General features: G+C 40.6%; 1 protein-coding gene across 1 annotated transcript; it reads left to right on the top strand.

Annotated features, from left to right (window-relative positions):
- Nucleotides 1-22,994: 22,994 nt before the first annotated feature.
- Nucleotides 22,995-66,497, top strand: plpp4 (phospholipid phosphatase 4). The gene is made up of 7 exons (XM_061087688.1): nt 22,995-23,083; nt 44,831-44,939; nt 50,643-50,733; nt 56,738-56,801; nt 56,978-57,102; nt 64,724-64,894; nt 66,289-66,497. The coding sequence occupies exons 1-7, from the start codon at nt 22,995-22,997 to the stop codon at nt 66,495-66,497; spliced, it is 858 nt and encodes a 285-aa protein (XP_060943671.1).
- The last annotated feature ends 5,592 nt before the right edge of the window (nt 66,498-72,089 follow it).

Raw genomic sequence — 72,089 nt, 5'->3', positions numbered from 1 at the left:
GAGGTGGAGGTAAGTTAATAATTAGTGCAAAAGCATGATCTCCCAGTCAGACAGTATCAAATCCTCCAATTAATCAGTTATGGATGAGAAGTTAAACTGCTGAGGACAGGGCTGAGCCAGAAAGTGCTGCACTGTCCCACTCAATTGGATATACTGTCACCATTTATCAATCTCTCACTTTCTTTAGCTCCTTCTTCACTTTGTCAGGGGACCTTTAAACCAGCAGCCTCATCACACCCACTTCCATTTCATTTGCATGTCATAGGGAAGTTACGCCACATTAAGTGCTATACCAAACCAATAAGCAGGTACTACAGGCAAGTTATGAAACCCTCCAAAAGGGAGTCTGCATCTGCGCTGACTTTACTTGTGCAGAGTGCAAACCATATAGTATTTATAAGGAAGGGCAACATGTCGGCTCCGCAAAAATGAAGCCAAAGTGCCCTGATCAGCACCTTGTGGCTGGCTGCAGTGTAGGTTATAAACCCTGACCCTTGATGTCAGTAGGTAGGACATGGACCAAACTAAAAGTCAAAGTACATGGTAAATACTTTATTCGCTACGGTGGTTTCTGTCATTTACAGTTGTTCTTATCACTTTGATGTTTGTTCAAGTGTTAATCTTTCCATTAAATTGGGTTTTAGTTCCTTATGCGATGCTATAAAAACAATGTTGTAATTGACAGATCACACTGACTCACTGACTCGTGAAGGTACGATAGTACCATATAGGCAGAGAGAGGAGACTTAATCTCAAAGCATGCCGCATACTTTTAAGTGTGACTACAAAAAGTGGTACACAGAGTGGGAGTGGGGAGAGTCTGTCTCAGAGGCCCAGAGTCACTGCTTATCTTCTTCTCATCCCTCTCACCCACAACATCTCGTACCGGCCTCTCACTCTCCGTGTGCCTGCCTTTTTCTGTCCGTTTCCCTTTGTTTTTCCACTCGTTTAAGTCATTTCAGTCTCTGTTTCCTGTTCTTGGTTTCATCTACATTGGCTCATGTCTCTTCCCCTTTCATTAAGCACACAGCTTGGATTGTCCACATATATTTTCGGTCGTCAATTCAAACAGTTCTTCTCTGTTCTGAGCTTTGGCACATAATTATGTCTCCAGTGTCCTGATGTAAAATGTCAACAGAACAAACACATGTCTTCTGTGGGCAATGTATCTGTTGTGTTGTCTTTTTATGCGTGGGTACAAGACAAATTTGACTACACTCGAAGACTAATGTAACAGTAAATTGTATCTTAAGTTTCCTTAGGATAGCCTTTGTCACAAGACCTATAATTCAACTGTGATAAATCACTGTCTCACGCATGGGCAGCAGGATTTTAAAAACCCAAACTATGTCCATTAAATTAAATCCAATGTTTACACCTGTAATTCTTGTCAACATTGCCTGAATCCAGATTTAAAGTTGGACTATTTTAAGGCTTTAAATGACTCTTAGGAAAACATCCAGCTCCCACTGGGCACAGCTTAGGGTGGCTGAGATCCAGGTCTATTTAATGAGTTGTGGTTGTATAGCTTATCTGACAGTAATGTGTGATTAAGGCAGTGTAAAGTGAAGAGTAATATCTGGACCTGCTGTGCGCTCTCCAGAGAGAGCCTGCCCGCCCACATGGCTGTATTGCCCATCTTACAGCACTCAATATTATTGATTACATGGCAATTGTGTCTGACTTGCCTTAACCTCAAAGGCAACCTGCTCCGAGTGAGTGGTGGGCCTCAGCCGGCAGCCAAATCTGGATTATCACAGCAAATCAATGGCAGATTCTGCCCTCATGAAAAAGCCATCACTCATTAGCACAGTGATCACAGACAGATTAGCAGGCATTTGGCTTTGTCAGGGTGGAGCGAGGGACAGCACTGCTCTGATGAGCTGAGTAATGTCTCCTTTCCCGCCCTCCTGATCTCTTCATCTCCAACATGACATGACTTTCTGAAAGACTGACTCAGGAAACCTCACTCCCAGGATGTTGTTTGGACTGCAGAGCATGTAGTGCTTTGAGTTGAAATGGTAATCACAGTGGCACTGTGAATTGGCGCTGAGTAAACTGTTCCCTTTGACCAGGTCATATGTAGAACTGCTTGGGCTGACGATGTCCCACTTTTTAACAAAAGTAACTATGTCTCTCTCTTGGACAACAACACACATGTCAAACAAACACAATGCTAATCACCACATGGTGGTGGTTTGTTTCCACAGTAGCAACCAAATCTCAAGAACCATATAAGGAGTCATCTAACTTAACTTCTTGCACACCTAACCAAATATTACTAGATGATTTCAATGTTAATGAATTGGAAAATATGAGCTTCAGTCTCAGCAGAATTGAAGCAGGTCCCTGCAGATAGGCTTCTTCAGAATATAGCTCAATAAAATATCACTTAATCGTTGTCCTGCAAACAGAAGATAGAGGACTATAGGACACATGCCAAGCCAAAGTCTGATATTCCACTAGAGATGCCGCCTGCATCTTCTTTGATCCTGTATGAACTGATAGTAAGGCTTCACAAAACACTAAGGGAGAGACAGGGCAGCTTACACAGACCCTGGGGAGACAGTAATTATCAGGAGCAGGATGGGAGCGCTGCGAGGTGCCACATATCTGCACCCTGTCACAAAACTCTTGAGCAGGAACAACACACACACACACCTGCCTGTGTTGACCAACACCATGATGTGGGTGTATATGAGTGAGATGGGCCCTGTGGAAGCGCTGGTGGTTGATAAGTGTTGCTTGGGAGTACAAAAGGTGTCAAGAAGCCTCCTGATATGCAACACACTGAGACACTGCAGGGTAGAAGAGTTCATAGGGAGAAGCTGTGTCTGCAACATGAAACCACAATTAAGACTGATTAAAGATTGATGGTACAGATGGTACATTTATTGATACTTCATGCTTCGAAAAAGTGACTATACTTTAGTTCAGTGCATGTGCATAGTGCTCAGGTAACATGTAGACCATAGGGAAGCATTACATATTACTTATTTATTCACATAAATTGCCAGTCCCCTTATGAAACTGTATTGTTAAATTCCCTCACCAAAAATTCAGAGAAAAAAAGTCCATACTTTCCATTATTTGTATATGGGATGAATGTTGTATTCCTTTTAAAAGGAGAATTCTTTCCCAGTACGTTACAGTGTCAAAGTTGAGAGTCAAATGTAGAAACAATAAGTCACAGTAAATGTTTGTTTAACCCTAAATGTCTCCTTGTGTTACTGGAACAGCTCACCTCCTGGCCAGAGGACATTTGGATACATCCGTCTTATTCATGTTGTTTGCTTTTACACATGTTTAGAAACCACTGATCACTATTGGCCTCCATTGTACTTTTTATCCTGCTCAATTTAAGATTATGACTGAGCAGATAAACTGCTCTATGGATCTACTATACTAGAATTTTACCAAAATAGTGAACTACGATAACAAACAGGTTTTACATTACTTTGCAAATAAAAACTGAGAGAAAAAAAATTACTACATTTAATAATTAAATGACTTTAACTGGTGTAAATTACAACAAAAAAAAACAGGACATACCAACGATCTTACAAAAGGTGTGTAGGAGGTGTCGCATGTCTGGTGCTGCAGACCTCCTCTTTGCCTGAGTGCAGACTGACAAAACAATCTCTGATTTTAGGCTTTTAGTGGTTTTGTGGACAAATTGTAGTGAGAACATAATGATACACTCCATGACTTTTTTCTCTCATCCATCCACTGATAAAAACAACACAGATCAATATGCTGTCATGTCTCTCTTGTACTCTTCTCTATTTTTATTATACTGAGTCCCAATGTTTTTAGCTTCATCTGTCTTTTTCCATGTAGACGGTCTCCAACAGTTTTTATGAGACAATGAGATGTACCGTTAATGAGATCTCCCTGTTTTATACTGTGATCACAGCATTAGCATGCAATTTGTCTCAATGTATTTGCCTCTACTCTCCACTACTCTATTCTTTTTCTTTCTCCAGCACTCGCACATTATGCCACTAACCAAATTTAAAGCCTCCATAATGTGGACTCATTGCCTCTTCCCCCAAATGTTTATGTTTGTCTTAAATGTCTGTTTCTTAGCCAGACTTGCTTCTCACTTGGCCATTACCCGCTGCAATGAGCTTTGCAAAGCTGTCCCAGCAGAGACGTGTGTGTATATCAGACAACATAAACACAGACAGCTGTGTCAGAGGGCAGCCGATAGGCTGTACACACCCATTCATCTCCTTTTGTCTCTCTCTCTGTTAGGACACAGTCATTCCACCCCACCAAAAGCTGACTGTTTGTATCTCAGTTGAAAGATCAAAACACAGCATTTAGTAGCTCCTCTTCAGCACAGATGACCTTTGCATCTCAACACTTCACCTCCCTCCTCAGCCCTGCCTCCCATTTTACCTCAGCCTCATTGTCTCTCCTCCCGTCCTCTCTCTGCACTGTCTCAGTACCATTTCAGCCCCACTTCAAGGCATCATTCATTCCATGCTTAAATACCAACAACAAGGATTTGTCACACAACAAAGCTGCCTATAAATTGCGTTTTGGTTTGTTTTACATGGCATGGTTTTTTTCCAGGCGCGAATATGATTTGATATGGTGAATGCAATTGGCTTAGCTATGAATCCCCAGTGTTTTAAATGTAAGAAACGAAAAGTCTCCAAGCGTTACTTGAGGAAATTTCAATTTCCAGATTTCCTTCATAATGGTTTCACACTTACACAGTGATACTGGGATTAGTAGGAGCGCACTACAACAGGATTATTATGGATGGCTGGGTTTACAACCATCTGTTTAAGACATATTTACAATGCAGGAAGTATGAATGATCAGATCGTCTGAGCATTTTCCCCATCATCTTGAATTTCTAAAAGCATGGGTACACATTCATTACAGCTGCAGGCACAAACCAACAGTTCACCTGTAAGGCAACTTTCTCAGCAAAATCATGCTCTTCCTCTTCTTCTCTTCGACCTTTTCTCTGCAGTTGTGCCTAACTGCCTTGGCTGATTAAATGACCACACACAGAGAGCTGGGTGAAGAGATGGGAAAAGTGGAATGTGTACAATGATCACGATCAGAAGGACCAGGAATGTTGTGCAAGCATCATGAGCAGAAACAGCAGAAAACAAACATTTACAGTTCTTTGTTAAAAGCCATCATATAGAGACATGTGCTCAAACCATAGCAGAGCATAATTCGTACAGAAAAATGCATCGCTGTATAAATACAGTTGCAGTTAATAAATATTTGCCACATAAAACGGATAAAGAACATATGTATACGTGAGGATTTAAATAAATGCACAAAAGTATAAATAACCAAGTTGAACATTTCACAGGTACACAGTATAGACTTTTCAGATGCTTTCACTGCCTGTAATCCCATCATCTTTCCCAGAGGTTCCACTTCATTTCCACAGATTGGCTGAGTTACAAGAGTTATGACAAAACAACAGGAAAAAATGAGATGCATGCTTTTTATCATCTACCAATTTTACTCTCTGTCTTCTTGTCCTTTCTGCTTTCTTCATCCTTGACCATCTTCACACTTCTATCCTTTCTTGTACTCATACCTTGCTCTGCTGCCTGTCTGAGAACTCGTAGTATTGTCCAGAAGCCACTGTATCTGCAATTCATTCCTCTATCCCTTATATTGGGTTTCAATTGAGCCTGTCAGTCAAGGTTTCTGTCAGATATGGACTCTCCATTTCAGAATTTTTCTTCCTTCTTGTATTCTCAATGAATTCAGAGAGATTGACAGACACTCCGAAAGGGCAACTGTCAGAGGCATGCTCTCCCCACATATTGCATGAAAACAGCAGCAGTTTCTCACATACATAATATAAATGATCTGATAATTTTAATGTGGAATGGTTAACTAAAAAAATATATTTCACAACTTTGGCACCATATGCAAATTTGTTGCGTATACTCTGACTTTGTAGTAGCACGTTCCTCACTGGTGGATCCAGTGAGGATGAGTGTGACCTACAACATAGGATGACTGAGGCCAGAATTTCCCTGCAGCATATTTCAACAGTGGTGACAGCATTTCCTCTGGGACAGAACACGCTTGATCACTCCTTCAATAATCTGACAATATCACATTAGCCTTACACAGAGTGAGAAAAAATTAGGAAACTACTAGTGAATTTCCTCTCATGGGTATGTTTAATGTTCCTACGGTTCAAGCTGTAATGAATACTAATTGGTATCATCATTAGGGTGTTCACATATTGCGCTAGTGAGGAGCATATAAAGCAACAGTGAGTTAAAGCATTTTCTGATTTTAAAATACTATGATGTTCATTTGCTTGTTAGTTTTGACAAATCTTAAAGTTTTTTGCTCAGCCAATTAGCAGTTTTCCAAATGTGGTAATTCAGCCTCGCTAGGAGAAATATTAACATCACAAAACAACTAAACATATTGATGTGGTACTTTAGAACGTAGTAAACCTATTTAGCATTTAAATGTATTTTTAACAATAATAACCAAAATCATCTGCAGTGAATTTCTCTGCAAAGGTGTTGTCGCCTGAGCTCTCTAAGGAGCACCATGATATACAATATTTAACAACTGGAGTTGCTGCATTTACAGTTCAATTAAAGGGAAAAGCGATGAGCTGTATGTTTAACCGTGAGATTTTGACATTGAGTGTTATTCCCCTTTAACCCTTCTTGCATCGCCATGCCGCGTTCAGGTGACACATGAATAAATAAGTGGGCAACGAGGCGCTTCCCAGCAGGCGCCTCAGGAGTCGCGCAGGCTACCTGAGATAACTCTGTACACCTGACACCTCTGCATAAGCATGCACGGCACCTCACGTTTACTGACTGCTAAATCACTCTGATGAAATAACCTGGGACGGAGCATCAGCAACAGTTGTAGTGGACCATTAGAGGAGAAAGCACAACTTGAATTGAAGTGATCTCAGAGGAGATTTCACGTTTCTCATATTGTCCCTGGTGCGTCCAGAGGAGTGACAGGTCATCAGCGCATTAATCAAACATTATTCATCAATCAACTACTTAAAAAAACTGGCGAATCCAGAACTCGATGCATCACACTGTGCGCGAAAGTGAAAGAGCACTACGCGTAAAAGTCACGAATTACACACAACTATGGTTGGTAGTAAATATTACACTACACAATAAAAAAAAAGATCCTTTATGGGATGAAAGTGCTCACTGCCGCAGTCCTCCCTCTCACACTATCGCGTCACTATGAACTTATAGCAGGGTGATCATGTCATTATCATATTATCCTACCTTCCTCGTCCGTGTCCGTCGCTGGCTGAGCGCCTTTAGATTCGATTGCTTGTCCTGCTGTGATGCGTTACCAAGTATCTGCTACCCGCTCTCTTTCTCTCTCCCTCCCTCCCTCCCTCACTCACTCCTTCCTGCACTCCTCTCTCTCCCCTGTTAGTTTTACTCTATCACTACCGACGCCCTGGTCATTGCTAATTTGTGTTACGAACTACCCCTGCAAAACCCACCAGGCGGGAGATGAAGCTTCACATGTGCGCTACTGCCTCACGATGTCCCGTAGTGTTTGCTCGCCACTCGTCGTAAAGCAGGTTTAAACTCCAGCAGCTCCAGCACTTACAGATGCAGCCCCGTAGCCTGAACACGTTGTTCCTCAGCAGTGTTATTCTATGAGTCTCAAAATACTCTCACACACACATTCTGCCCGTGCATGCAATCTAAAGTTATCAATATTTTCCCCATGGCCTTGCTGCATATGTGTCAGCCAAACATAATGACACTTCCACGAGTAGACAAATTACCTGCAAGCTTCACGGAGGAGGCTGCATTCACTTAGATTACAGAGATGTATTTATGAGCATTATTAATAAGCGTATCAACTAATATATTGCATAGATTAAATGTGAAATTCATGATTAAACCAAAGGGTTCATGGATGGGAAGAGCGATGGTCAGTGTGAGAGTACCACCTAGTGTTATGAATAAAAACTACAAGCAAAAAGCCAAACGTAGATAACCTGAGACAAAGGGTGGGGCACAAACAGGGGAATGCTCTGATGTGTGCTATAAATTACAGAGCTTCAGGATCCTGCGCCATGATTTGAACAGAGTAGCCATTAGCCAATCTGAAGTTCGTTCAACATAAGCACATTTCATCAGAGAAGCAAATGATTTGACTTAAAGTATCAACGACAGTTTTGGCACAGTGTGTCCTAACTTCTTCACGATCTCTGGTTACTGAAAGCTGAAATGCTTTAAAATAAGCACATGTTAGTTAATTAATGTTCAATCTTATTGTTTTTATTGATATAAAATTGTATGCAGACAGTATGTTGATAAACTTGTCTTGGTCTTATAATTAAAAACATTTAGGGTCTTTTAACATAATGATTATGGCCTGTTTTACAGGTTAAAGACAGTAAGATCTTTTTAAGTGGCAAAAGATGCAGGACACCCCAAGTGTCACAATACAACAGCTGTTTTTCTCCTTTAACTTAGAGGCCACGGGGCTTCTAGATGAGAAAAAGATAATTCAACTGTATTTAATTTCACATTTCCTTAAGGTGTAGAAGTGGGAAAATAATGTCTGAACAAGATTTGAAGATGTACAAATCACTTACCCAGTGGAAAATATGATTCTCTGCTTTAAAAGATCTTTTCACTTCATATCTAAACCCTGATAACACTCTTGATATCAACGACTTCTGTTTTTATTCTTATGTAGAGAATTGGAAACTTTTAAGTCATAAAAAGAGATGAGATAAAGCCTACGAGGAATCAAAGTGATAATTTGCTGCTCTCTGGTGGATATTTCACTCAACTGCAGTTTAGTGTTGCGCAATGAGTTGCCAATCAAGTAGCACTGAATTTTTAACTATTTTGTTTTAGGCCCAAATAAAAAAGGGCTAAAGGATGTAACACAAGATCAAAAATAATAAAACTACATGAATACACACAATACTAATAAACGCAGAGGCCACCAGTGTCTGGTTTCATGACACACTCCCTTCTACTTTGCACCAACGTAGTAATACATGTATTGTTTATTTGACATATTGTTAAGAGGACAGCAATACTTCAACTCTTGAGATATTATAACTTTGGGTTTTGCACTTCTTGGCAGCCATTGCAGTATTATGTTTCACCTCCTACACACAAAGCATCTCTGATCCCAAAAGCTTGCTCCAAGACAGAGCAGTTTGTGGAGTGAGAGACATTTAAAACTTTATGAATATCAATGTACGAGGCACTGTATCACCCAAAGTAGTTGCAAATACACACAGAGACATAAACCATGTTAGGTAAATGATAGTTGCTTGGTAATGGGTAGCATTAGGTAAACTGGCTATCTTTCCCTGCCATTGTAAAGGTAACCAGTTTGGACTTTTTGTTTTACTCAACTGTATCATACATGTGCTCTCTGTACATTTAATTTCCAGAACGTACAATTATTCCAACTTTTCGTACCTGCAGTTAAAATAGGCGATTAACCATATGTTTGTGATTACGTTTGTTTTGATGATGTCTGTGATTATGGATCATGTGTCTAACTGTGTTTTAGGCATCTCTTCTCACGTGACGTCTTTCCAGCCAATAAAAATGCATGTAAATATGAGCTTTGTGCTTCATGAAAGTGTAATTATTTAGTATAATGACCTATTGTGTCTGTGTCGTTATTGATTTATTAGACGTGACTCATGTACAATAATATCCCCCCAGAATTAGATCATTTCCAGCCTCTCTGGTATGATAATTGAACATTTCCCATCTGGCAACGCAGTTAAAACACATGGTTCCTTTTCATTAGTGAACAACCTAATGTTCAGTGAACCTGCCAAAGAAGGAACAACACACCTGTGGACCCTGAGAGGAAGGTAACACAGCCAAACTTTCTTATAACTAACACCATGCTAATATTGGTAAATTAGCTGAACAGGAGTTATCATGTAAAATAACCATTATCATGTCAAGAGTGTAGCATGGTTAGCATTAGCCAACAAAGCTGCTGTTTCCTGTTTTGTTGTTAGCAAACAGCTTTGCCTCAACAACTTTATAAAATCTTCACCAAAAAAGTAAAACCTACCTTTAAGTGTTTGCTACAGTCCCGTTGGTATTTGACAAATGGCTGCTGTGACTTTTTAAAGTGGCTTTCCAATAGTTCCCACTCGTGGCAGCCATGTTGGCTCGTCACAGCAGAAACACACAGGTGTAGATAATGACAGCAGGGATGGCTGTGCTCACTTCCGATGTGTCAGTGGACTTTACACGTGGAGCTAAGAGGAATTCACTTGCATTTGGAATGGAATGCTGCCATTATAAATGATAATAACTAGTCCCAGCTTGGTTTTGTTTCAATGTGTGTGTTGTAAAATTGTCCCATTATAACACAGCAAGTGATTTCCTCTCTGAATGACCCTGTGGAATGTGTGGTATTTAACATTTGTATAAATAGCCATAATGGAACAAAGGCTGTCTCACTTGAAATAACCCATAAAACATTATAGTACAATTTAAGTGTGTAATTATATCCATGTAAACAGAAATGCCAAGATGTTGCCATTTCTCTATGTGTAATTATTGCCTATGTCCAATCTAGCATCGCTGGTTTATTGTCAGATTTATGGTCCTAATATCTGCAACTTATTTTTATGAAGCTCCATAGCAGTGCCAGAGACTTTGTATATGCTTCAGCCTCACAAACCATGATAGTAGTGATTTATATAGAATATCGTGATTAGGTGTTCTGACTATAAAGACGATTTGTAGAAGTTAGATGAAGGTCCCTCTTAGGGTTTTGGCCTTGTGACAGTGAGCAGATGTCCAAAAAAGGTTTTCCCCTTTAAAACTAATTGGTTTTCATTTCTGAAACTGCAAGAGTAGACCTGTGGAAAGACATTATTGAAATAATCATATTTATTAGAGCCAAGTACATGTCCTCTGAAACTCCTTCTGACATCAAGCAGTGGTAGCTTTCCGCATCATGTGAACGAGGTCCTTTTGTGTTTTGAGCAATGTGGTGGTGTGCTAATGATCCCCCAGCTGTCATCTGGGAGAAGGTGGTGCCAAAATGTGCAGGAGGGTGAAGAAAGCTCAGCCTATTACACTTGCGCCACCAAGGCAGACTCCCTTGGCAGTCATGAATCCTGCAATGAATACCTCGACAATTTCTGGCCTAGGTTAATGTGCACCCCTCTTAGGGACCGTTCCCTCACACCTTTGGACGGACTCACTGCAGGACCGAGCCAAGTAGCAATAGGCTTGCAGTATCCCTTCCCTGTGTCCCATCATTCTTCTCTGCTCAAGGTGTGTCTTCTGTATGCTCCACAGAGCTTCTCATGCAGATACACTGCTAAGCTCCTTTCAGTATTCAGGAAAAGCTATTAGTAAGAGACAATGGAAGTATTTGTGGAGGCAGGAGATGATATAGAGGATGAAAAGAACAGTAGTGAAAAGAATGAAGTGATGATTTGCATGGTGAGAAGTTTCTTGTCACTCCCCGAGTTGGTGCACTGAGATCAAATCTCTAATGATAATCACTCTCTCTGAGGTTTCAACATTTTTTCTCCTGTTGAAAGGATTATTTTCCCTCACTCTTATCGAGAGTTATGATTTCTGAATGTGTACTATACAAATCAGATTAGATTGTTTGTAATAAGTAAGAATGTCAGACAATGTTTAACGAGTCCTAACATGATTATTGGTCTTAGTCATAGACTTTATAAAAAGATGGATGACATGACAGCTCCCCAAAAGAGAAGCCAAAGCCTTCTGATCACCACCTGGTGGCTGGCTGCTGTATAGGTCACAATCCTGCCCCTGTGTCAGCACATGGAACACAGAACAAACAAAAAAGTCAAATTACATCTTTCTCAAATCTGGATTCTGTCATTGGAAGTACTTCTTATCTCTCTAATGTGTATTCAATTGTTCATGTCATCGATCAGCAGCTCCATCCCCAAGTTAGTATTGCTACTACTGAGCAGCATCTGCCTCTAAATGCACAGAATGTCAACGTTTGACTCTGTGCTCATCTTGGCTTAATTCCAAGAGAGTGGGATGAAATGGAGAAACGTCGTCAATTTTCTATGCAGTCAATGGTTTTAACATGACATGTAAGGTTTCCACTGAAGGCATCTTTGAATGTAAGAGCAGGAAAAGCACTGGCGTAAATTATGGATATAATGATGCCTGAATTCCATTTAGTTGCTTTTGTTTACAGTGTTCCAGTATTGTTCATTTGGGTTTACTGACATTACTTAATCAGATGCTGGAATATAACGGAGCCTTCATTAATGCTGTAACACCTTTGCTTTTCTTTGCCAAAATTATCATAAAAAGGCCTATTGTGTCAGCCACAATGACATTATAGGAGGTAGGCAATATGAAACGTCACATTGAATACACAATAATTTGATAATAATTACATTTTCTAAGAGCAAAACAATCCAATAATATATTTTTGGGTAGAATCCCCTAATTAGTTTTTCATGTTTCTCATCTCTGTGTTGAAATGTTTGCTTACAAACTAATAAGAAAAAATATTTATTTTATAGAGAAAGTGTTGAAGGATATAAATACAGTAGCTGATGGAGAAGAAGAGAGTGGGTGAACCTGACTCTGGGTTTCACAGCCGGTGGCTGCATTGGACAGACTGGAGTTCAGTCAGTGATAGTTAAAGGGACTCTTACCTTTGTTGCATTTTTACACTTTTTTGGATAAGGTTAAATTGGTATTAATAAGGTAATGACACTCTAAAATGCAAGACAGACCCACAAGGAGTAAAAACAAACAATTATTTCACTCTCATAATATTTAGTGAAAACTTCAACCAATAAAATTATTCGGACCGAAGGACCTTATTGGCCGACAGACCTGTCTGTTTGCTGCATGGACATGCAGGTTTTCCGTCTGCTTCTTGTGGCGCATTCGGGCCCGCGTCATCAATGTATATAACTTACCGGTGCTTCTGAATCCGAATCCATTGCTTTGGTAAACAAAAACTCACGTGCGTGCGCGGAGGCAGTAGATTGTAAGTCTGCTTGTAAATAAAGTTTCTTCCAAAAAACACCGCGGATGGGAACGAGGGGGTGGGGCATTGGAGGAAGGCGGGATGATTTGAATGTGCTGTAATTCTCAAATGCAACAAAGGTGAGAGTCCCTTTAACCCAGCTGCCCTACAGTGTGTAACATCCACCATTGCAGAAATTTAAATTAGAATCCCCATGAGCTTGATGAACATTTGTTTCTTTTAAATTTATGAATAACAAATACCTGATATTGAGCCACGTTTTTCATTCCCTTTCATTTTATTACCCTATTTGCATTGCACTCAAGTATGTGTGCAACAACATAAAACCAGAGCATTCTTAAATGTGTGAACGTAGCCTTGTTTGCTATGACAACCTCATGCATGCTCAGAGCTGCTTTAATGATCAAACAAGCCTCACATACAATGACCCTGATTGAAGGACCTTTTTGGCAATAAATTGTGAAACCTTGGTGTGAGGCACGGATGCATAAATGTATTTCGCTTTTTTTTTTTAAATAGAGGAATCTGCATCAGAGTATAGAAAACTAATTTCTGACATCAAAGAACTTGTAATAGAAATGATCAAACGACTTATTGCAACTCAGAGTTAATTGCACATGTACTGTCTGATGTCATGCATCCTGTAAAGCAATTTCAGATTTCATTCAGTGTATGTGGAATTGATTAAAGCCTTGTATGGGCATGTGGAACATAAATCCCCTTTAAAAAGCATGAAGGGCAGTAACATGATGCTGTTTGTGATGACGGGGCCTTTGAAACTGAAGTGGCTGACCACGCAGCTGGAGAGCAATACATCTGATTTGGGGTTTGACAGGCTTAGATGTGATGACAGATGGCAGGTTGAGTTCCCATGAATAACAAGGAGCAAGGTAGACCTTGGCTTGTTTCTTTAGAATCATATTAAAATTGAATTACTCTGTGCAGTTTGGCTTGAAAGTAGAGATCATAATTTGCTCAGAGGCGAGAGGGCGCACAGGCAGGTTATCTGTGTTTGATACTCACCCTGCTTCTTCCTCTTTTACCTAATTACACACGCTCAGGCATTCCATTCTTAATGAAGTTTTACAATCGCCGGGGACTCAAAATTAGAAATACACTTCTGTAATAACTTTAATTGGACTTCTCTGCAGACACAGTGCTGTTTTGTTTGCTTTTCTTTGCTCTGTGTTTTACCTTTGTGTTTGCGTGCGCGTGTTTATATTCATTCAGTTTGTTCAACATTTTAAAATGAGGTTTATAGGATATGTTTTTTTGCTTTATTACGGAGTCAAATCCAGTAGGTAAGTGGAAATATGGGGAAAGAGAGGCTGAGGGTACGACCTCTGTGAACGACCTCTAGAACACTAAAGCTAAGGTTATTAGCTTAAAACATTAACTTATTATATGGTATTATACCATATGTAACTGTGCCACCTTGCTTTATCTTCTTGACAAAGTGCACCTTTGTTAAGTCCTGTGTAATCATAGACTGTTTATAAAGATGGCACACATAACCAGCCTAAAGCCAAAGTGTCTTTGTTGCCACCAGGTGGCTGCCTGAAGTATAGGCCTGCCTCCTTGATGTTCTTGGATGGGACTCGGACCACCCTAAAAAGTCAAGTACTCGTCAAATGTTTTTTTTGTCTAAGATGGTTTCTGTCATTTTGGTAATTTTAATCACACTGATGTTTTTCAAGTGTTAATGTTTCATTAAGATTTAATTCGTTATTTGGTTCTATAAATATAAGACAAAATGTCATGATTGACAGCAGAACCTAACTCACAATTGGTCAAGCATATATATCTGCTGGACCTCGCTACAGCAGCTCCATTGCCTGATAGCTTGCTGGTTCCAAATGTGTAAGATGGCAACGTTCCTATCCAGGATGTTTTGACTTTCTGAATAGTGGGAAGTAGTGGAGACAAGGCATACGGGGTCTGGAGGACCCTACATCAAACCACACCTCTAAAACTGCAATTGCAGTTTCTCATAGGTGGTCATAGAATTTAAGGGGGTTCTCACAAATTGTCTTTGCTGTGGACTCATGTCATGAACCGTTCTCAGGCACACCCTCTCAGCTCGGGGCCCCAGGAAGTTGCCTGCTTTGCATACCCTGTTGCAATGGTCTTGCATGCAAATAGCTAAATCATCTGAAGTCCCAGTGCCGACAGTGTCAAACATTACTGCATACAAATACATTCTCAGAGCCTGAAGCAGCATTTAGACTCTAGTGACTGGTTGAAGGTAATAGCGGCGTCATTACCGACCTTTACCGAATTTGCAATATCACCGAACTGAGATAGGATTCAGGACCCATGTTGTTCAATAAATTAGAGAATCGTTTCTCAATACATTTTACGATGGACAACAGGAGACAAAGGCCTACTTGTAGCAACTGTAATCATTCATTTCTCAGAGCACTTCACTTTAGTGTTCTTATAGTACACTACTTTCATCAAACAATTAATTTTAATGTATCTCTCCTCTCTGCTTATTAAAAGGAATTGAGATGTTTCATTTTTATTATAGTTTGAAAGGTAAAATAATGCATTCAGAACTCAGACAGAAAGTTCAGAGTCACAGGAACCGAGGCAAGTTTACTTACCAGATCTCAACATATGGCCAAGGACATCTTATAATGAGAATGTCATAAGATAAATTATACTTTACACGTAGTATGCAAAGGGTAATCTATAAACACAATCTAAAATATCCCTTTGATGTTCAATAGTAGAGTTAGAAGCCCACACACATACACACACACACACACACACACACACACACAGCACATTTTCAGTTAGTTATCTGTATCTGAACAAACCTCTGCTTATGTGGATTGATGATGTCGGTATTTTCTCGCCCTTGCAGATTAAACTATGCTAACAAGACAGACAGGGTGACCCTGCTATTATAGGTTTCATTTCTAAACTATGATGCAAAGTAATTATTGCTTAGATTGCAATCCTTGGTGACCGATTTTCTTGTTTGAAAAGTGCATACATAAAAATCATGCTCAGGAGAAATAGTGAGTGCACAGGCCACACAACACAGGACTTGAAACAGATTTACGTCCTGAGGCCTGCGTGGTTTTGTTCAGGGATCAAAAGCATTGTGTTTAACCCTTTTGATATTTAACATTTCATTAGAATTTCTAGTAATAACCCTGTCTCCTAAGAATTACCCACAAACATTGGGGCTGCTGTGACTGCTGAGGTAGAGCGGGTTGACCCCTAACCAGAAAGTCAGTATGCATGGTGAAGTGTCCAAATTTCCCCTGATGGCTGAGCTGAAAGTGAATTAAATATGTGACAGAAGTATGTGTGTGTGTCAATGGGTGAATGTGATTTGTACTGTAAAGCAGATTGAGTAAACTAGAAAAACATTGTATATATATAATATATAAATATAGTTATTCAATCAAAAACATTTGTCTAGTCAGTGATTGCAGTAGTCAACAAAATCTTATAAGGAAAATAATTGTGCACATAGCTATCATTACTGAGGGGCTGTTTCTAGTTATTGTGTAGATGGCGGAGGGTGGATGTGGTGGATGGGGCTGACAGGAAGGTGTCCGCTGAGTGAAAAGTGTCTGTGGCAGCACTCTTCACCTGCTTGAATATGATTTGACGATCCTAGTCAGCTGGTAGCCAGGCAACCAGTGAATGAGCTAGTGGAGCATGAATTAAATAGGTCATAACAATTATGAGCAATATATCATTTGGATTGCTTCAAAGGTTTGGTGCATTTTGCATTTGTATTTTTCCCATTTAAAAGTATACTGTACACAAAACTCACTGTATATAGTTGTCTAAATTCCAATAGAGAGTGGTGGCAGGGTGACATGGCCATGGAGACGTGGAGAACATGATGTGGAATCACCAGTAAATCGTAGACTGTGTACTCAACGAAGCAGCCCTAGGTGAATCAATACATGTTCTCACACAACAAGAAAGTAGGCTACATCTCAAGGGTAAATCAATATTTTTTCTCTTGCCCTTGTTTAAATAAGGAATTTTGGATCCCCTCTAGAATTTCAATGATTTTTTTGCTTTAGGCGTTTAAGGGACTGATCAATGACAATATTGTCACTTCCATGAAATTCTCTGCTCATATGGGAAGCTGCAGCACCTGAGCCAGTCATAAGGAGAGAGGTCACACTTTGTATGTGTGTAAATGTTGTCTGTAAATAACAGCATGGAAGACTGGGACACTGTTTATGGACATTTCTTCGCAAACATCCTCAACGTGTTGTGAGCGCGTGACATGAATAAACCAGCACTCCAAAAATCGGCACTGATTCCAGCTCTGAAACTGTTTCTCTCGTCTGCTCAAAGAAGTAAAGCCATCTCTCTGCTTTAGCTGTCCAAGAACTCACATTACTGTTAGAAATTAAGACACAAAATAACCCACAGTACGTCTGGAACAGATATAAAGAGCTGAATCTTCCTATTCTTGTTGCGGTTTAATATTTCAACGCAGTTTGTCAATTTCAAAGGCAGAACTAATTGCTGACATTAATTATTAATTTCACTTTTGGCGTTAGCACTGATCAGTGTGATAATGATCTGATTAGTCAAGCTGTATTATGCTTCGAGACACAGAGCATGATCGTAAGGGACAAAAGTCTCTTTTTAAAAGGAGAGAGATATTTCTTGAAATCTATACATTTTTTAAATGATCTTTGTATTACCTGACTTCTCATCTTTGCACATACTTTGAAACATTTAACACATAAAATGGACTGTGAATAGTCAGATTTTATACAACTATTTTCTAGTCTTATCAGCCACTCAAAGCACTTTACACGTCACATTCGCCGATATGCACCTACACATACATTCATACAGTGCCACTTTATGCTGCAGTTTTCTATCACATGCCATTCTAACACTGCTGAACAGCCTTCAGGGTCAATTTGGGGTTGAGCGTCTTGCCCAATGACACTCGAACCACTGACCTTCTGATGAGTGGAGGAGCAGGCATATCTCCTGAGCCACAGAATTAATGTTAAGACAAAAAAAGAGACATATTTCTGTATCCTCACTGTGGTACTTCACATAATTAACCACACATATCTTATCTTCGGATGGATGATATTCATGTGTCCAGGTACAGTAGGAAAAATCCATCCCTTATTAGACAGAGGTTCACTATTTTGTCTCAGCCAAGGCCCCGCTACAAGATGGAAAATATTCTAGAGACCCTCTTGCATATATACCTTGACTAAGGCAATATATATTTTCACATTTCTTGAAAGAGCAACACGAGAGAAATGTCTTAGAAAGATATTTTCGCAAAGTCAACAGAATTCCTACATACCGTGATCATTTTAATGGATGAATGTGGAAAGTTTTCAGGGACCCCCCTGACAGTGTGTCACAGACACTAGAGAGCAGTAGGCAGGAACCAATCAGACTCAAAATGCCTTGTATGTCAAGACCTATTGTTCGTTTTACTGCTGCTATTCAATAAAGGTGAGTTTGTTGGATGTGGAGGAAAAACCTCACCATGGCGTGCTTCACAATTTATGAGAGCTTGTGACGGCTGACATTTTAATCTCAATGTGGTTTGGTCCACTGAGGCTGTTTCACATCTTAAATTTAACCCCTGTCTCTCATTACAGGCTGTCAACATCTTTGACGGACAGACGGGAGGAAAATTTGATTTTAAGCACAATAGGTCAGTGCCTTCCCTTTTGTTTAGATATGTCACATTTAAGTAAAAAGTAATATGTTTCAATAAACATATGAGAAATTGTAAGCAGAATGGAAACCTGCTGCTCAAGCCAAATATAAATATATTTTTGATCTTCATGTGTGGCACCGCTGTCGCCTCACTGCAAAAGGGTTCATGTTTTGAAAGAGGCCTTTTGCATGCTCTCCCCATGTCTGTGTGAGTGTCCTCTGGGGAGTCCAGCTTCCTCCCACAGTCCATAGACATGCAGATAGGAGTTAGATCAATTGGAGCTTTAAAATTGACCATTAAGAGTGATTGTTTCACGCCATGTCAGCCCTGTGATACCCTGGCGACCTGCCCAGGATGTACCCCATTTACTCCAGCCCCACCACAACTCTCAAAAGGATAAGCGGTCAAGATAATTGATGGATAATCATCATGTGCTATCAGTTAAGTGTTTTCACCATAAACCACAAAGTATATCATGGGACTCTTGTTGAGCATTAACTTAACCATGATCTTTAAAGAAATAATTCACTTAATTTTGCCCAAACCAAGTCATAATTTACTTGAAGTGAACTTTGGACTCAAGGTGTTCTGTAACTGCAGTGAAATGGTGTATTGATCTCTTCCCTGCTCTTTGCTTAGGGTGATTAAAAAAATCCACTCCCAGGCAGTGATTAAACCAGAGTCTAATTCCAAAATAAAATGAGTTTAACATATACTCTGGATGCAATTAGCTGTTGCAGCTCTCTGATTGCCTACCCAGCCTTTTTAAGCCACACTGTAGGCTGTGTAAAAAGAAAAACAGCGTAAACAGAAACAAAAGATTAGCAAAGATTAAAGAAAGGTTACAAAAACATTGGTTGTTTGGCAGAATTCGATTTGTTCATGCAGCGTACCTTAATAATCATTTAACAACCACTCAGGATTGAGCGTGAAATGCCCCGCAGAGTTTGTGGAGCAAAATTTACATGAACGCAATTATTTCCCCTTCATAATTGAATATAGATGTTTATATAACTTGTTTTCTGTGTGAATGTGAACGTGTACGATTTTATGTCACATAGAGTTCCTGTTTTAAATTGATTGTACCCCTTACTACTAACTTAGAGGCAGATATCTACATTCAAATTAAGACATTTTATTAATTCCTCCCCTTACAATTGAAATTTAAAAAAAATGGTTTGGTTGATGGTTGATCATCAACCAAACGGCTCATGTTTTAGTGATAATTATGGATGCTGGACAACTCCATGATCCCCAGTGTCTCTGTTTCATCGGTGTAGCATTTTGGGTAACTGCTAAAATATTTTTGTATTATTGCCTTCCAGCAAGTGACAGGTAAAAATCTATGCATCCTCTGTCGTTTACCCTTGACTGGAGCAATGAAAAACTACCAAAAAGACCCGTTGAACGCATGTGTCCTCCTGGACTGAAACTGGGTGATGATTCCACACAAATGCACAATAAATGTATGTAAAATGCGGATACATTCCAGGCAGAGAATGAGCAGGTGACGGTTTGGCTATACTTTTCTAAAAGGGATGGATGAAATCTTGGGTTGTCTATTGAAGGGTTTTGCTCGGTTTGGGCTGCGCTGTTTGTGAAGTCATTTCACAGATGATTTGGACAGAACCTGTTCTCGTTATCTGAAGTTGCCAATAACAAAAGGCACCACGTTCATGAAGGTGATAAGAATCCAAAATTGTATTTGGAAGACTTTTCCCTTTCATTGACAGTGCCACACTGTGGATGAGGGTTGCTTACGATTCTGAGTGTGTATCTCTCCACTTTGGGGATTTGTTGAATAATAAGACATGTTTGACAATTTTGGCTTGAGCGATGAGTCAGATTTGTAGTTGCTAATTATAGCACTACCAGTGTAGAAGGAATGGTGGCGCACTTCTTTCTGCTGTCTTATTCAGAATTAAAAAGGGGAAAATAAACTTCAAATCTTTCAGATATACATCTTATTCATCCCGTGATACAATGTTCCGCAAAGGAGTTTGCTATCACATGGTGGTTGATAAAGCAGCATCAAACTTTACACTCCCTTAGGAAGATCAGCATGTAAAAATGCTGCCCACATTCTACCATAACTCTGTATATAAAACACGAAAGAGGAATGTTTTCCTATAAAATCTAACCAAAAGGGCAATGAGACGTCCAATAAAGTCTTGAACTCAGGGAGCAATGGACCAATCCCTCTGTAGCATGATGAGTCACTCTGTCGCAGAGAATATCCTCTACAGTGAATAGTACATGCGCCCGTACCCATGGAGGTGATTAGGCATCCTCCGTAACGATGCATTCAAGTATGATTTATTGAAATACAACCTACTTTAGAGCGTGCCATATGTCTAACTTTGCTGTGTATTCACAACCTCGGGGAGTATGACTCACGGTGTGCTCTGCAGAGAAGGAAAAAGAAATAAGGCATGCAGGTCAAGGAAACATAGATCTAAAAAATCCAATTGTAATTAAAGTAGAGATGAAAAAGAAACATGTACCTCTCTTACATAAATCTTACAGCAGGCTATGTATGTTTTTTCACAACCAAGAACAACTTGGCTTGGTGTTAACCAGAGAGACCAAAGTGTAGTAAGTGATACTAATAAAGTTTTTATGTGGTTCTGTGCGGATGCTCCCTGACCGGAGGGAATCCTGAGAACTGTGATGCTGCAAGTTAAAACCTTGTTGATAGCTTTAAAAAAACATGCCACACTCTCTTGAGGCTGAAACATCTGATAGCTGCCAGGAAACTTTGAAGTTGGATCTCACCTCCCAACCTGCCACCCTCTCTCTCTTCTCCTCTTGTTTTGTTTTGCTCTTATTAGGGAGCTGGCACAGACTTCAGGCACATTAGCTCGAACTCGACTGCACGAAACAAAAGAACAGATCAAAACCTCTGGTGTGTGTCTGGGTGTGTGTTTGTGAATGTGTGCGCGGGTCATCTTAGTACCTATGTTGCTTGGATACACTCTATCAATGCATCTGCAGTCGGTTTCCAGCTTGCCAGGCCTCTGACCTAGAAAGGCAGCAGAAAAGTTTTTGGGTCAGTGGCTTTTTTCCATGATGGTCTCTCCTTCTCTCCAGTAACACACATGCAGTAGCCCTACATACGCTCAGACACACAATTACACACATCTTGGACTGGCAGGTAACGCAAAAAGGCCAGTTTTAGAGGGCATTAAAAATTCATGTGAGTGTATGAAGTGCTGGCTAGGTTTCCCTGTGCTCAGGTATGCTGCTGCCTGTGCTCCTTTATCACTGTCTGGCTGTATGGGCCCAGAGGTGCTGGATTTCTTTGTAGTGGTGTGATTGGAGAGTGTGGGGAAGGGCCAACAGGGAGCAATGGCTCCCCCCTGAACTAGCCTTCTCTTGGCACGGTAATGTAATATCGTGCATCTGGCTGAGTGTTGAGGGTAATGCCTCCGTTGATGGATTAGTTCCAGCAGCCGTTAGATGGTTGTGACAATGAGCACATACCCATGGCCGCGCCAAATGGGTGGTTCTCTGCGCTGTTACTGTCACATTTACTGTGACTGCTTCATTATTTATGAGGATTTATTTGTGCGGGAGCAATGTCTCTTGCCTTCAGATGAGTCAAGAGGCATTTCAGTTCACAGCAGTATTGCATTACTGGACACCGGGGCTGAACTCAGTCATCTGGTTCTGAGGTCCTGTTCCCATGTGATTAGAGCGAGAGAGAGCGAGAGAGAGAGAGAGAGAGAGAGAGAGAGAGAGAGAGAGAGAGAGAGAGAGAGAGAGAGAGAGAGAGAGAGAGAGAGAGAGAGAGAGAGAGAGAGAGAGAGAGAGAGAGAGAGAGAGAGAGACTCACTCACACACTTGGTGACGCTCACTGTCTCTCTTCCTTCTTACTTTGCTCTCTTCCATCACTTTCCTTCCTCTCCAGCTCACACAAAACTCCAGCCCTCATCCCACTTATGGTAATTGATGAATGGAGTAGCTTGGGGAGACTTTGACTCGATAGAGGAGCAGGTTGTCAGCCACACAGTTGCAATAAAAAAGAAAATCGCCTGAGGTGCCTGAAACAGAGGCAGAGGAACGGAGACGGGCACCGGCGAGAAGGAGGAGTAAGAGGAGGAGGAGGAGGAGGGCAGACTGCTTCAGCTCGGCCGAGTCGCGATGGAGACGCGCGGCGTGAGTGATTAGCGAGCAGCCGCTTGTGGAACGCGCAGGTTTTGGTCAAGGTGGAATACAAAGTGAGGATCATCCAGAAGTTACCGGAGCCGCCTTCATTCCGTGTCAATACGCGGATTATCTGAGAATCATGAACGTGCCGCCTCCAGACCGCAGGAAAAACATGCGAGAACTGGCTTTGGAGATTGGTATCAGAGTTCTGCTCTTCGGAGTTTTTGTGTGAGTACCACTGAGTTTTATTTCTTCCTGTTCCCTGGAAAATGTAGTGAGGCTTCGTCTGCAGTGATCCCGACAGTCTGTTCAGTTTCCTGCCTGATGTTTTCCATGTGCTTAGTGGTGTATTCAGGTTGTTTAGCCGCGGTGTGGTGCTGGACGAACAGGTCTCTGCTGAGCCGCAGTTCAGCACCATGGACAGATCTCTATTTAACCACTATAGGACAGCGGACACCAGCGGTAACAGGTTGTAAAAAGACAAGTTGAATATCCGGTAGCCTTTTACTTCATGTTATAAATCACCATGTGGTACCATGATAGGACGATAAGCTCATAATGTTATTTTTCATTAGAGATTATTAAATTGTTAGGTAAAGTGATCGATTCTATAAGAAATTGTGCTTGAGGGGAAGTCTCATTAGGTGGTGTTTATACAGAGTACTTGTATATGACACAAACTAAAACTAACATAACATGAACGAGTAATTGTTTTTTCTAGCCTGGAGGCATATTAAACCTCCTTTGCACCTTGATTGTGTTTTTTATTAATTTGCTCCTTAATAAAAAAAAATTTAAAATCCTGCTAGCTGGAAGGACTCCCCTTGCTTTGGCTTTCACAATATCTCTGAAAGAAAGAAAACCAAAAATCAGCCCATGTGATATGGATTGCATAAAAAACTGCCTGCAAATATATGCACATTAATATTGCTATATGGTGTAGGTCTATTAAAAGGGGTATACATGATGATGCTGCAAATGTATAGTGTCTGACATGGGCAAACTCAACTGGAGGGATCTGACCAAAGAAGCGATCAAGGCATCTTGTTTTGTGTGTGTGTGTGTGTGTGTGAATGAGTGTGTGTGTGTGTGCGAGCGTCTGCAATATTCATTATTCTTGCTGATTTGCTGCGGCATTCAAGTGCTGGAGGCCACACACGAAAAATAGAAAAAAACAATTTCACAAAATATCATATCATCAACTAACTGCTGTACTCTGCCACAGAAGCCTCAGCCACAAAGTCCTCGATCACTGTAATGAATTGAGTTTTGCTACACGCATTTCCTCTTCTGTAGTCTGCACAGAAAACTAAGGCTAATAAACTGTATTTGCTATGGAGCCTTTTCTATAAACTCAATCTGCTGTAAACACACAGCAGTGCCCATAAACTGAGATTCATTAGGTTACACAGTGACATATACAGTATACACTTCTGCTATGTGACCACGTACAAATACTTAATGCAACAGTCTTCATGTTTAAACACACACACACACGCACACATTTCCTCTTGATACCAGAGTCTAGACATTTTTGCATGGGCGCTGGATAGAGATAAATATTGCTGTAACAAGGAGCCCTAATTCCATTATTACATTCTATTAGTCCAAATATGCATCATTTCACATCTTTCAATCATGTATCTTGTCAGAGGGATTTTTTGCTATAACACATTTATCTGGGGCTGGCAGTATTTGTTGTGTTGAGCCCAGCAGATCAGAGAGAGTCGCTGTCTGGCCCTGAGGGGCAGCAGCTTTCTGTTCTTTTCTCACCTTCAAGCCTGAGGTGAAGGCAGGATAATTGGGGTCAACTAGAATCTGTAGTTTTCGTCACTGGGGATGTCAAAGACATTTTTATTAAACTGTCACTTTTTTGTGGAAGTGTAGTCCAGTGTAGATTCATTTTAGGGAAAGAAATAGGTTTACCTGCGTATATGAACCATTAAGGCTCTGTCTACACTGCAGATATACTTAAAATCACTGCAAGTGACAAATGCTCAAACACACCTGCCAGTACGGGGTGATAAAGTCTACATCAACGATCAGCCAAATGCCAGATAAGAACATTGTTAGCATGCTCAGTGAGCTTATTCTTCTATCGTTTTTCTTAGCGCTGGGCTTGTGCAAAATGAGCTGTGACATCATGGTTTCCATAAGGCTCTGTTTTACATGTACACAGGTAAACAGGGAGTGTAGTAACAGTTTTTGTAACAGGTTTTGAAAAGCTTGAGCTTAAGTGACTTAAAACACTGTTTGCATGTGGACGAGAGGCCCAGAAGCATAGAAAACTTTTGTTTCACAAAATATCCTCATTAGTGTGGACAGGGTTTAAGACTCAACAAGAAGCTCTTAAGAAGATAAGAATGCATCAGAGAGAGATATTTGGTCAGAAATCAAATGCAAAGTCTGACAATTATTTAGTCTGTGACACTGATTGAATAATGCAGATTGTAAATTTAATACATACAACTCATTCTCTGTAGACTCACCCACACAATCTGAGAGCCATGAATTCTGAGTTTATTCACATCTAAAGTTTTGCCAAAGATAAACTGCCTTAGAGGGAATATTGCATTTCATTTGTGTTTGGTTGCCGAGCTGACCTGTCTGTTCCATGCCCCAGGAAGTGCAATGACCTCAGCAACAGGCCAAATATAAGATGTTCAGTTCAACCCAGAGTTATCAAATCGAGAAGGGCATTCTGTCATCATAGCTTGGTAGTCACCCCAGGAGCCACACATCATTCAAAAGTAACACAAAAACAGTAATCTAAATGTAAATGGATCTTTGACATTTAAGTGGAAAAAACAAAAGCGGACAACTAAATCAGAAATAGAGTACGTTTTTTTCTGCAGTCAGCTACTTAACATAGAAAGAAAGGATAATGAGATTGATGCTATTTCGCTTTCCCTTGTAATCCAGAGCACAACAAGCAGGAGTTTATACAAATACCAAGAAGCAATTTCTTCCTTGAATGGTTGTGTTGAAGAGTTCATGTGCTCAATCAATCAACAAGCTCAGTGTGCAACTTTCTGTGTGTTTTGTTCCAGAGCTCATAGTTGGACTTTTGAAAAGGCAGATTTATTCCAGTAAATATCAGATTATTGGTTCCATGTAGAAGAGGAGATCATGACAGTGGAGGGTTAGCATGCTGTTAGAGAGCTCTAATTTGAGATTTAACAGATTCAGACCTGAGGCCGAACAAATGGAGAGGCACCAAAACTCCTCTGTGAACTCCAATCAACGCAATCTGAAAGCTTCTTGATGGAGTGATTGGCTGGAGAGGAGGGCTGCTGTTTTTTGCGTTGAGGTACAGAACAAAATCTGTTTGGGCCTGCAGCAGAATGGACAATTTTATAGCAAAGTATCGTCGGTACTATTTATCTTAATTTCAGCAGTGCAATGCTGTTTACACTACGCATTGTATAAATTATTGCTATTTTTAATATTTCCTGGTGTCAATATTGCGTGTTTAATTATTTATACTTTTAACTCACTTTTGATTCCTGTTGCGGATATAACGGCAAAAAGGGGAAAGCGTTAAAGTATATACATGTAGTCCTGCAGAATATCGAGTGTGTTTTGGGTTAAATACACTTGAACACTGACACTCTGTTCGGGATAATGTTTCATAATAGTGTTGGGCTCACTTGTTTATTTGCAGCCCTGGGACATCGTCCAGAGCCTCGGCATGTCTCAGAAATCCTTGTGAGGGGTTGGGAAGAAGTAGAGGCCTTAGCCTGTCTGCGAGTAAGCGGATTGTGTAGCTTGAACATTAGGGATGGAGGCTCGTGCGCTCTGGTTTTGTGGAGAAAATCTCTTTATAGAGAATTGGTTACAGAGTCATCAGGACCCATTGTGTCTGTAGATGATATGAATATAAATGTAAATGTAATAAAGGAAATGTTGGTTATTTGTGTTATAGTTATTTGATTGATGATGCAATAAAATGTAGCTAAAAATAAAGGTGTAATCCTTCAAATTTGTTTGGCAATAATGTCCATGATTCCACCAAGTCCACTTTAATGACACTGTACAATAAAACTTCTTAGAGCAGCTACTTCCTGAGAAATAAAACAGAAAAGCAACAAGTATAACCAGTGTAACCAAAGCAATGCTATATTATTCTAATACAGAAGTCCACTAGAAAAGATAACAACCACAATGTAAATTCATTCTGCCCAGTTATCTGCACATTAAGCCTTGGTGGAGATGGTTGCCAAGGAGTTGGATGACAACAGCCTTTCACCTGCAGCTCTTCATCCACTGTAACAGCTCACAGTGACTGCTCCTGCCTGCTCCATTATCTCCTCCATTGCAAACTAACAAGGCTGCAGTTCAAAAGCTGTTATGCTGCTATTGACTGGGTAAGGTCAATTTGCAAAAGTGGAGAAGTGGTTTTAAACTCTGGTGGAACTGCTGTAAACAACTACTTTTAATGGAAATTTGCCAAATTCTGCTTGGAAAGACTCTCACTCAGTCACGACACATTCAGCGGACCAGTGGTGTTTTTCACTCAGTCACATGTTTTTACATATAGAGGGCTGCTTCGCTGTTGTGTTTCAGAAAATGTCCAAACTTACAGTTGCATTGTGGTTGTAGGTGAATTTCTTTTGTATTTACTGATCGTGGTTAACACAACAATGGTGACAGGATGTCCCATTTGCATGAGCAGTAACTTAATCCTGCTCTGGTGTTGTGTAAAGAGAGTGAGCAGTTTACAGTGAGGCTCATATCACATAATGAAATACAATTCATACAATTGAACTGGATTACATGCATGCGTGGTTTCATGTAAGTCCCTCATGCTTTCCGAATTCCGAATGTCAGACTCAGCCATGTCCAATAAAAACAACAATGCAGAGAGAGATTGATTATAATGTACATTGAATCTGACTATTGCAGATAAAAAGTTATCAAAAAGGGTGTGTGACTTCATCTTAAAGATTATGACCTTACGGGAACATTGATAATGTTGGTATTCATATTCATATATTGTTGTTCATTAATTTAACTGATGTTTGTTAATAATACATATTCAAATACGGTTAATAAAAGAAATATTGAGTTAAAGTAAAGTTTTACATTTCAGTAGATGTAGGTACAGGAAATGATTTAGAGGCCAAATGGTACATTACCCATAATGCTATCGGAGCAGACAGTGGAATCGGCAATGCTGTGAGAAGTTAGTTGTTGTTGCTGGTAGCAGACAAGTGTAAAGGATTCTGTTATCACACGTGCATTCACCCTTTTTGTTCTAAAAAGTCAGGTGATTGGCTCAGTGTGCATTTGCATTTTGAAAGAAGCTGGATTACGCTATGATTTACATGTAATCCTAAACTCAATCCACAAAAACCTTAAAAACCTCTCATCTCAATGCTGCTGATCAAGAAAGTCCAACATGCACACCAGTGTTAATCTGTGTCTGTTTCCTCACACACACACACTGTGTTGCTTCTCAGTTTGAGCCTTTCTCTTGTGCTCATGACTCATTTGACATGTGTTTCTCTTTATTTGTGTATTCTCTCCCTGCATTTTTATTTTACCATCAGCAGCCTCTGAGGCACATAATCACAGGTCATTCAATCTGCAACCCCCATTATCTTAGAGATGAAATGTCGTTTACAGGCTTCACAAGTGATTGTGGCTGGAGGGACAAGAAAACACTTTCCACCTGGATGCTGGTATGTCAAACTGAGAGAGACGGGGGATTCAAAAAAACAAAGAGTGTGACCTCTTAGATTTGTTCATTTTTCAATTTTTGTCCTAAGAGACAGCAACCATTGTTATGCTTGATAATGTAAAATCAACCTGATTAATTACTCTGTCCATTCGGAGCTGATGAAAAGTCTATTTATGGATGTTCAATTAAACTAAACAAACAAATGATAATTTGACAAGACAAAGTTGAAAGCCTCAATGATTTCTGTGTTTTATGCCAGATTTAATGGGTGAGCGGGTGAATTTAGTATCTGAGAGGTCAATGAAAAAAGATAGAATGATATTGCAAGATCAGTTGGATTGGAAATGTTCAAAAGGCCGAGGCAGATAGAAAAGAAAGGAAGAAGATGAGCAGAATGGAGGTTTGCGTTTCGCAGCTGGACAGAGGAGGGGAAGCAGAGAAGGGGAGAAAAGTGAGGATCAACAAACCGCTGCAGGTGATGTGGCAGAAATAACCGTGATTCCAAAGACAGCAAAGGCAGCTGACCATCACAGCAAGAATAGGGATTCCCTGACAGCTCAGTATGTCACTGCTCTAAGCCTCCTGGCATTTCACTCTCCACAATCAATTGATCAGCTCATTATGGCTCGCCGTCCCTTCTGTCATCTATCCAACCTTATCTCTTTATTTCCCTGTGGGCAGCTCACCGTCTGTTCGCTACAGTTCCTCTTAAAGGAATACACCAAGTCTTTTTTCGCCACGTTCCTATTAGTCGACCATTTTGTTCTGTACCTCCATGCAAAAAACAGCAGCCCTCCTCTCCAGCCAATCACTCCATCAAGAATTTATTAGACGATGAGAATTTACCACAAAAAGTTACACGTGATAGCCAGTGTTGTTTCTTTACCATGATGATGAAATTTCTTCAATCTGACTATCAAGCGAGATTTCCCAAATTTTAACAAGATGGTTGTTTTTACGTATGCGCCACTCTTCCACAGCCTGATCAGTGTGCTTATTTTTGTTTCCTTGCCAACGAAGGTCAGTATACACTCACTGATTGCACTCCCATATGGGCTGTATTCTTGTTACTATGACGACAGAGGTCTGGTTATGTTGTATCTGAGGGTAGGGATGACAGACAACCTGCATGGTCACTCAGGGTTGAGGACTTATTATAATATAATACAACCAATCGATCAGTCAAACTTAAATTGTAAAGCACCGTTTATGTTAGTTCTTCACAACTGACCGACGTGTAGAGAAAAAGACAAAAAAAAGCAGACAATAAAATACCATGAAATATATTTGAAAAGCCATATTAATAAGATAATCTAAATATATATATAATATATCTATAAAAGGGGAGATAAACATTTATGAATATAAATTGACAGATTCAAATTTAATAAAACTGAAAGAAGAGAAGAGAAACTCTTGCGGGGAAATTTTATAGAAATTGTCTGGTTTGATTAATCTCATGTTGTTCATGCTATCACACAAACAAGAGAACAACTGTCTACTCACTAAATCTGTAAACTGTGCCTATATGTTGTGTCACCTGGTTTACTATGGCTGCTGAAGGTTTCCTAACTACGACACGTAACATCTTTATCAGCTGAAAGCACAGACTTTCTGAGAGGACTGACTTCCAGGCTGCGCTTGTTTTGCAGAGACTTCTGGGAGAATTCATTAGCCTCAGGAGAGAAACAAATTAGATTCAGATGAAATGTATTGTGAACAGAGAAAATAGAAGTTGGTGCTTACAACGCCAGGTGCTTTGGATATGATGGAGACTTTCCCCAAGAGCCTCGACGCTGCTGGCGGTGATGAGGGATCGAGCACAAATTCAAGACTTCTACTGAATGTTTCTGATTGGACGGTTCAAAGGATGACCCAGTATCCGGAGTTGAGTTGGAGCAGGGGTGGTGGATTGGTCATTCAGTGATTTCAGAACTAAACTGACAACTGAATGACAGCAGGTAGAGAGAACATTTTAAACTTTGACAGGTGATTGGCTCAATGTGAGCGTGTCAGGTTGTGATTGGATGGAAAGAGAAAAGGAGATAGCGAGAACTGTGCATCTGACTTAAGGCTGGTTTATAGTCGCTGTGGTGTTGCTGGTGCGATGGTGCACATTTACAAGCCCCTTTACAACTCGTCCTGCAAAGACCACAGAGGCAATCAAATAGTGCTGACATCCTTGGAAGAGATTGCCCACTTGGCAAAGAGGACGCATTTTTGTGGCGAGTCTGGAAGAACATGAGAGATGGAGAGAGATCTCTTTGTTAAAACCGAAATAAGGTATTCTGGCAACACAAGGGGCAGTCCTGCTGATTCTGATGGATCTGGGATGGCTTCTCCAAATCATCAAGCACAGAGAGCCTGAAAACAATGTTGATGGTGTGCATCATTGTGCTATGCAGCTTATTTGCTTAATTTCGTGTGTCTTTATCCACAGCCTATTTTCTTTTTACGCCCACTAGTGGTTTGGATCATATTGCAGTGCTTTGACCATAAACGCCTCTGTACTTGAGTATAGTTCGCATCTACGTAGTCTCATGTGAACAATGCTTTAGGACACATGTGCATGAACACAGCCTTCCTGACTGAAGTTAGCTTTATTTTGTAGAGTTGCATTCTTCGTCCCAAATATGAATTGTTTTCCAGCCAGCACTTAAATCTCTCATTACAAACTAGACAAGAAACAGAATTAAAATATGTTTTATTGATGAAATGTATCAATATCAGTTACAAGCCCTGGAGATGTGAATGATTGCTACAGTATTATAGAAATATAGTGCATGATATTTTTTGCATGGTTGTTCCTGTATTCACTCTATTTGTCTGCAAATGTTCTGTAAAAATTCACCATTAGCCAGTAGAAGAAGAAATATCTGAACCATGACTGCAGCTCAGTAGGTGGACGCTGAGCAGGGGGGTGGATTCTGCAGACCTTGAAGGTGTAGACTCAGTGTCGAAGCAGAGAGGAAGATCCGCTCACAGTTTTCACGCCTCATCCCATCACAATGTCTTGCACCTCACTTTTCCCTCCACAGTCCCTTTCTCAGGTATATTCTTAGATCTGCTCCATTACTGTCGTTTCTTGAATCATACTCTTATCTGTACAAAGACAGAAGACAGGCAGAGGAGATGAGAGAGTCTCCCTCCAACACACAGACACACACACACATATTTTGCAGTCCCGTGGCCCAAAGCTCAAAACAAGCAAGCCCCTTTCCAAGAAGCCTTCATCGCCACGTGTGTGTGAGTGTGTTTGTGTGTGTGTGTGTCCCCTCAGGCCCCTGGGTTCTGCTGTCAGACCAGACTCTTTCCTTGATGACTCCTCTGTGGTTTTCCTTGAGAATTTCACTCCAGAGTGATAGCTCAGTTTTTTGGCCACAGCACAGGGTGAATCATACATATAAGTGATCAGACCCTTTTTACTTTTTCTTACACTGCATTCAATTTCAAATTAATTGAAATAGGCCTTGACAAAACATATGCATTCTATGTACCACCAGTGTGTGGCAGAACCCAGTAGTTTTACGTGTGGTCAAGCCATCATTCACTTCAAACAAGCTGCTGGTATAATGGTCCTGAGGGAGCTGATATGCAGGGTTAGTGACATTATTCTGTCAATTTTCTCACTTTGAAATATGTTTGAAATATGAAAGTCTTAGCTGAAGAGAAGCACACCACATAGAATCCAAAATCACATGACTACATCCAGGTTTCAGAAGGAGGTGTTATAGCAAGGCATATACCAGGTAGATACTGTACATGCAAGATTATTGGATTACACCCAAAGGAAGTTTAAAAATTGTTAACTATGGATCTTATAAATAAAACAAAATACTTACTATACTATGCTTTAATTTGAACTGGGAAAACATCAAATAAATCATTTCTGAATCTAACTGGTGCATCTGGGTCCAGGATATTTGTTTGATTTCATCAAATTAGATATTTTCAGCTGTAAAATATTTACATTTATACACTGAAATGTCTTCACCTGTGAAACTAGTTCCTCAATATCAGGTAAGCACAAGTCTGACATTTAAATTTTTTTTTTAAATTTCCCCCTTACTTTCTCAAATTTTTACCTTTAAATTACTGAAGAGTGTTTCATTCAGAAGCCACTTAATGAAAACATGTTTCACTTCGCTGTTCTGCAGTTGTTAAAGTTCAATTTCGATATTTTTCATTTTGTTACATTGGTCACACTGAACCTGTATGAGTATTTGGAAAAATGTGTACAGCCGACCCACACACATTCCTATTATTTTTGGTTAAATTGAGCTCTACCCAAGACTGTGTGGGTGTGTTTAGACAGGGACTGAATGACAACTCCCTCACTCTCCTGTTAGCTTGGATTCCCTCGACATTTATATCAGTGCTTGGAGTTTGGCGACGTCATGTCCGTCCGCAGAACATCTTAAAACACCAGTGGGTGTACAGGGTGTGTAAGTGAGCTATACCTGATAGCTGAGATGGCTGAACAGATGTAATGCAGTGGCTGGGTCCCATTCTGTGATTCCCAGCTGATCCAACTTTTGTCTGGCAGCATGGCTCCCCCCTATTTTTCTCTAAAAGAGATTAAATAAGCAGAGAAAAAAAGGAGATGCTTCAACGTGCATTGTTTTAATTGGGAGTATGACAAACAAATCATTCCATCCTCCATCCCCTTCAAGAGGATAATAAATTGAAATGAAAAAGGTTTATTTTCTGGAAAGACACTCCAAATGAGATCTAAACTCATCATGATGTAGACTGAAAAAACTAAAAGGAAGGGAATAAAAATAAATTCAAATAACCCGGAGCCAGACAACATTCGGTAAATACACTTTACAGATTAGCAGATGTATTTTACGTCATTACAGATCCATGACAGTACAACATCACACTCTAAAAACTGTTTGTGCGTTTGTGTTTCTGTTTAATTCTGTTCTGCTCCTCTCCCATCTTTACCCAGTTTCTTACTATGACACCTACAAATTTACCTTCATGCCCTAAGTCGATTTACCCACACGCAAGCAAAGAAGCACACATACCCAATAATATTATAAATATAAAAGTAAATAAATACATAAAATCAATTTTAAAAGTGTCTTTCTGCAGCCGGGTGTCAAATGAAAGGAAAAGTGAACGATTGGTCGTTGAACGGTTTGAAATGTAGAGAAATTATGTGAATTATATGTGTTTGACTTTACAATCAACAGATCATAATCACCACAAAATTTTGGATCAACATTTAAGACAGCTCTCCCCACCACCATTATCAAAACATATCCATTGATGGAATATCGCATTTTTTTTCTATTTTTTCATTTGTCACCTATCTGCACCTTCTGTTCAGAAACATCAGGTGTTTGGGCTGAGCTGATCACAGATAAATCAATGTTTCTCAACATGTATTTCACGCCCCCCCAATACAGACTCATGACAGGGTAGGTGCGTGTCATTGAGTGGGAATTAATGCTTTGATGTTGGATTTTTTCCCCCCCGTAAAAATAAACAAACCATGCTTCATATTAGAAATTGGTGTTCAGACAGAGACTCAGTGGAGACATATTTGATGGGGATGAAAAGAAACAACGGACACTGCTTCTGAGAAAAAACAAGACAACCGAAAACCAAGTCAAGGAAACACGACAAAACCGATTTTGTTTTTTCTGTTCACGGTGAAAATAGTGGGGGATGAGAAGAGACCATTGGGTATTTTATGTTCGAAAAACTCATCAGGAACATCCCTTTGTAAAAGCTGCATCGGAGGAACAACAAAGCACTAACGGCATCATACATAACCATGCACAGAATTGTCCAGTGAAAGAAACCAACAGCGGTGGAGCTCAAACCCCCCCCAGCTTTGGCTGTGGATTCATCTACGACACCAACACAAAAGTGAAAGCTGCCCTTCTGTCAATCACACACATTATGTGACTGATTTCAAATGACATTGAAGAACTCACTGACTATTTAAGCAGAGAGAAATTTCCCATCATCCCCTTAGCTCGCACTGCTGCGGTTTAAATGTTTAATGCAACATTTCCAGCGGTTGCTTCAGCACCTCCACCCCAGCATCCACCTGTAGGCTCCAGCGGGGGGTTACAAGTATTTGCTAATCACTCCCATTATTCCTGTGTAATCATATGGGGGGGCGATTAAGTTGAAGCTAAACCTGTTCTAATGCTGCAATAAATGTTTGAACGTGAGCTGTCTGACTGAACTGGCAAAACAATGGTCGACGAAAAGAAAGCTTTTTTATTGCCAAGGCAAAATAGAAGTTTAGAATGAACATATTTAGTTTGACGTATACTCATTCTACAAATATACAAATATAAATTGGTGCAAAACAAATATACATGACATCATCCCATAATGAATAAAACAGAAATAAATAACAGTTTCATAATAAACAGGTTTAAATGTAACTCACCAGGTGCTTCACTGGGTTTGTTGTGTTCCTCACTTTACACGAAAACGTTTTAAAAACGTTTTGCTGCACTTCTCAGTGTCGGAATCCTTTCAGTTGTGACTATGATGTCCGTTAGCAGGGCAACTACTTCAGTACAGTTTAGGCCACAAAGTGAAGCACCGAAATCTGCTTGATCTGGTCCAGTAGGGACCATGTGTGTAGGATCTGATGCCTGAGTGGCAGCGGATTTCAGTGACCGACATTAATCCCAACAGAGTGATAGCTGCTGAGCTCTTTGGGCTTCTTGACTGCTACCTGTTGAATGGAAGAATTGTGTGGGTGTTTAGACGGATGGTACATGGACCACGGCAGGGAGGAGGAAGGGTTCACAGGAACTAATCAAGAGCTACATGTGCAATGGATGCTCTGTGTCATACAAAGAAAAGCTCCAGTATCAGAGCAGGTTATCCTTGAGCTAAATGAGGTTCACTGATGTTGTAAGTGTGGTTTATTTAAGCACGGCAGTTCCCCATGGTAGATGGTAGCTGAACATTCCGCTGTGCTCAATGATGTTACGTGTCTGAGCTCAGAGAGGAAACATTTGAGGAGGAGCGTTTGTTTGACGTGCAAGTTAAGTGACAGCCTCTGGTGAAACTGGCCTATTTCAGTGATATATTTGGAAAGCTGAAGGACTTAAATCCACAGCTTCTAAAAAAGAGACAAGCATCTTCCTCACCTGACAAGATCAGCGTGTTCACTCAAAAGCTGGAGAAGTAGGCCATGTGACTTGAAGTACTGATTCCTTCGAGAATCCGTGCAAAGTTGATTGTGGAGCTACCTCAGCGATTCCACATCTGAAGGAGCGTACATCTTCCCTGATGTGATTCCTCCAAAAATACTTCAGGGTGATAGATCCATTTAATGCTTTCAAAGGACCTGCTGATTTCAGGTCTGCAGAAGAGGACGAGTTCAACAAGGTGACATCTGACTGAAACCGGAGGCTGAGTTTACAGCTGAGGCTCTGAGCGAATTCTGGCTCGATGTGGAGAGGCAACATCCTCTCACAGAGCAGAGGGCAGAGGGCTGTGAGCATTTGGCTTCCCTTTGCCACTTCCTACTTCTGTGAGATGGGCTTATCTGATTTTGTCTTATTAAAAACAAAGCACAGATCTAAACTCAACACTGAGCCCGACCTGAGAGCGAGAAGCTCAGTCATCCAATTTTGATAAAATGTGCACTGTACAACGATTTATTTCAGCTTCAAATCTATTGGTAGAATTTCACTAATCTTATCTTTATCATATATCTGCCTTTGTTAATTTTTTTGGACAGACTGAAACTCATTGTTGTTGTTTCAGCAAAGTGATTATTTGTGTCTTCCATGCTCTTGCCCCCCCATTTCACTCCCACTGTCCGATCAATAAAGGCAAAATGCTCTGAAATATGTATTACATTTTTTGGGGTCTATTTTTGTTATCATAGAATGATGGGGGATTTCGCAACATTTTAGAAACTTTAGGTGAAAGTTGCTTTTTGTAATATTGCTGTGGTAGTAAAGGCATGCATTTTTTCCCCCAGTGTAAATTATTAAAAGAACTTGCCGAGTGTAGCCTGTTCCCTAATATAACGGTCTATTAAGTCAGGATGGCTGAGTCTCAGTCAAGGCTCTGGAGTCTCTGCTGCTGCTGGCCAACTTTGCTCTCGTTGAAGGAGGCGGGGTCTAATCTTACCTACCTGCTCTGATTGAATCGGTGAACCAGTTCCCCTGTAGTTATTAAAACATTTTTGAAACTATAAAAAACAATTTGGACATGGAATGCAGAGTAGTGGAGTATAACTGATAGTACCTGAAATATAAATGCACTTAAATAAAGTACAGCTATGAAAAAAATGTAGTCAAGTAACCTTATATAAATAAAAAACATTTTTTAACTAAGTAAATGTACTTAGTTACATCCCACAACTTTGAGCAGCTACATAACACTAAAAGAGCATCCTATCCCTCTGTATCCCTGCACCACCAGAGCTCAGCCTGGTATTTTATTCTTTCTGTCCCCTTTAGCCAACTTGAGAAGAGACCTCTCCGGGGACTTCGGTGCTGGCAGAGTGTCACTCAGCATCTATCTCACTCCCCTCCTCCCTCCCTCCCTCCCTGCCTTGCTTGTGACAGGACCAGTGCTGTGCATTCCTGACACACTCGGTCAAGAGCCTGACTGTAAGCACGGACGCAAACAGAGACGGAGCGAGCTGGGGATGTGACATTTATTGTCCTTGCAGAATTCGGACTTGCATGGCATAATACATAATGGATAGCTGTAAGGAAAATACACAATGTCCTTCCGTACAGTCCAGTAATTTTATTTATTAAATATGATTACATTAAAATGCTGTTTGCTGTAATTGAGATGAGGATTTCAATGTGATTTTTTTCCCCCCGAGAGCAGGTGGCTCTTCACTTTCCTTTCCACAGAATAGGGGCGATTATATTGGAAATGGATATTAGAATTGATATTCTTCTCCTTAGAGGCACCAATCCCGCAGTACCCAGGTCTCAGTTCTGTCTCCAGGCTTCATCCCATTGCTATAACCAGCCACAAAGCCTCACCTTCAGGCCTAATAACTTCTGTTTCCTCACATTTCCCTGCAGTCCGGTCTCTTCTCAGCCAAAAAGGTATAGCCTGAAATGTAGGATTTCAGTTCACGGTAATCTGGTAGATTAATGCTATAGCCTGATTTCAACTCACATTTCTAAAAAGAGCAGTTATCCCCCAGCAAACAGTCAACACCCCACAAAAGCACCCATTAGTCGTCAAGGCAGCAGTGCTGTGCTCTGGTCTACAGGTCCAGTAATGAATGAAATAAAGTGGCATGATTAAATCAATAATGTATCCTCGTTCTGTCAGTCGCCTCCCTTCTTTTCCACTGAGTCCTGCTCCTAATCGAATTGCAGCAGCAGCGCTTTATTAAATCACAGATATCCGGTCGTCTTTATTTTAATCGAGCCATGCCAGAGAACTTAGATTTGATTTTGCACGAATGGCAAATGCAGGATTCATTTTTTTCCTGTGTGGAGTAAGAAATGGAAACTTAAGCAAAACCTTCCGGCAGTGATGAGTTTGTGAGTTGCAGATTTGTGATTAACTGAGACTCACCTGCTGCGGCTCTCATTTGTCAATCATTGCAGATTTTTCCTTTTTGTAACTGAGACGATTGTTACTGAGCACATCTCCTGGAATCATGCGGCTCTGGGAAAGCTGATGTGATCGGATGTGCACTGTGGGGAGAACATGTTCATTTAGTTTATTTCTAATAGACTGCAGGTAAAAATGTGCCTTTGAACCACTACCAGTTTTTTTTAGTACACTTCTTCATTGTAACCCAATACAGATTCAAGTGATATAACCTCCTGGTCGCTTATTATGATCAGTGCTATGAGTTTTCACAAATGATACAACACATGTGCAAAAAAAGTGTATTTTAAACAGAGTTGAAAATTTTTTTTCTGAGATTATTCGCCTTTTTTTTGTGTATGTAAAAAAATATTTTTTTAGTTTGAAAACTCCAAGGTTGCGTTGTAGTCTTAAAGGGCAAAAAATTGAAGCATTTAAAAAAGCTTTTCTTGCACTGATTCTGTGGTTATATGACTCGACTAACAGCAGTGAATGCAAAATGTTGTAAACATGTCCCGTCGGAGTTCCAGCTCGTCGTTGGTCCAAGGAGATTTCTCTCTCTAGTCTTTCTCTTCACCATTGCTGTTACACAACCAACTGCAGAGTAGACAATCTGCTTTCTGTTTACACCAGCATGCACATGTCCAGTGCATGTGGAAGGGAACTTGATATATGTTTTCTATTAGTGTGGGGAGGGATAATTACTGATGCAGAGCGGAAATGCTGTACAGATAAAGATTTGTTACACAGTTCTTTACTCATCAAAATTATAAGATATCACAAAACAAACACAGAGAGCTAAACGTTTTAATACAATCTTCTAATTTAACACACACTCTTGATAAAGCCTGACTTATTTGATAAGATTAAAAGTACTTAAGTGTATTTTGGACATATCCTCACAAGGTTCTTTCATTTTTCTGATGAGCTTTCTCATTTAAAACTAGCACGTGTTATTTTTGGCTATTTTCTGTTATCCCACCAGTGGGACATAACTCAGCCAGAAAATCAAAGAGCAAGCAAACAGTCTGTGCCACCATTCTGTCTCTTCTTATGTCTTTCCACTTCTTTTCTCCCGATTCCTCACTGTCATTTCTACCGATACGTATTTTTAGATATAAAACATATCAAGTCCCAAGCACTCAACACTGATTTGATGGCAAGTAGAAAAGGAGGAATCGGAATTTACCAGCAGTAAAGGAACCAGAGGATGCACTGAACAGAGGAGGATGGGAATTTCCCTCAGGACTTAACACCACCTGTAATCCTGATGACTTTTAAATCTTATAAGTCACATTTCTGTAGCTCCCTGCCATTTGATTAAATAACAGGAGTAATAAGAAGTGGGTGACATGTGGATGTTATGATGATCGCCTACCTCTGATGTGATGGGAAAAATCCTTTCACAGTGTGTCCCAGATCCGGCAGATGGTCCGCTCTAGTTTTTTTTCCGCTTTCAGTCCCTACACTACGCACACACATATTTTCACACACGCACATCTTGCTCCTGTAGCTCAGCTGCGCCTCCTGAGAGTGGAAATGCAATCAAACGTGAGTGGACACAATGCCCTGCGTGCTTTTGAACGTGTCCCCGGATTGCAGCAGGTGCCCTAACAGGCATAACTTGTGAACAGCTCTGGTGCAAAGTGCGACAAAGTGAGGAAATCGGCTTAACCCCTCAGCACTTACCAAGGACAGGACTTGCCCTGAGCTAACTTTAAGACATCCACACAGCAGCTCACAGTGCGCGCTGCTTTGTGCCTCTGTGTTGAGGACGTTTTAAAGCTCCGTGATCTTTTCCGTTCCCCTGAGAGACGAAGGTCACCAGGGCTGTCTGCTAAGTGAGCGATGCTGTGCGAGTTCTGCTCTGTAACCTCCTCTACCTGAAGATAAATGCTGTCTAATAATGGCTCTGGGCGTTTGGCTCCGGCTCAGCCAACCCCTGCTAGCCGACATAATGTGATCAGTATTGATGAAAACGCTCGGCTTCTGTTTCGATGTATCTGTGATGGGCTGATGCAGGAATACACCAACACAGACACATCCCCACAGAGCCAGCCAAAATATGACTTTCAGATTCAGTTTTGTTCAAATTAATCCAATAAGCTATTCCATTCATCTGTATGCCTTATTGCTTCGCAGCATCTCCAACTAATTAAGGACGAGTTTCCCAACTTTTTTTAACTTACTGTCTGTCACGGTGGCACAGCAGACGGTGTTTATTCCCAAGGCCACAGCCACAGATTCTGCCCACTGTGCATTGTAAATCAAGAACTTTCAAATTAACTGCTCGTATTGTTCCTGATGCTGTTGAGTGCTAAACTCTGCGATGTGTTTCAGCAGGGGAGAGAGAGAAAGAGAGAGAGAGATAGAGAGAGGAGGACAGGGGAGATCTTGAGAAATAATTCAGTTTTATTTCCTTGGCTGTGGCTGCGCAAGACAGATTTAGAATATGCATCTGGTAGAGATGGATTGGAATTGGTGATGATAAATTGGCCCAGTTACAGAGCTCCAATGGAGAGGAACAGGGAAGAGACAAGGAGATAAAAAAAAGTTCCTGAGTTGGAAAAGGTCAGATGTAAAGTATTAAAGCCAAGAATATAAAGTAGTCATGTTTGCTCTTTGTGGAAATTAACGTGGAAACTTCCGACATACCCTGGGTCGACTGAGCACAGAAAAGGTATACTCAAAAGTTTTGGTGCCACCATCTTGGAACTTCTCACAACTTTAGAACTTCACAGATTTATCTTCAGACCGGCTAGGTTGTGGATGAATCTATTACGGTGCGGCCCCCCTGGAAGCCTCTATGTGTTTGCAGAGAAATGTCTCCACACAAATCAAACACAAGCTGTTGAAAACTGTAGTTACTCCCCTGGCAGCCAGCAGGCAGTCCTGTGTTCTGGGCCTGTTGTTTATGGGGACGTAGAAAGCTCATCGGTTTTGTCCAGAGATGGTCAGAGGGCCAACAGTCTCATTGGAGCTCTGATGACAGCCTGTCTTTGTAGAAAAACTGTTATCTTCTTACACTTTTCTTTTCTGATCGTGTATCTCTGTCTCTTCTCATTGTCTCTATAGGCTCTGTCATGTATTGTACGGTAAAGGGTTGCAATCTCACAGGTTTTAGGGTTGGAAACAGAGGCGGATGTAGGGGGGCCACAATTTACTCAGAGGGGCCAATTATATGTCCAACCTCGATGCACAATTCCTGATTCAGTAAGGTGCACATTTAAGTCATTCTATGTTAAGCTCCTGTTGGGTAAAGCCACACATCATTGAATAGATTTTGAAAATAGTTTGTTTAATTCAAAAAGCAAGGTATTGTTAGTAAGTAACTTGTTTATTGAAAACAAAAATAAAAGACTACTGACAGGACAAATGCAGTTTAGCAGGGCCAGTGCCCCCCTGGACCCTGCCCCTGGATCCACCCCTGGTTGGAAAAGAGGAAAAGAATGAGGAGCAAATGTAATATGAATCTTTTGATGATACATGTGAAACCTCATATGGCTGTTAACCAAATATTTTTACCATTCTAAATCTGCCACTTCTTCTCACCCTCTCTGCGTCTCTCTTTGAATCAATGTGATTACAATTATTTCCCAGCAGGATAACCTGGACTACATGCAGCGTATGTCATTACCTCTCCAAGCTCTACTAATGCGCCTAATCCAAATTGTCCTTCCTGCTTCACACAGACAAATGCATCCGCTGTCAGCAGCCTGTAAATGATAGACTTCCTACTGATTTCATCTCGGCATCTAAATTACAATAAAATGAATTCCCTGGATGAGCAGGCACTTCCAACCACAGAATCAAAGATGAACCCCTTGATTAATTCCAACTGTGTGCTTGAAGTCTGGAGCCTGGAGGCCTTAAAGCACGCCTCAGCCATATTGGAGTATTTTTTTAATAACAATTTTTTTCTTTTGTTGCAAGAGAAAAGATGAGTCAAATACTCAATCTGAATCCTTTGAGAGCAGTATGATCGAGGAGATTTCATACAAATTCTCCGAAAGAAGAAGGAATATTACTTCATGTCCAAAAGGCATTTTAATTTTGAGCTTATGAAAGTAATCATCCCTCGCAAACAAAAGTATCCGAAAACATAGCTGGATCGTTCCCAATTAAATTTTTTCATTGCAGGTCAAACTATTTTTCTTTGCTGCTTTTTTTAGCTGTTATTGTAAACGTTTAAGATCATTAGCAGTCAAGCTTAGGTCTGAACAACCAACACAAAATAGAACTGTATATTCAGTATATGTACAACTAAGATTTCACAAAAAACGACAATAGATGACCATGACATTTGTTGGAAGGTAAGGGTCAGGGAAGAACCCATTTTATTCTGGTTCCCAAGGGGATCGGAGGGAGTTTTTTTCCCACCAATTCTTTAACATTGTGTTTGTCAATGTTTTCCCAGGCGCTAATGAATCGATCTTGATGAAATCAGGCACATTAAGGGGACTGATATCTAAGAGGGTGTGTGATTTGCTGTGGCTTGATTGAATCTAAGTGGACTGTTGTGACTTGGCTGAGCTATATGCTTTCCTGATTGCTTTTTTAGTTACAGAAAGTCAATGCACTGACTGACTGACTGTTTTTTTTTCATAAGGCAGCGAGTTTGTGCACACGACTCTGAGCCCAAAGCAAATATTATGAAGATAAATTATATGTATGGTTACCTTGGAGGGAGAGGGAGCCTCAAACTCATTAAGACGTTCCGGGTTGGATGCAAGATAAGCCTTACAGAGTGACTGAAGACCACTCCAGTATTAAATTACCTTGAAGCTGTGTGTGTGTGTGTGTGTGTGTGTGTGTGTGTGTGTGTGTGTGTGTGTGTGTGTGTGTGTGTGTGTGTGTGTGTGTGTGTGTGTGTGTGTGGTCTATGCTCTATCTGTCCGCTTTTAATCCTTGGTAAAAGAAAATAACATCCGCTGTCACTGACGTCTGAACAAGAGCTGAAGAGAGAACAAACCAGGGAGAAATGGGGGTAGTTCATGAAGGGTATCGTGTGTATCATTAGCGCAGTTTAATTTATTGTGTGCCACACATGCCGTAAATGTAATGCAGCTGAAGTGAATCATGCACACGGGTGCAGCAAGGTGTAAAATGAGCTGGTAGCGATTAGGCCGCTCCCTTGTGAAAACATCGTGACACATAGTTATCAGCGGACCAACAAACAGACTTTCCACACTGGGTAATATGCTGCATGTCTTTCACAGAGATAAAGATGTATATGATATTTTTTCCTGTAGCTTTGAAGCGAGGAGGAAATAAGAACATCTGTTGTACATGAATCCGCATGATTTTTTAATGTGGGAAAGGTTTGTAGAAGATTTGTCTGTCTTTTGAGCCATAGGCCTCCTCCACATTCCCACAGTTGGATTCACACTGAAAGGCTGCACAGGATCCAGTAAGCGGCTCCAGTGAAGCAGACATGTGATAAATGTCTTGCTAAAGGGCATGTAGTTGTATAGGGAGAGCATTACTCAAGCGCTCTTTCCACCCAGATTGAAACTGTTCATCTGGGAAAAGAACTGCTGGACCCAAAGAATCCCTTCTCAAACCTCAGGCAGCTGCACAGCTTTATTATTTAATGGATTCTTTGTTTGTTTGTCTCATCCATGCACCCACTAGTTGGAAATCACTGATCTAGAATAAAATAAAATGATTGAGCCTAGAGTGTATCGTGTGAACATTACACAGTGACTGTGCCATTGGCAGGGAAGCTGAGGAAAGAACCAGAGTTAGATTCAGGTCCTGCAAAATGCAAACAGTTTAAGATATTTTCGATTTTAAGGCCTTAAGTTAATCTCTGGGGTCCCGAGTGGCAGCACTTTTCTTATCTTTTTAAACTAACATGAGCTAAATCTTCAGTTAATCACTGGAAGGCCAAACACACTCTGCGAGATCCGAATATCTGTACTTATGTTTTGCGTTTGGCTGCTAGCGTCTCATAAACACTGTGAGTTTAATGGTTTGATTATTTGGATCTCTCTGTGGCTGTAGGAGGTTTCTCGCAGCACAACTGATGTGCAACAGAGCAACGTATTGAATGTTTCAACGTGCAGTGACAAAAATACTTTGTTGAGACAGCAGAGAATGAGGTTGTATCAGACAGATCTCTGGGTGGCCAGGCCCGGGATGGAGGAAGCAGGAGAATGCTAATTTGTTCTTTTGAGTGTGAGACAGCAGCATTGTTATATGAAGACCACCTTTTCCACAAATTTGTCTTTTTATACTGATGGAAGAAAACTGCACAGTGTTCCTGAGCTGTTTGAACCACTGGTGCATCTATATCCAAATGAGTGTGAGTGGCGTCCGAGGGGCCGGAGAGGATGGGGGACGTCTCTGATTGGTAGATGATGTGGTGGTTTAGTTTCACCACGGATTTTAAAATGACCGCAGCTTTTCAGGTTGACATTCTTATGAGTGGAGACATCTCAAATGGTTGACTCTACATAAGCACTAGGTTAGGAGCCATGATCAACTCATAAATGTCGATTTATTTTTAATAAATATGTTAATAAATGGGATATTAACATCAGCATTAATTAAAGAGCAGTTTTTAAGTGTGCAGAGTCACTTAAAGAAAACATTTGATTAAAATAATCACTCATATCTCCAACGTCTACACATTACATGGTATGCTACTCTTTGTATGACCTTTCTCTGAATGTCCTAAAACAAGTGACTGATCAGTGCACATTTGTTTTTCTTTGCTACAGATTCACAGAGTTTCTGGAGCCGTTTGAGAGAGTGATTCAACCGGAGGAGCTCTGGCTCTACAAGAATCCTCTGGTTGAGTCAGACCACATTCCCAAGAGGGTCATGTTCGTAAGTACTTGCTATAATTATACATTCCTCTTATAACAAACTTGATGGGTACGTCATTATTCAGCCCAAATGAACCATATCCGCTGTTTAGTTGAGTGAGGTGACCGCAGTGAGTTGCTGAATCTTTCATTCAGGAAAATTGTCACTCTGCTTTCCACCGTCAAGGTGAGGTATTGAATCTGATAGAGAGCTGTGCCTCCAATGTAAATATAATCTCTTGGACAGAAATCACTGGTACAAGGTTAAGACGGGTTTCAAACGGATACAACAGGGAATGAAAAATACATTTCGTCTGGCTCAAACTGTAAACACTGAGCAAATAACCCAAAACATCTCTTGGCAAACACTGTCCAGCTCATATAGGAGCATCTGTGCTGATTTTGTTCTCAGCCACAGTCCCCAGCTTCAATGCATTTAAGAAGCAGCATGCCGGTGATTAAGGAGCTCATTGTTGTCTGACTCAGCTGCTGCAAATTTGATGGTCTTATTTTCAAAGAGTGATTATGGTAAAATATGACAACACAAAGGATGCCAAAGTAGAAACGGTGGCTGTAAAACCTGAAATACTCACATACATTTGAACTTTTTCCAACTGCTATCAAAAGTCTGCACCTTGTAATGACACAAGATTTCTGGGAAACAATTTGAATATAATCATTTAAGAGATTCAGTAGATAGTAAAGACGTTTGGGAGATGGGATAATTTACTTTCTTGCTATTCATTTTATGAAAATGTTTCTCCAAATCTGATGTCTCTGCAATAAGTAGGATGTTAGAGCCAGACGAGATTAGTTCATCTCAGCATATAAGCAGGGGTAATAGTTGGCCTGGCCCTGACCAATCACATTATAGCATGGAGGACCCAAAAGCAAAAAAAAACACTAAACAAGCTTACAGTAGAAGAATGAATCCCTTAAAAATGAAAAAACTCAAACAAACAAGACCAAGCTGAACCACATTGAAAGGACAACCTGACAAAAAGCGAAAGAGAAACAAAGACCAGGCTATGTCCAAAATTACTCACAGATCACTTTATAGTGAATTCGCCATTCTGTTGTGCTGCCCGAATGATTTGTGAAAAATGCTATACCCTATATAGTCGATTCAATGTTTTCCACAGTAAATCATGAAAGTGTTGAGGCGATGATCAGTAACTGAGCAATATATCCCTTCATGTATTTAGCTTGTGGCATTGACAGGAAGACAAATGACTAAGAGACGAGAGGAGAGAGGGCAGCACGTCTCTACTCTATCATTCTTATCCTTATTCCTTTAAAAAATATGTGAAATACCGTTAAGATAAAGACAGGTTAAAATGTACGGGGTATTCACAGACCGATTTTTAAAACCGTATGTTTTAGCTTTCGTCCATAATATTTGCACTAAATATTTATTTTTATGATTTATGATTTTATTATTTCTAGGATGATTTTTCAAACAAAAACGTAAAAAACAAATAGACAGTACAATTCCACTAACACTGATAGCCTAAAACAATTTAACCCTATACACCAATATATATATCAGTACCCTGAGACGTCTGGACCCGATTCGCCAGACTTTATCCGCATGTCAGGCATAAAAACTGCTATAGAAAATACAGAAATTTAAAAAAAATCATAAATGCCACCTTAAATGCTGATTATCCAGCTCTAACTATTACTTATCAATCAGCATCAAGGTGTTTAGACTTTCTCAGTAATGTTGTTGAAACTGGGACTTCGCTGCCCTCACATATACACATTTGTTGAGCAGTCGCAGTACTACCTTAAAGACAGAAATAGTGACCGCTTAAACCTGATTCGCCAGGCACTCTCAGCGGAATTTGCTCCACATGAAGCAGAGCTGCTTCTGTAATATCTTGTTAATGCCTTTTCTGTATTGGAGCTCAAGGGTAGTAATTGAGCTCTGATAAGGACTGCATTACATGCCCTATACTCCTGACATATAATGGATTCCCTTTTCCAGTACATAAAACAGTGAGTTAAATTATCTCTCGAAGGTTTAATACAGAGTAGTTATGAGGAGTCTGGAACTTCAACGTGCATGGATCTCTGCTGATGACAGGTCTCTAAATAATGAGTGTGAGACAAAGCCTCCCGCCCACATGCCTCTCAGAAAATACTCCCCGTTCTGACAGGCAGAAGTCAGGCTTCTTTAGTGTCATCGCTCTGACTGTAGCCCTGAAGGTCTGCAGAATTTATCTCGCTATTAAAAATAGTCCATCGAGGGGATTTACACGATGCCCCGTAATGACTTACTATGACCTTTATTAAGATATTGTACTGTGTTAGCCTGTGTTAGCCTGCTCACAGTCAAGAGAGGGTTCATTCTTTCACTGTGGTAGTGACAGAAATGTTAAATTTTTCCATTCAGTATAGCTTAAGGTGACATGCTAGAAAGGTGAACCCGAATGCAGAGCACAGACTCGAAGCAAAGGTGGTTTATTGCAGCAGGCTTGAGAAATGAATGGTGAATAAAGGGTTCCCCATACTTTCCACGTTCTGTCTCCGCTGAGATTTTCATTCTTGTTCCGGTCACAAGTACGAGCCAGAAGTTCTATTAATATTAAAATGAGGATGCGTGTTGGTTTGTCGGTCCAAGCATGCGTAACTGATCCTGAACTCCATTCCATTCCAGAAGGTGGATATATTGTACTTGGAGCATGCACAGCAATTGCATACAGTCAGCATGGTCACAAATTTTGGGCTGCAAGCAAATATCCATATACTATAGCGGACCTCAGCAGATTGGCGAAAGCAGAGACTATGACTTTGCCTTTAAGGAGTGAGGGCTCCAGAAAGCAAAGGTGGAGGACAGAGTAGAAAAACGTGGAGCCAGAGCTGAGTGGGGAATGAGGGCTGAGGAGCTGGCAAGCGTGCCAGAGGCTTGAGGGGAGCTGGAGGCGAGGTGAAAGGAGCAGGTTCTGGACCGGTGAGCTTGGCAGGCGCAGAGGTGGGCAGGCAGACAGGTGTGCAGGAGATGGACAGAAGGCCCAAGGAAACAAATGTTTGAACAGGGAAATACATGAGGGGATGAAGTGCTTGATTCCAAGCTGGCAAAGAGCGGGTGAAGAAGCGGGATGAGTACTGATGGGTTGGTAAGCTGAGGGATGGTATGTGTGCAGCCAGCAGTCACATCATAAATCACGACTAAAGGTTCCATTTGTACATTGTCAACCGGCTATAAGAATTATAAGTCTGCAAATGTAGTGCCTGAAAATCAGATCTCATCACCATGCAATCCTTTCTGGTCCCATTTTATGCAAAGTAAGAAAATTGATTGAGAATTAAATGTAATCGACTTCACATTATCCACAGCGGGGCGCACCCCAAGAGCTGTAAATATTATATTAGTCCCTCCTCTAAGCAGGCACTTGGTGAAAGGTACAGATCGTTTATTTAATGGGATTTACTCAGATAAAGATGTCTTCTATTTTTTCATCTACATTAGAGAGTGCTTTTCAAGAGACCAACTGTAGGACATATAAAACAGTGACCCCACTAACGTATTGAAAGCAAGCTACTGTTGCACAGAATCACATACTGTATGTAGCCTATATGTAAATGGTAAATGGATTTGTATTTATATAGCGCTTTTCTAGTCTGATGAAGACCACTCAAAGTGCTTTACAGTACAGTTTCACATTCACCCATTCACACACACACATTCATACAGTGCATCTACTTGCAGCCCTTTGTTATTCTATGGGGGGCTGTTGAGGGTTCAGCATCTTGCCCAAGGACACTTCGGCATGCAGATGGTTCAGACTGGGGATCAGACCGCCGACCTTCAGGTTGGAGGACGACCGCTCTACCCCTCAGCCTCACCTGCCAAAATATATCAACTCATTAATTTAATTAAAGAAAGCTATGAATGGTCTTTATAAGTGTGAAATCATTGCCATTACATTTTATAGACGAGATCCATTGTATTGTCAAACCTTTTGAGATGCTTTTAATCACCTCAATGTGTCTCTATGGCAACTCAAATCAAATCCCACGCTTTTTTTCTTCCTTTGGTACCGGTGCCATTCAGGATAGTAGTTTCACCCTGAATAAATTCTGAGAAGATGTGAAAGTCTCAACCTGACAGAAAAAGTGTTTGTTTCTCACTGGGTTCCTTCACACGCTCAGTGAGAAAGTAATGGGAACTGTTGTTACTGAAAGGTCACAGATACACTGGCAAATGTGATGGATGCTACGAGATCCCAAAAATGTGACTTGTTGCTTCAATCCATTTGGTCTGCAAACATTTTGGATGTATTTGATCCTGTGCTCCGCAGACAGCCATGGCTGGAGGCATTATGTTTTCTGGTAACACTGTCTCTTCAAAATAAAATTTCTACTCAACCAAACTGCAACACAACTAGACGTAACTGTAATCTGATTACATTTGTACGCATTTACATAATGAGGATATGTTGTTAATTCAGGTATTTGGTAAGTAGCAAATGTTGATTTTGAACACATCAGCAACAAGTTGACGTATGATATTTCTTCTTGCAACATTCAAACCTCTGCTCATGCAACAGAATATCCACCAGTAGACGTGTAGGGTTAAAATCATTATTACCTCTGCCAAGGAGGTTATATTTTCACCTGTGTTTGTTTGACAGTTAGTAACATAACGTGAAAACTATTTGAAGGATTTCTACAAAACTTGGGAGGTTAAGGGGTCAGGGAAGAAACCATTAAAAGATGGTGTGGATCCAATATTGTGAGATAAGGTGCTTTTCAAAATTTCCATTGATTTCATATAGAATAATTCTTGGATCTTGATGAAAAAAATAAAAATAAATGAGTGGATCTAGTGAATTTAGGTTTAGGAACTCAAGGTCAGGAAAAGTTAAGCGACTTCATGTTTATTAAAACCAAGATGTATCCCTCACCTAAGCAATGTGATTTAGTTGGTTGAATTTAACTCTGGATATGAGGTAAGTTACATGCCTTGTGCGAATCCACCCCAACCACCTCCTGTGACTAATAGATGTAATGGGTCTCTTTCATTTCAAACTTGTCCAGCATGCAATTGCTGTAGAATATATTGTGTGTTGCAGTTAAGATGTATAGAAATGTAAACCTAAACTTGACTGGTTGGCATCACTGTTCATAGCTACACTTCAAACAGTAGAAAGTCTACATCAGTTGACATTTTGCCCAAACATTGGCCATGTCGTAAGGACATTTTAGATTATTTAATTTAAAATTTAAATAGCAAATTTTAGTGCACCTGTGAGAGTGAATCTAAGTGTGATTACAAGTTTGTTCTGAACAACTTCAAGGGCAGGTGCTAAATGAGTTCTTTGGCAGAGACGCACAGATTTACACAAAGCTCAGCACTAATTCACTGTGTGTGTCGTGATAGAGAAATTGAAACCCAGCCTTTACCTCTGTTGCTTTAATGAAAGAAAGTATCCTGAATTCGGCCAGAAATTAATTAGGGGGGCCTGAATAATTACCTGGGTGCAGAGCAGACCCACATCTACAATCAAGTGAGGGAGCACAACTCTTCTGTACGATAAAGAAGCTTGTTTGGACAATCAATTTGTCTTGTTAAAATTAACTCAGTGTAATGGAGCATTTCATTCCTCAAAGAAAAGATTACTTTTAAGATTAACCTGCAGAACAGTCCCAGAACAGACTTTTTTCTAAAGTCAGAGTGATAACTGTACTTTTATTTTTTGTCTTGTATTCCTCACAGGCAATTTCCTTTCTTACCCCACTGGCGGTGATATTTGTGGTGAAGATAATTCAACGGACGGACAAGACAGAAATCAAAGAGGCATGTTTAGGTACGTGGAGCCAGTTTCATTTCATTGTTTGCCTGTTACGATCTTGTTGTGATTTTCTTGATCTGTAATAAGTTTGGTTTTATCGAAGCTTTACCTGAAACATGAGCAAATTTTTCATCTACAACTACTTTATAGTGCTTAGTGGTGCAGATCAGTCAACAGGGTTCCACACAATTGTCAGCGTTATTACAGCATCCACAAGTATAAAGCTCAACAGTGTGGTTCAAGCAGTATAATTCCTTTCAATGAGATTTTGATTATCAGCCATAATAGACTTACCACAAGCTTCAAGATTGTGAAACAACGTCATATGCTCCTGTAGAAGCCACACATCAATATGATGTAAATATGTCTATAAATATTCTCCATGCCATTATTTTTGAACATAAGTTTTCCTCAAATTATTGAACATGATATAAACTACATAAAAAAAAATAATCTTTTTTCTTCATTTCAAGGAGTAGTATTACACTACCCACAATCCTCAAGTGTAAAAGCAACTTCTCTGACCTTTGTGGAGCTGTTACCATGGCAATGTCGACCACAACCGCGTAAAACCATGTCAGCTACAATCTGATTGTGTCACATTACATACAGGCTACCACAGAGCGACCATGACCTTGCTTTCAAACATGTTGTGTTTTGAGGGGAGGAAGGTCACAGAAATGGATCATTCCCAATTGTGTATGGGATGTGTAGTTCCTTCCCTTTTAAATTCTTTGTGTTTACACTTGTGTACCTTTGCCTTTTTTCTGTTTTCAATATTTTGAACTGATTCAAATGTTTCATGGTCATGATTCATCCCATAGCAGGTCAGCCTGGTTCGTAGCTCAAAACTCTTTTCATAAGGATTTTCTGAATCGTTACTGAAGAAAATCAATGGGAACTTGTGATCCCTTCTAAAAGTGGGCGGTCACTTTTACGCTCTATTTACATCCGTTAAAAACATCATGCTACCTGTTTAGCTCTCAAACAGCATCTGGACATTCCTCTCACTAAGCATTTGCCACTTGCCCTGGGTTGAGAGGCCTCTGACGGATTTTGGCACATCAGAGAGGATTAGGTAAGTTTTACAAAAATCCAATTAAAGAGACACAGAGATGAACTGGGTGGAGAGGGGGTGGTTTAGAGTATCAGTGTAGAGATTACAGGGCTGGGTAGAAATTAACAGAGAAACACTTGTACAAGGCTTTATAGGAAAACATCACCCAGGAGAACAAAGGAAAAAAATGAGCCCATTATTCTTTCTACACAATCATGGTTTGAATGTGTATTTGACTGCTAGATCTAATGAAAAAGAAAGATCATAAAAGCAGTTTTTTGGCTGGCTGTGCAGTTGCAGCTCATTTTAAACTTCCTACAGACCAATTAATTTTTCATTCCGAGCCAAAATCGCAGAAAATATGCTCCTATATTTTATTATGTTTCAAAGTTGTCCCTTACATTCCTCTTATTGTTGAATTAATGACACACAACTTCAAACAGATATGAGCTGATGTGAAACTACATTTCAGATGGAAAAGTTGTTTACTGTGAACTAACTGCATGCTTGGCTGGATTGACTGTAGAGCAGTGGTGCAGGAATTACTCAACATTTTTCGAAAGTAAAATTACAAATACATAAACAAAAATGTACACACATATAAGTAAAAGTACCACATTAACTGTTCTACTTGTGAAAAGTATTAAAAATAACGGCGCACTTACTGAGTGCAGCCATTTCCCTCATGCAACTATCCACTACAGTACTGACTTTGTCATTAATAAAGAATGCTGCTGATGATGATGCTACTGAAAACCTTGTCATATGAATTCATGGCTGAGTGCTGTGGCCTCTTCAGAATCCATTTCAGCTATTTCTTCACCAGTGAACCTGCTGCTGATGGAGGCGGGGTCTAATGTTACCTGCATTTAAAACTATAAAAGATCTGAAAGGGGAGGAGAAGGTTTGCTGATGGAGTTAAAGTGAAAAGTTACCGAATCAAAATTGATTAAGTGAGTACAGATAAAATAAAAAAAGAACAGAAAGGAAGTAAATGTACATTGTTACATCCCACCTTTGCCTGAAAGTGTGACTGGCGGTTGATCCTGTCACTCGACCAGGATTATTGATTGAGAAGTCAACCAGGACAGGTAACGGTAATAATAGGTAAAAATAGGTTTACTAAAAAAAATAGCTGGAGCACGTGTGGCATGTGTGATCAGACGATCTGGTGCAGAGGAAGTCTTTATATTTTGCAGCGTCTTGGGAGGATGATGAGCTGATCAGAGGCCAGATTGCTGATAGAGGAAAACAAGGGGAGGTAAAACAGGTTCCCATAAAGATGACATCAATTTAGAGTTTGAGTTAGATCGTCACCCCTGCTTCACCCGTGAGACTCGCTTTTTGCCAACGCAGGGTATTTATTGTTTCATACAGAACATTCTGCTATCCCGTTAAAGTAAGAAGAACACAATGTTCCTTTCATTGGATTGTCTAATAACACTTTATCGTTCCCAAACTCCTGCTGCTTAATTGCGTGATTATCTGTCAGTCACAGGATATAATGAAGCTAGTTAGTCCAATTTCTATTATATTTTTTTAAATGCGACCCTGTGAGAATGGTCCTGAGATGATTTTGCAGTGATTATATTGGAATTTGGTAAAGAAACAGGAAATATGTTGGTTTATGATCTGAATGTGAGATCTCACAGCACAGAGTTTTATTGTTTGATGTGTGCAGTGGGAGCAATCTTCTGCTTAGTGAGACAATAAAAGAGTTTCCAATAAAAAGAGTCTGCGTAGTCAGTCGAAAGATAAAAGGACTTGAGTGTTAGGTGGTCTATGCTCACCTGCTTTGTTCCATTATCTAAACTGCTTTTGAAAGTCGTCCCAGCTGATACTGGGCCAGAGGCAGGGTACAGCCTGGACGAGTGGCCAGCATATCGCAGGGCCAACATACAGAGACAAACATGCAAACAGAAAGACCCGGGTCGATCTGGGTTTCCAACCGGGAACTTTGAGACGACAGTGCTAAATAATCTGAAGAACATTTGTACTGAAGAACTTCACATGAGATATCTCTCACTATTCATTTCCCCTTTGAGAGAAGAATCCTCAAACTAAATGAGAAAGCTTTTAATTTCCTGAAAGCATGCCTTCCTGCAATCACTCATGCAACCTCTGAGGTGCAAGTCCATTGGATGTGACCAATCATGGGTGGCCACTGGCGCAGGTACAGCCCGAACACAGAACAGCACAGTCCAATTTGGCAAAGAGAGTGTTGCAGATTGAATAAACTATTAGGAAGACAAATGCAGTATCAGCATATTGCATATTGAGGTGAGAATCAAGAAGGGCAAATCACATCAGCTCCTCTCACCCCTAGTCCAGGCAAGATGGGAGGCACAAAGTCCCAAGATAAGAATACACTGTATGCCTTTACTTTGTTTGACGTTCTTATACATGATGGCACGGTGGTTTGGTGGTTAGCACCGTTATCTTACAGCAAGAAGGTTTCCTGTTGGAATCCTTATTTGACTTCCATGCTTGTGGAGTTTGCATGTTTTCATGTGTGGGATTTATCCAATTACTTTGGCTTCCTCCCACAGTCAAAAGACTTGCAGATCGGGATTTGGTTAATTGTCGACTCTCTGGAGGTGTGGATGGTAATGGTTGTTTGTCTCTGTAGCTGTGCTCAGACATGAACTCTACGTAACAGATACATTTTATCAAGCATTTTATTTATAGCACATCCACACGTGCATCGGCCCACCACCAAAATCTCTTGAATCTCGTTAGAAGTTGACATCTTCGTCAGCGTCAGTTTTCCGTCCTTAGATATTTGTCTTCTTTTTTTTCAGTTTTGCAGCCGTTGAAAAACTGACACGTACATTTGCATTTTCACACAGTCTGGATCCTTTCAGGAGATTATCCAGAGTTCAGTGTATGTCTGAAAGCAGCTTATCTGTTGGGCCTATGATTAGCTGGCAGTCTTTCTATTGCAACCCTAAAAAGATAAGTGGAATAGATAATGGATGGATGGATGCTACTTTACAGCACCTCAGACTTGCTCATAATGAGCAGATGATGTCTCTTTTATCAGACGAATTGGTTATGCTACTCAATCTAACTCAACAGAAACTGGCCAATTTCTGCGTGTTGTTGATACTGCGACAAATCTTTGCCTGTTGTGGTGTTAATCTTGTTATAATGGTCTGTTTCCGTCAAATAGTCTTGCCCTGTATGTAAATAGAAGTGTATGAAAATAAAAAAGGAAGCCTAATGGTGCCAGGAGTTTAATGAATATGCAAACGTGCAAACAGGAGGGTCTGCCAGAACTGTATCAGTGCCACTGTCGGCGTCGGGCCAGCACAAAGCTAATTAAAGCTTAAATGACCATAGGTGAACTTCCCAAGTCTTTACTATACGTGAGAGGATGCAGCTGCAGCAGTGGTTTCACAGGCCACCACACACACTGCATCCCCTCACACTGAGTCGGATCTGACACAGGGAACACATTGCTCTTTAATGACCCATTCTTGAACCGGTCAATTGAAACATGTACCAGTTGGGTTTCCATCTGAGATGCACACAGGCATTCCCCAAAATAACAGGATGTTAAATATTGATGATGCTGCGCTCCTCTCAGCAGCTTGGGGGGGATAATAAATTTGAGCACTTGCGACGTGGGGTGAATTCAATTTGCCTTCAGACTACTGGGATTAACCTGCGAGGGCAGGCACTCTGGCTAATGATGAGCCCGCAGTGGTTTGCTTCATTGCTAATTAAATGAATGTACAGTTACGTGCAATACCTACCTGTCAACCAAGCGTAGTTCTCCTGTTTCCTATTAACAAAAATGAGCTGAAGCAAATTACTTCACAGTTTTTGCACAACCATTTTCTCCATATTAAATGTCTATTTGATGTTTACTATTGTTAAACTCCTTTTATTTCATTTTGGTGATAAAGTTTTTCTAAGGCTGCACAGTGGAGGACTGTTAAGCACTGTTAGCTCATAGCTACATGTACATGGCTCCAATCCTGCGATGATAAATGCACAAGGACTACAGGGCGAAGAAGTCCAGTCAGTAACATTGATGAAACATTAACGCCATGAAGGAGATAAACTGAACTTTCACAGCTACCTTGTGTGGCCTGGACCATAGGTCTGGACCCTCTGACGGAGCAGGAGTGGCACAAAAGTAATAATGTGAACAGCTTCATTAATTTTATCCATTCAAACGGAAATTCTTTTGTATGTACTTCATTGAAAAGGTAAGTGACTACAACAGCCGAATTGACAACATGCCAACGTCAGACAAGAACGGGACAGGATGTGCATATTTTATACAGAAGTCTTTAGCTCGTTCCATTGATTGCAATGTGAAACCAAAACTGGATCAAATTTAAACTACTTAATATTTCAATCTTTCAGGTACCCTCAGAGCTGGCCGGATGCTGATCTGAGGCAGCCCTAAGTATAAGCTGTATCAAAAAGAAAATTTGGTACATTTGTGGCTTTGAGGGAAATATCTCTACAACTATTGCATTGCCATGAGATTTGGTACAGACATCCATGCCCACTTCAAGATTTAAAATAAATTCTGACGTCCCTGGTACATGATTGCATGGTACCACACAAAACCCATGGCAAACCAGCTGGAAATGTTTGCCTGTTTTGTGTGTGTTGTTGTGGTACTTGCACTGTGTGTAAATCATTCTTCCTTCCCTTGCTGGTCAGAGATCATTAAATGCTGGTTCGCATATAAATCCAATAACCATCTGTCCATCTGCCGGGGTAATTCCCATGAAGCTAATTAGCTGCTTTATTTGGACAACATGTCAGAGTTGTGGGTAACCTGCCAGAGGCTGCACTGGACTGATAGTAAAATTAATACCATTACTACAGATGTACTGCTACTCGTGCGGGAAAATGCTACGTCAACGTTTTTCACTTGTTTCAATGATAATCCTCTGAAGTGTAAGATGTTAATTTGACTGTGTGTCTCCTCTCCTCCAGCTGTGTCCCTGGCTCTCGCCCTGAATGGAGTCTTCACAAACACCATCAAGTTGATTGTTGGCAGGTATGCTAAACAAGCTGAAGCACTTCACAGGCTGATTTGGAATGTTAAGCAGTATCCTCTGAATAATGTATCTTAAGACTTTAGACTAGATGTATTTAGTTTGTTTGACAGGGAAATGGAATACACTTTCTAGCATTGACATACAAACTCCATCTTTTTTTGTTGTTGATTTCCAGGCCCAGGCCTGATTACTTCCAGCGCTGTTTCCCAGATGGACAAGTGAATGTGAAGATGCTGTGCACCGGGGAGCCCGATCTGATCTCAGAGGGACGCAAGAGCTTCCCCAGCAGTCATTCCTCCTGTGAGCATCAGTCAGCTGTCCACATAGATCGCTGCCAGCACTGGCAAAACAATGTTAAAAGATATCAGAGCTCTTAGTCATTAATACTGCATATGAGTGTATCTATTCACTCAGTTTGATGTCCGTGCTCTGAGCAATATTTCACACGTGTAGAAAATGCTGACTGGGCGTCTCGGAGTCGTTTACATCACATTTCAAAGGGATGATCTTGTTGCTGTCTCTCTTCAAAGGTAATTGCATCGCGTTGCAATGAGTTATCGAGCAATTTACACATCCGAAGGTGGCTTGTTTAGATGGTTGTGGGTGTGTTTGATTGAGCCCATCATATTCAGTCTTGTGCACTTGGTGGATGTGTCAGTTTCATCTGACTCCCTGCTGCGTTCAGCTGTGCAGCCCCATGTGGGACAGGCGACATCTTTCGGACCATATTGCTTTCCAAGCTGTTTTCGCTTGAGCAGCGTGCTAAATTATTCACATGTTTTCTCTGTTGTCCAGCAGATGAATGTAAGTGGTATACAGGGAATGTCTGCTGTGTTGAATAACCTCTCAGCAGGATGAATATGGTGTTGTATCAGGCTGCATTCAAGGAAATACAATCAAATCCAAATCACTTGATGGCCTTTGAGCATTTAACAAAAAAGATACCTTTGAAATTATGTTTTTTTTTATCTTGGTCTGGTGAACATGGACCTCAGGAAACTCCACCAACAATATAATGATTGCAGTGGAATTACACTGAACCTCCTGCGATCTATTATGCAAAATGCAAAATATATCTTTATATCCTACAGTGAGCTGTGCTGTGACTGGGGGCGCACTTTATATTTATATTGTTTGCTTTTATTCACAATACCTATTAAATTTCCTCTCTGGATGCACATTCGCACTTAACAAGTTAATTATGTAGAATTCATAAACACAGCAGGAAAATGTAAATAAGCCTATAGCTGCATCCGACTGAAGCATTGGAAAAGCCCAAACCTATGTCACTGTGAACACCTTGAACTCGTGTCCTTTTTTGTTATTCCATATTCTAATTACATCGAAAATGTTCTAGGGAAGCTGAGCAAGAAGTATTCTTAGGAGGTGGAGGGTGTAAGTGTGTGTACAGAAAACGCAACGCATGTGAAATGGTGTGTGAATGTGTTTAATTGTCATCCTGCTGTGAGTGTGTCTGCCTTAAACTGCCCTTTAAAAGGCTTCAAATCAAACATGGGTGATTTGGTCTTTGTGTGTTATAATAAGATGGTAAATTACTATAATTATTGAGATGGTATAGCTGGTCAAAATTGTCATGGATGTTGATTTTCATTGTCTGATACCAAATTGTTGTTTAAGCACTTAAAGTTGCACATTTTCAGCTTTTCAGCTTTTCTTTCCGGAGGAAATGTTTTCGAGGTGCTGCCTAAATCCAGATAGAAAAAGCAGAGAGGGGACATTGCTCTGTAATTCACTACAGCACGGTGTACGGATTACATACATCTGCAGGGCAGCTCTAACAGCCTTATGTTGCTGTGCTGGGAGGGAGAAAGTGATTGAGGGAGCCGTGCAACTGGGACACAAGGAGCACCCATATGGCAGCGCGGCCAGGGGAAATAAAAAAAAAATCCAATTTCCTGTCCGTCTCCTTTTTCACCGGGACAACACTTTTTGGACCATGCATAAGTTACAGAGCTTTTAACCCGACGAATGTGGAAATGGACAGGGAATAGGGCCAGACAGATTACGAGGGTGAATGCAGCCCTATTTAAAGTGGTGTCTGGATGTAATGCAACGTCTACTCTGGCTGGTATGAAGCCCAAGGCACAGACGATGGGCAAAATAAGCTGTTTTGCATTCACAGACACACTCACAGATCCTCCCCAAAGAATGCTAATCTACATGGTAAATAAACTAATTATAACAATTAGGACGGAAGTATAAATACACAACCAACTTCAGAGTTTCGATGACAGCTGTTTTTTAAAGCAAACATGTTTTTAATGCATGTTGTTGGCAGTCACACTATAGTTTTCCAGTGCTTTAATTTATGTATGCCTCAGTGCTGGTGAACATCAGGAACACCCATAGAGAATTATTTCATCTGAGGAACACCTCAAGAGATTCCTTTCACTAACAGATTAACCGATTCGATTCCAGTGGTCAAAGGTCACGGTGACCTCCTATGAATCTGGAGAAAAGATGTGTGTACAATTAAATATGTACAATTAAACCAATTTTCTGATTTTGACTTCCAACAACTTTTTTATGCTGCTCACTCTCTGTGAATTCTTTATTCACCTCAAAGCAAAGTCACAGAAATTGGAGGAGACTGGTCCCAGAAGGAGAAAATCTGGCTCCTTCAACAACACAGGCAGTGGTGAAGTCCCTGAAGCAGGCCCTCCAGAATTAGCTGCAGATTGTCTGCTTCTTATTCATATTCATCTCACCATTTCTCCCTGTGCATGTTGAGCCCATTAGATTTGATCAATTAATAGGCACTCTTAAAAACCATCTGCAGCTTTACCATCTACATTCCCTCCCATGAATAAAGAAATCCTCCAGGAAGGACCTAATCAAATTGCTAAAACGATCTACATTAAATAGCAAAGCCTGGAATGTCCATCATATGAGTTCAGTGTCTAGGGAGAGAATTACTCTTCTGCAAAGTGATCTCTCCTGTGTTTACACACTCAGGCCATCAGTGTGTCTGGAGTGTGCCAAGAGGTGGAGGTTGAGGAACAGCTTGAGTAGGAGTGCAGCAATTATACGTTTCTAATAATGAGCTCCTGCTCAGCTTTTGTATGTTAATGGCTGAAACAGGCTCGGTACCCAAATGGTTGGTTCATATGCATCACTTTCGGTCCGAGGGGTGTCCCATTGGTCCCTACAAGAGTCAAAGGTCAGAATAGCAGGGTGAGAGAGGGAAAGGCTTGGAGAGGGAAACCAGTCACTAATGTAATGTAATCAAAGACACACAGACCTGCCCAGGAGGTTGGTGGTTCACTGACAGATATATTTCATCAGAAAGAAAGGGAAGAAAGTTTTCGAGACAGATATTTATTATCCAACTTCCGGTCTTTGCAGTGGCTTTGACCCAAGCATGGTTTTGGGATCTGCAGCCAAATCCTGAGGTTTGAAAGAAAGATTGTGTCCTTGGTGGATTGCTCAAAAACAGGTTCAGCAGAACATCTCCTGATATGCTTTGTTTTTATTGTTGCTGTGTCTCTTTTTACCACCCAGTCCCTATCTCCATTTATTTATACATCTTTATAGAGGGTTTGCTACCCTGCTGTAGCCAACTCACCCCCGACTTACTGTACACTTAACACATTACACAATGCAAAGATTATACAAGAATACATTTATGTAAGTTATTGTATCAATGAAGTAACCAAAGACATAAAAGTCATGAATGATAGTTGCTAGTTGCTGCTTGATAATTCAAATCAGGGCCAATGTTACTGTAAACCATCCTTTGGAAACACACATGTCTTTAGTAAAAGTCATGGCAATGCATCAATGTCTTCAGTGATTATCTTTAAAATTCAAACTGAAACCTGCTGCAAGAATATCAGTTTTGAAGTGAGATCTGACCACTAAGTTATGTCTATTTCAATTTATGCAACCAACTCTATTATACAATAAAAATGTTTCAGACTTGATGATGATTCAAATTAACTGACAAGGGGTCACACAGAATGATAAATTATTATTGAAAATATGAATCTTGATCTAAACTCTGTATTGTCGACATGATCCCAGAGTCTTTTGGATGGAATTCCATGTGCCTCAGATATTTTTCATAGCTACTCACCCAGTAAGAGGTTTGATGAAGCTTGGTTACCTTGGTAACACGCAGGAAATTACCGTGTTATTAATCATATCTTCTTTCTGAATGAGAAATTGCCCCCAGCCCCCTTTCTTAATCTTTTTATCAACATGTGTACAGAAACCCCCCATTTCTTCAAACATTGCAGTCATGCAGCTTTAGTAACAACCTCTTAACAATCATTGTGCTTGTTTTGAAGATGAAAAGAAACAACTGCACAGCTCATCACTCCCATTAGCCGTGTTCGTTGAGTCTCAAGGCTTTTAAGTGCATGAAGTGGATTTATTCTCATTTTGTTTTTTTCTCATTGTCGTCCTCCTTCTGCTGCCTCCTGATGAGAGACCATCGGTTGTTCTGGGCAGACCTGATATTCATCGCATAACTTAACTGATGCAAATATATTGAATGAGTTCATTATGTTAATTTCACATGTAGAAATGCGTTTGTTTGTCTCTTTAGATGGTGTGGTGAATCATATATTAGCTATCCCCTGCTCATGTATTATGCATATCACCAAAGCATTTCTATTAGTGTAATCCTAGTGTTGTTGTCTCACCATGTCTGCAAATATATTGTCTTATGCAGAATAAAAAGAAAGGATTTTTTCGTTTACTGCTACACTGCACCAGTATTTCTTAATATACCTTTAATAATTCAAATGCAATTTTGCTTGGTTCAAATAGCAAATCTGTGTTACAGCTCTGAAGACGAGCTAACAGAATATTGTATAGTATCCATTTCCTATCTCTATCTTATTTTTATTTATTTACCATTGAGGCCCCTAATTGCATCATAACAAATTAATCATCAGCTGTTTTTTTTTATGTTCTTCAATGAACCAGCCTAATTACTCATCTTGTCCTAGTTTTTTAATTTAAACTTCAGTTACAATAGCTCATATTTGAAGTAATATATTCTCATGCTTCGCAGATTCCCACTCAATGTGTTTCTGTGGTTTCTTCTGATTCACGTACACTCTGCTCACAGCTTAAATGGGACTGTAGGTGAATAAATGAATTCACCGTGTAAGGGCTTGTTGACCTGCCCTTCGGCACATCCCTGTCTTCCTCTCAAGCATGCTCGGATAAGCTCCAGCTCCCCTCACTCCAAATGATAATGGGGGATAGTGGGTATACTGGGTCCTTCCTTGATCCTGAGCATTGATTTTCTGTCTTTCATTGGTATAAATTATAGTTAGTCTATTAGTGATGTGCGATCAGCCATTCAGAAACTGTAAAAAGGTGTCTTGGATATGCCCTCATGTAAAACTACTGGGATTTTTTTCCAATTAACAAAGTTCATTCAAAACACTGAAAATGTCATTCATAGATAATTTAGCCCCTTCTTGCCAAATGAGTTATGTAATTGTCTTAGCTATGGTTAGAGCTATTAAAATGAATGTTGAGCGGCTGGGTGATTGGAAATGTGAGGAGTTCGCTCAAAAGTCAGATGATGGGCAATGAGGGATGCTGCGTCTTTTACTGCATGACTTATTGTGTGGTGTTCATTGGTGGTAATTATATTCAGATTTCAAGTGAAAGTACCACACAATAACACAAACTAACAGATAGGCAACAGCAGAACCACCAACTCACATGTTCTGAGAGGTACAATTACAGTTTCTGGTTAAAAAAAAGATGAACTTTAACTTAATCTAAATTCTATCTCTGCATAGATGGATTACATTGAAGAGCTTTTTTGCAATTGCCATATAAACTGTGCTTGCTCAATAGGCTGATCCTAAAGATTTTTTTTCTCCATCAATTATTTAAACCCCAAAAAAGGTTCAAAAATCCCAGTTATCCTTTGAAGGATCGGCTGTGATGTGGAATCCTGGTGCCAGACACCACAGGAGTCTTTGCAGTCTCCATACATTGGCTGGTTGGACGTGTTTTGGCAGCATGTAAATGATCAACAACATATTCGGCAGGACCAGTCATAATTTTCTGGCTCTGTTGTTATGACCCATCTCTACACCCTTCACCTCTGACCGTCCTCGATATTCTTACCCCAACCTGCACCTAAACAATCATCACTCTTAGTACCTTAACCGAACCACATGAGAGGCAGGATGGAGGTGAATCTTTATGGCACTGACATTCAATGAAAAGGTGGGATCCAAAACACAAAGAGTACATTGGTCCAGAACATTTTAAATGCCTAATTAGCCTTTTTGATTCAGTCCAAAATTTGAATATTTGATGTATAAATGTTGTCAGTTTTCATATTAAACTGGAAGGGACTATAAATAATTACTCTAATAAAAAATCTATTGATGTGTGCATCTTAAAATAAAGTCTAACAATTTCAACACATCTTGACAACTGCACAGCTCTTACACCTGCTGTTCAGTGACAGAAGGGAGCTCTAGCTTGTCCTGTCGGTTTTTGCTGCTTTTAACACTAGCTATAGTTTTGATCTGCCTGCAATTTACAATGCAAGCAGCGGGTCTGTGAGTTACTTTGGCCGCTAAACCGGTGCTGCAATGGGTAGAAAACCTGCGATGGTCAAAATCTGTCAAAATTAGAAAATTCTCAATGATTTATCGGCGTAAGGTCTGGAATGGTGTCTGGTTGTTGATGCTGACCCCATAACACCTAAGAGTGACGCTAGCAACAACAAAAATCATACAGTTCACTACACATACCATTATGGAACACCGACACACTAAATTAAGGAAGGTCGGTGTAGTAGTACATTTTATAATATAAATGCCATGATGATTTACGGCACCATATATATATATATTTCTTTTCAAATAAAAACCTAATGTTAGCCGATCCCGGCCATACCATACATTGATGTAAAGTGCCTAATGGGAAATGCACAGGTGTTAATCGAGTCATCTGTTGCTCCCTGACAGCAGAACAAGCTCTGAGGCAGCAGGACGCCCGTCTCTCCACCGTCCTCCGTCTCTATCTGCAGGCTACACACGTATCATACCACCCTAAGTATTCTCGGCCAACTCGTGGGTTGAGTGACAAATGGGCAGGTGAAATGTGCTGGAGTGGGCTGTGTGGTCCACTGCTGCGGTAAACTAATGACCCCCGTCTCAGCACCATCTTTTATGGCTCCATCTCACAACGTTTAATACACATAGTTGGACAGCCGCTGTTTCTCTTGCACTAACGACCATCAGCTAGGACCCCCTTCAGCACAGCTCGGACAGCTGCTCGCTCACGATTATTTCTCAGACTGGGCCGTAGTGTTCACCCTGCCCTCAGGCTGTCTTGCCATTGTTGGGCCTTTTAAAAGAATGGCTATTAAACTATGTACCAACTTCAGTCCAGGCAATGATTTCCAAGGGATCCTAATTTAGTCCTGCGTGTTGACCCAGGGAAGATCACTGCTAAACAAGTCTCCTTCAGTGTGTGGGTTGTGCTTTGTGTGTGTGTGAATGTGTCTGTTTGTCTCCGCCTGCTCTCAGACACCTGTTGCACAAACTGAATTTAGTGTTGAGACTTTTGCCCAACAGACTGAAGTTCCATCGCTCAGTGAGCTCACCTGCGAGTGGCTGGCCACGCCGCAAAACTCCCATCTGCCTCCTTCGTTATAGTTTTTTCTGTGTGAAATGCTCTCTAATGACGATATAGTTGTCCTTTCCATTGTTGATTTCACCCTGTCGCAGACTTGACGGCCACACGGGGTGATTGACTTATACAAGACAGTCCCTTGCAGTTTATGTCTTCGCCGATGAACAAGAGGATCGGTCACAGAGAGGAGGAGAGTTCATAAAGTGAATGCTAAATATTTTTGTTGAATGATCACCCTCTTGTCTTCTTTCTCTTTCTCCCTTTCTTTGTCCGTCAGTTGCTTTCTCTGGTCTGGGCTTCACCTCCTTCTATCTGGCGGGGAAGCTGCAGTGTTTCACGGATCAGGGTCGAGGGCGGAGCTGGCGTCTCTGTGCCATGGTGCTGCCCCTCTACAGCGCCATGATGATTGCACTGTCCCGGACGTGTGACTACAAACACCACTGGCAAGGTCTGCCCGACAGCTCCTCCAAAATAAGAGTCAGATGAATGCTGCATGTTCTTAACTTACACAGTTTTAAATCTTTGTGCAGCTTATTTTAATCATACGTGGCTTAGGGCAGTTTTTTTATTATTATGTAGATAATTTATAAAGCAAACGCCTGGTGATGCCTTATTTCAAACAGCTACTTCAATCACACATATTTTAAACTTAATCAGCCCGGCTGATGAATTCAGGGAGGGCTCCAAAACAATGTAGAGAAAAATCAGGCTGAGTCTCCTGCTCATTGGCCCAACAGACTGAAAATTGCATTTAATAAGAATGTCAGTCTTAGCATAATGACAGTTTTTGATTTCCTGAAAACTGCCTCAGATGTCGTTGAGGTGGCATTTAATTCCGCAGCCTGGGTGAAAGGGACAATTACAAGCTTTCATATCTGTTGTGGAAGAACTGGAGGGAGACTGGGGGGGGGGGAATGAGGGAATGCATATGTGGGTGGTGTGTGGGAGAGAATATGTTGTGCAACAGCTCTGTCATATGGTGTTAATTAGTTTCAGAGAGCCATATGCTGCTTGTGAGCCGGGCAGCTACAAAACAGCCAATTCTTTTAACGACCATTCATCAAAAGCACAACGCAGGTTGGAGTCTTCTTAGTATTTCTTAACGTTGCACATACTTATTATTCTGCCTCTCACAGGTTTGCCGGAGGATCAGCTCCAGTGCTCTTGAGAAGCCTCAATCTGCACTGAATGTAAACACAAACCTGAACTTCCAATCACTGTCGCAATGAGGCCACCAAACTAATACATTGCATCAAATCATATTCTATTACATTCAGCAGACAGGGGTCGATGAAACATTCACAGAGCAGGCTCATCCATTGTAAAGTTCTCCGCGGTGGAAATCGATGATATACTATATTTAATTTCCGTCCCTGAAAAGAGACAATAAAAGGGAGGCCTATGGAAAATGTAATTATGATATCATGAAAGTCTCTATTTCAGCTGCTCCAGCCACCAGCTGGCCATGTCATTTTGATCTATACGCTGCAATATAGGCTTAATAATCAGCCCGGCAGTGTGATAGCATGCGATGTATCACAGCTTAAAGGGAGGTATAATACAACAGTGTTGGGTGTAGATGACGAAGTCACAGACACAGCATGTCCAAAAGGCAAGTGCTCAGTCGAACACATTCATCATCGCACCATTTAGTCTGCTGTCGACCTCTTAACTAACCAGGCATGATGGATGCTCACTGAAAAGCTATAGAACAAATTCAGTAATTTGTCTAATTAATTGTGTTGATTCTCAGCGCAGGTGTTGTTCCGCTGCCTCCACATATGCTAAAATTAAACATGGATGCACATCTTAAAATATAGGTGTTTTCGTGCCTTTTTGCAGACGCCTTTGTCGGAGGAGTGATCGGGTTGCTGTTTGCGTACATCTGCTACCGCCAGCACTACCCACCCTTTCTGCACATGGACTGCCACCTGCCTTACGCCACTCTGGCCAACGCCGCCCACGTGCCCTTGCATCCCCCGGACGACCTGCAGCCCACTGACAATGCCACCTCCCTCCCCCTGGAGGGCTTGACTGAAGGTCCAGTATGACTAGTGCCCACCACCGAGACTTACCCCAACACCCTCACGAAGCCGGCAAGCCCAACCCCCCATCCCTAGTGACTGGCTGGCTCTCGTACACATTCAAGTGGACATCAACACCTACATCTTCATACAGTTACACTCAGTCTCGGTGATACACTTTCTTTTTCGTGTTTATTCTTTTAAAATCTGGCTCTTGCTCAGCAGCCATGAGAGTCTATATTTAGATGGGATGTATGAGAGGAGCCTCAGAATATGGGACATCACCACTGAGAGGGAAGAGAGAAAAGCATGTTGAAAGCCTGAAGAAAGCGGTTTTGCTAATGGCTGTGAGGGAAGATAAAAATAAAGCCAGTCTTTGCTGGAAGTCTTCGCCTAATAAGAGATGTGGCTGACAGCTCGTTTTTACGCTGGAGCACATTCAATGTTTTGCTATTCAAGGACTGGGACAGCAAGTTGGGGGTAACCCAAGAAATCCCATTAAAATGTCACAGCAATCAAACCATGAAATCAAACCACTGTAATTAAACTAATGAGATGAATGCCATGTGTGTTTGATGGCACAGTTGGAAACAAATTACAGAATCTGAGAGCAATTCAGCGACATTGTGAGTGTTTCAGTTTGACTTTCACACCCTGTATTTTCAGAGGGAGCCAATGTAAGGACATGGGGAACTAGATTCATATCTTTTCATTTGCAGTTGACCATAGTAACACAATTAAAGATATTGGAAAAATATACTATTGAAAATTAGCACTGGCCTGCAGTTCCCAACCCTTCTAAAGCAACTAATCTACCTTACACCGTTTTTAAACCTTCCATTTAGCTTTCCTGTGCAATCCTGGACCCACCAATCCAATTTTATTTCCTCACAAGCCCTGAGTTGTACACGTGTTCCCTGGGGTTGCACAGGGGTGTGGAATCAAATTGTTCCTCAATGAGTGCAATCAATAAGTGGCAGGTGGGAATGGCATGGCGGAAGTGTGTCTGGACAGGCACAAACTCCAATCTGATCCTGCATTAATCCCCATTAAGGGAGGTCGGCCACCGCGGCTTATGAGGACATTAGGACTATATGAGGTGCCCCAAGGACTGTCCAAGCATTGCAAATGGCTCTCAGCCCACTGCGGTCCCATAAATGGACAATCTCACATTCAGCAGACGACAGGCCAGAGCCCGGACAGCGCGTTTGATGTATTATTCATCCATTAATGTTCCAGTATTTAGGAATATTTCCAGCCTTATTTTACGGACACTGCGCTGAAACGAAGCAAACACCAAAGATTTGTAGCTTATTTTGTTCAGCTCGGGTCGTATGCACCCTCTTATGTTTTCTTTTTAATCAAACATGAAGCATTACTGGTTCCCTCTCATCACAAAAGCAATTTGTAGCCTCTCACAAAGTTTTGTTAGAAATGACAGATAATGTTGTTGCCTTAGTTACTGTGTTCGTTTTGCCATTGCTGTGACATTAATGGGAAGGTGTCTGGTCATCTTAACTCTAACTCCACCAAACTTCATAGGAAGGCAAAGGTTATTCTCATTTGCACATAAAAGTGGAAAGGGGGAAAAAAACAATATCAAAACATCAAATGGATGTTTGAGTCTAATCTAGACTTTTTACATGTTTGTGTAAAAAGCATCAGTGGAGACTTGTACCTTCAGCTGCAGTTTGCTTCCTGCGCTCGTGGCACAGGGAAAGGCAACCACAACATTCACTGCGAACAAAATTCCTTTAAACATCAGTTACTGAAATCAATGAAGCCTCTATCACTGATGCAACCCAGTGGCACGTTCTTAAAATTGTATGTGTGTGTGAGTGTGGGGTTGTTTGCAGTACACCAATGCAATATCGAATGAAACTTTACAAAGGACGAACGGAGGAGGCGCTCGACTCTGCTCGTCAGACTCTGGACTCGGAGACACTGAGGAGTCCAGAGAGGAAACTGACTGTGTGGTTCTGCAGAGTCTGTCAGCGCGGCCCTGGATACCAGTGACCGGGGTTTTGACTTCTTGAGGCAGATTCGGGGATGAAATTATTGTGACAGAGATGCATTATGTTCTATAGAGCTGCATTCACCTGACTCGGCAGCCTGATGTCCGTACCTTGTCATTAGTTTTCTCCTAGTAGATGTTATGTATATTGGTAAAAAGTATTGTTCAGAAATCATGTCTGTAAGAGTATTTTGGCTTTGGTGCTATAGATACTTTTGTAGCAGTAGGCGTTACTTTTTTCGAATGGTGGAAGAGTAAATTTGAAATAAAAGTTTTCTACCTAGAAAATATATATATATATATATATATAAAACATAACTCTGTTTTGTTTTTAGTTTTTCGAATCAGATGTTCAGAGGTACAAGCAGAGGTACGGCCATGTTGAAGAAAAAAATACTGAGATTTTGAGAATAAAGTCATAATATTACAAGGAAAAATATTGAATTGTTGCATTCAGAATAACTTGGTAATATAATGAGAAAGAAGTTGCAATTTTACAAGAAATAAGTTGTAATATTTTATGATAAAAGTTGAAATTGTAAAGAATGAATTTGTACTACATTTACCTTAAGATGTTGTAATTTCACCCAATTGTATGAGAATAAAGAGAAAGAGATATTACGAAGAAAAAAAATATATTGTACGAGAATAAAACTCTAATATTACCAGGAAAAAGGTGGAATTTTACGAGAATAAAGTTATAATATTACCCAATATCTCAGATTTCTTCTCCTCAACTTGGCCCTAATACACTGCTGTATAAAGGACACCACTGCTAGTGAATTATTTCCAACCATTTCACCATCCCAGAGACTGATGGGATAAAAGTAACAAAAAAATATTATAGAATGATGAAACTCCAGATGTCTGAAGAAAAAAAAGCGTGTGAGACTTATGAATCTTTTTTCATGGCATGCCGGTTCCATTTGTGAGAAGAGAGTGTTTTCTATGAATACGCATGTCTTGCCTTGAGAACTCTTTGAGCTGTGTTTTGCTGTTTCTATACTTTATGTACAATAAAAGACTGCAGCTGTGTGAAATGCGTCCGTGAAGAAAACAAAGGAGCCTAATGTATCTTGTCAAAGTGTGACCGCTGGAGTCTGCATTTGTTGTTGCTACAGGAACTCTGAACTGCTTCTCATGCATCCAACACATCGAGACAAATCACATTCTGAGGATGTTCGTGTGGAGACACTCACCTGTCATCACATCATAGGTGTTACCACATTAGTCTTTATTATATGCAAATGGACAGTCTCACATTGTGCAGCGGCAGACATCGGAACGAGTTGCGTCCCATGCTCATTTTCAGTGAATTTATATTTCAAAGGTCCTGCTGACAGACTGTGTGTGTGTGTGTGTGTGTGTGTGTGTGTGTATGAATGGAACTGTGTTTTTAAGTGTGTGTTGTGACTTTTCTTGCATAAGTTGTGTTACACTCTTGTTTAGGGAGTTTCCAATAAACATATGTATGCTTAAGACTGCCTGATGCTTTTCATATGAGTAGGATTCAACCAGGCCGCTGGAAACTCTCTACAGTATAGAGAGAGTAAATGAGTGTAAAAAGAACCTTGACAATTATAAAGCCAAAATATGAGCTACCATATTGGTTTCCTTCCTTTATGTTCAACATAAGCATAAGTATTTTTTTTAATCAATGAATCTGTTGAATAGCATGCTTTATTGAAATATGTTGATGTGCTGACAGACTAAAACCCACTTTAACACCTAAGTACAGCATTCTAATGGTCTGAAAAGCACAGAGCGCTTTAATGGTAATAATCATAATAATAAATAAATAAATTATAGTGCCTTTCTAGATACCCAAGGACATCTGACAATATATCATGAATAACACGTGATTAATAAAAGTAAAACCAAATGGGAGGCAGGAGGCACATACACCTAACAGTACATATGTGAAAAGTGACTAAATGTCAAACCAAAAGTGAAAATCATATTAGTGAGGAATAGATGAGATAATGTGTTTGTTGGACTGATCTCATCAGATGAGGTTTGATCAGTCCAATAGAGTCTGATGTGAGGCGGTAGAGTTCCAGAGTCGTGGTGCAGAGCAGCTGAAGGGGGGCGGAGAGAAGAGCAGCCGAGGAAGAGTGTGGGGTATGAGGGGATGAAGAGGGTCCGACAGATGTGAGGGAGCCAAGTTATACAGGACTTTTAAGCCACTAGAAATTTGAGCTTAGTGATACACACTAACATGCTCACAATATTAATGCAAGCATCCTTAGCACATTACCTGGTTGATGTTTTCTCATTGGATCTAAATGTAAAGTACAGCTGTGGCTGATTGAAGTACTGTTAACCTGCAGGTCATGAAACTAAACAGGTAATTTGACAAATTAAATCTATAATCTAAAATCCAGGCGATCACCAAAGTTATTACAATTCATGCTTTTTGGCTAATTAGGTTCCCAGAAGTAGCTGCAGAGTGAGAGCTCGTCTCTTTCACGCTTCTCTCCAGGGTTAAATGATTTGACCGTGTCAGGTCAGGTTGGGGAAGATGTCTGCCACAGATACAGGCAGCTCAGGACCTGGACCCTGGATTAGTCTGAGGCTACATCCACACTAATACAGAGTTTGACTTTTTCAAATCCAGTTTCATAATAATCTCCCTCAATTTTTGCTTCGTATCAGCAAATATCTCTATCACATACTAAAACACCTGAAATCTCAAATCACCAGTCAGGTGCACGGCAGTGGGAACAAGAAGCTGATTGTCTCTGCAGTTGGTTGCCTAGTTACCAAAAAAGACTATGAGCAAGACGCAGCAATGCAGACAAGGAAGAGCACGGATTTTGCTGGGTCAACGAGTTGGAACGGTTACTTTTCAAACTAAAACATCCCCAGCACTGTTTCTAAGAGTCTTTGGTTTAGGTGCTTCAAAGCTTTGGAGTAGTTTGATGACCAGGCATGAACAGATATAAAGTATTACGTATTAGATAGAGATGGAGGCGGCCAGAGGAGCTAGAGGTGCCAGATAACCTTATATTCTGCGATGTAAGATCTGTCCTTTGTTTTATGTCTGCAAAAGTCCTGTTGCATATCTATTTAATGCATTGAACGCAGTAGCTTAAAGGAATCATTTAGAATCCCCATTCAATAACTTTGCAGTACAATAAAACAACAGTTTGATATTCTATATGAAAAAAGGAGAAAGTCATTGAATCCAGATCTGTTTTGTCGGGCACGGCACGATATAATCCAAGATTATTTCTTCTGCTCTTTGTCGGTGCATCAAGCGTGCAATCAGATTGCTGTTTTGTTTTGAATCGTATATCAGCTTTTCTGATTTATTACACAGAGACAGCAGAGTGATGAGCAGAGTGATCACATGGCTCGGCTGGGATTTGAACCACTGCAGCATAGACTCAGCTTCGTTACTGGTACACTCTTGGGTGGATCCAGGGGTGGGACCAGGGGGGCACTGGCCGCATCTGAAATCTAATTGGCCCCTGAAGTGTACCTGTCCAGTCAGTAGTCTTGAAATTAACTTACATTAATAACAATACATTTGACAGGTTGTTAAGATTTTTCTTTTTCTTTTCTAAGGTTTATTGAAGAACACAATGTGCAAACCCTTTTTC

Source organism: Limanda limanda, chromosome 15, assembly GCF_963576545.1.
Source record: "Limanda limanda chromosome 15, fLimLim1.1, whole genome shotgun sequence".
NCBI lineage: Eukaryota > Metazoa > Chordata > Actinopteri > Pleuronectiformes > Pleuronectidae > Limanda > Limanda limanda.
Note: the sequence above shows the minus strand (reverse complement) of the source record. Positions and strands in the feature narration are given on the sequence as shown.

Excerpts from the sequence above, each read along its gene's own strand:
- plpp4 (XM_061087688.1), top strand. The coding sequence starts at position 22,995 with ATGAACGTGCCGCCTCCAGACCGCAGGAAAAACATGCGAGAACTGGCT. Across the intron at positions 56,802-56,977 it reads ATCAAGTTGATTGTTGGCAG|GCCCAGGCCTGATTACTTCC; the intron begins GTATGCTAAACA and ends GTTGATTTCCAG. Across the intron at positions 57,103-64,723 it reads CCCCAGCAGTCATTCCTCCT|TTGCTTTCTCTGGTCTGGGC; the intron begins GTGAGCATCAGT and ends TTTGTCCGTCAG.